Genomic DNA, 72089 nt, shown 5'->3' with positions numbered 1-72089 from the left:
TTTAAGTGTATTTTAGTGCAATTAACTTTAGAAAATAAGAGAAAAATAGTTTAAAGTAGAGAAAAATATTCAAACTTTTTATGTAACCTCCTACTCTATAATATTATATCCTGGTAAATTTTCATGAATTTTGGATAATCAGAACTATTTCTCCCATTTTTAGACCATTATAATTACCAAAAATTGGGAAAAATAGTAAAACATGATGGAAAATCTTGAAATTACTTTCTGGAGTCACCCATCATAGGTAAGGTATGCAAAAATTGTTAGATACAATTTTCACATCCTATAAAGTGGTTTTGTAATTTATCATGTCCTAAATAAAAGAAAATTAGAAATCATATGAAACAGTAACAAAAATTGCTGAAATTTGGTGAGGGGTCATTATTCCCCATAAGGATCATCCATGAATTTATTTAGGATTTATTGACCTGTGGAAGTATTTTATATGATTTATGCCCTTGGTTTTAGCAATAATTCTAATAAATCAAAGAAATAACAAAAGCTCTTGAAATTTTCCAGATTATCTCATGCATGCAAGGGCTTTCAAAAGGAAAAATGTAAAAAAATGTATTCAGAAGAGAAATGAGGGTAATGATTTCAAACAATTTAAGAAAAGTTGCATGCAATAATGCATGAAGTGTAAATGTGGCTGAAGTTCATGAATTTGTGTAGCCCATTCAGTGAGGTTTTAAGCCACGAAATTTCAACCATAATTCACTAGATATGTTAAGTTTCTAAGGTATTTTTCCTCAGATTTATGGTTGGGTTTAAGGCCATTTTTTAAGCAAGATAAAAATAGTGATCACAGAAAAAGAGCTGTATGCGCAACCTTTTTGTAAAATCTGCTAAAAATCGGATATTTAATATTTTATAGTGAGACCAGTTGGGTTTGAAAGTTAACTCGTGGAACTAACCAATACAAAAAGAATATCATGATTTGGTTAAGAAATGACTGAGTTATGACTGTTCAAAGTCGAACAAAGTAATCTGGCAGATTGCATCTTTGATTGTGTGCATTATTAGGGTATTTCAACAAGAACATCATGCATGTCTTTGGTAAGGCCCGATTTCTAACACATGCATGGAATGAATGAGCATCCAAGATGTACTAGAAATGGTTTAAATGCTTTTGTTCATGCATGATCACAAAAGAAATGGAGAAGAACATGAAATATTAGGTTTTGATGTCACATGATCATATGTGCATCTTTTCCACTCCTTGCATGGGTTTGATCCCGGATTTTCACCATCTCTAACACATGCATTGTGTTATGGTAAGAATATACAAACCACAAGGGGAGAATAAAGATTTCTAGCCATGGAAAGGCATAGAATCCGAAAAGTAGAGAAGACTAAGAAGAAAAAGAGGTTTAACCATGAAACTATGGAAGAAGATGTTGTTGTTTACCTTGGTTTTGACCTTGAGAGAAGTAAGAACACTTCAAGGGCTTCACAATCTCGAAATTTTGCAGAGAAATGAGAGGATTTTTGTGAGTTTAGAGAGAGGGAAGAAGAGAGTGAAGTGTGTGAAGAGAGTGAAGTGAGAGAGTGAAGAGGGAAGAGGTGGAGTAAGGGTTTAAGCTTAATGATTGTGTTTTGGGGAAGAGAGAGGGCATGGGGAGAGGTGATGGCCAGTTTTTGCATGCATTTTGGCCTTCTCTCTCCTAAATTTTAAACTTTATAAACTTCCCTCCTATATTTTATATAAAAACATTCATTTTTATAAAATGTTTATTAAGCAATTTGATTTATTTAAAAATCTTGTTTTCAACAAATAATTTATGATTAATACTTGTAATTTATATTTCTAGTTCATTGGTATAATCCATAATTTGATTAATAAAATTTGATATTAGGAAGTTTATAGCCAAATTTTATAAAGTTTTTAAGCTTTATAATTTATAATTTTGGATTTTTGGCTCTTTAGGGTTTTTGGAATATTGTTTGATATTCAACAACATGTTGAAGTATAATTAGAATGTTTTAATTTATTTTTAGAGTTTTATACCCTATTTCAATTATAACAAAGCTTGAAGCTTTATTCTAATTATAGTATTGGCATTTCCTATTGTAGCTAAGCAACTTGCTAGAATTGTAAGTATCAAGTATATTAGTCCTAGACCTTAGTTGGATCCTAGTTTATCCAAGATTTTTGACCAAATTTATACTAGTAGGTCATGGCATGTTGTACATGAATGATTATTATAAAGATGCATGAGTCCAAGAATGACCTGAATTGGCAGTTGTCACAGTATCCCCCACTTAAAAAGAATTTCGTCCCGAAATTCATTCTATGTCATCGCTTGTCATCGCAAGGGAAAAGTTGCGGATACTTTTCCTTTATGAAGTCCTCGCGCTCCTAGGTGTACTCTGGCCCGCGTTTTGCGTTCCATCGAACTTTCACAATCGGGATCTTACTCCGCTTAAGTTGTTTTACCTCCCTGTCAAGGATTTCTATCGGTTCCTCAACGAAGCTCAGCTTATCATTGATCTTAATTTCCTCCAGGGGTACTATCAATGTTTCGTCGGCTAGACATTTCTTAAGGTTGGAGACGTGGAATGTGTCGTGAATGGCACTTAACTCTTGGGGCAATTGGAGTTTATATGCTACTGGACCAATCCTTTCAAGGATTTCAAAGGGTCCAACACATCTCAGGCTTAGTTTTCCTTTCTTACCAAAACACACAAGCCCTTTCCAAGGCGACACTTTTAAAAGTACCTTGTCTCCTACTTGGAATTCTAATGGTTTTCGACGATTATCCGCATAACTTTTCTGACAATCTCTAGAGGCTTTAAGCTTATCCTTGACGATAGCAATCTTGTTGGATGTTTCCTGGATAAGTTCGACTCTAGTCAACTGTCTGTCTCTAATTTCTGTCCAGCATAAGGGCGAACGACACTTGCGTCCATACAATGCTTCATATGGAGCACATTGGATACTCGTGTGGTAACTGTTATTGTAGGAAAACTCAATTAGGGGTAAATGAGTATCCCAATTTCCTTTGAACTCAATGACACACGCTCGTAGCATGTCTTCCAATGTTTGTATTGTTCTCTCTGTTTGCCCATCTGTCTGAGGGTGGTAAGCTGTGCCCAAATCTATCTTGGTTCCTAGTGCCCTCTGTAACATCCACCAAAATCGAGATGTAAAACGACTATCTCTATCAGAAATGATAGATAAGGGTACACCATGCAGAGAAACAATTTTGTCGATGTAGATTTGGGCCAATTTTTCCATCTTGAAATCTTCTCGAATGGGGAGAAAGTGTGCAGATTTCGTCAGTCGATCCACTATGACCCAAATTGAGTCATGACCTTTAGTAGTTCTAGGAAGTTTGGTAACAAAGTCCATAGATATTTGCTCCCATTTCCATTGGGGAATTTCAGGTTGTTGCAACAACCCGGATGGTTTCTGATGTTCAGCTTTGACTATTGAGCATGTCAAACACTTCCCATCGTACAAGGCAATATCCTTTTTCATTCCAGGCCACCAATAGTACTCTTTAAGATCCTTGTACATCTTATCTGCTCCAGGGTGGATGGAGTATTTAGATCGATGAGACTCCTCTAGTACCATGTCTCTCAGGTTGTTAACCCTTGGAATCCAGACCCTGTCTTTAAAATAACGAACTCCATCAGGTTTGGTTTCAAATCTTTCTTCCAAACCATGTAAAGTTTCGCCTGGAAGATTTTCCTTGCATAACGCTTTCTCCTGGGCATTAATGATTTGAGATTTCAAGCTTGTCTGAATTACCATTCCCAAAGCTCTCACATGGGAAGGTTTCACTCTTTCTTTCCTACTAAGAGCGTCGGCTACTACGTTAGCCTTCCCTGGGTGATATCGTATCTCACAATCATAATCACTAAACAACTTTACCCATCTTCTCTGCCGCATGTTTAACATTTTCTGATCCAGGATATGCTGAAGGCTTTTGTGATCGGTATAAATGGTGCACTTGGTTCCGTACAAATAATGCCTCCATATCTTAAGGGCGAAAACTATTGCTCCTAGTTCTAGATCATGGTGGTATAATTCTTCTCGTGCGGTTTGAGTTGTCTGGAAGCATATGCAATGACCTTATCTTTTTGCATTAGCACACATCCTAATCCTTGATGAGACGCATCACAATACACCACAAAGTTCTCTAATCCTTCTGGTAAAGCCAGAATTGGTGCATTGCACAGCTTGTTTTTCAGGATTTGAAACGCCTCTTCGTGTTTCTCTTCCCAGAGAAATTTTCTATCCTTTTGGGTCAAAGATGTTAATGGTTGAGCAATCCTAGAGAAATTCTCAATGAAGCGTCTGTAGTACCCAGCTAATCCTAGGAATTGTCGTATTTCTGTCGGGGTTTTGGGGGCCTCCTATTTCTTGATTGCCTCTATCTTAGCTGGATCTACATGGATTCCTCTTTCACCGATCACATGACCAAGAAAATGTACTTCCCGAATCCAAAATTCACACTTAGTGAACTTGGCATACAATTTATGTTCCTTCAACAGCTCCAACACTAGCTTTAGATGTCTATTGTGATCTTCTTTGGTCCGCGAGTAAACAAGTATGTCATCGATAAATACAATTACAAACCTGTCTAGGTATGGTCTACAGACCCTATTCATCAAATCCATGAATACAGCGGGTGCGTTCGTTAGTCCAAAAGGCATGACTAAGAACTCATAATGTCCATAACGGGTTCTAAATGCTGTTTTGTGAATGTCCTCTTCGTGAATTCTTAGCTGATGATACCCTGACCGAAGGTCGATTTTTGAGAAGTAGGAAGCGCCCTGCAACTGATCGAACAAGTCATCTATTCTAGGGAGGGGATATCGATTCTTGATTGTCAACTTGTTCAATTCTCTGTAATCAATGCACATTCGGAACGAACCAACTTTCTTTTTGACGAATAACACTGGGGCTCCCCAAGGTGAAGAACTTGGTTGAATAAACCCTTTGTCTAGAAGTTCTTGAAGTTGTCCGGATAGTTCTTGCATCTCGGATGGTGCAAGGCGATATGGTGCTTTTGCTACCGGTGCCGCTCCGGGAATTAAGTCTATCCGAAATTCGACCTGTCTATAAGGGGGTAGACCGAGCAATTCCTCCGGAAATACTTCGGGATAGTTTTGAACCACTAGAATCTCCTTGAGTTGCTTAGCTTCAGGTTCTCTTTCTAGCACGTGGGCCATGAATGCAATACAATTCTTATTCAGGTACTTGTGAACCTTCACGCTTGATACTATGTTTAAACTTCTTCCTGGCTTCTCACCGTGTATGATAAGGGTTTCTCCATTAGGGAGAGGCACTCTGATGACTTTCTCATAACAACCAATGTCCGCTCTATTTTTGGATAACCAATCCATCCCTACTATCACATCAAAACTACCTAGCTCTATAGGAATTAGGTCAATGCTAAAGAGTTTATCAGCTAAATTCAAAGTACAACCAGGAATTATATCACTAGCCCTAATTTCATACCCATCAGCAAGTTCAATAGCATAAGCATTCCTCATCTTTACCGATTTCAAGCCAATTAACGGTCTAAATGCTAAAGAAACAAAACTCCTATCTGCTCCCGCATCGAATATTACTGATGCAAAATGGTTGTTCAGGAGGAGCGTACCTGTTATCACTTCAGGGTTCTGACGAGCTTCTTCTGCACCAATCACAAAGGCTACACCTCTTGGCTGTCCAACTTGATTTCCTTGAAAGTTTTGCCTGGCTTGGCCTTGTCCATTGTTACCAGGTCCATTGTTCAGTTTAGGACATGCTCTACGGAGATGATCAGTACTCCCGCACTCGTAACATGTCCTTTTTCCCTCCTTATTCACCTTAAAATACTTCGAGTAATGGCCTGTTTGCTTACAGTTTTGGCAAACTGGGCAAGCTCCCTTGTGATGGAAGTTACACTTATTGCACTTCGGAAGCGGCCCTGAGTACTGCTTTCGCTCCTGCACTTCTTGTCCTTGAGTTTTCACTGGTTCTTGCTCCTGGGCTCTTACCATAAAGTTTCTTGAGACTTTCTGCTTCCTCCCTGACTTGCCTCCATACTTCTTCTCTCCCTGATCTGCTGGCTTCCTCTTGCTACTAGAGTTTTCCTTTGTCGATGCTCCCATCCTTATCACATCACAATCAGTAATAGCCCACCAAACATATAATATGCTGTCATCGCATGACTTGCCTCTCGTCTAGCAGCACTAGCAGTGTCAGCAGTCTCCATCGAATGCTGATACAGGATTTCCATTCCTGCCAAGACTTCATCCAAAACTTCTCGATGCCCAACTATCACAGCGAGACTGTGACGTAGGCCCGCTGCTATCGACTGCAATCTCCGGGACTCCTTCGGGGTCATACCTGGCTGTCTGACAGGTATCCGTATGACTTGCTGAGGTGAGGGTGCTCTCGGTCCTACATCGCTGGGTTCTGCTCCGCTAGGTCCTGTCGTGCCATGTCCTGCTGTGCTGGCGGGTATCCTTCCTGGAATGGGAACACTCTTCCTCGCTGTCCTCCGAATGCGAAGTCCATAGAGCGGTGGCTGTGGCAACACCGATGTCGGTGATGCCTCGCGTCGTTGACTCGGGGCGTTGTCATTGCTGATCTCCACCGAGTTCCCAGTATCTTCCGTATCCTCTGATGGGTCTTCTTCTACCGAGGCGGGGGGATTACGTCGAGGGATAACAGTGACGTAGCCGGATTCATCGGCTGAGGCGGTAGCGCGGGAAGATGATGATGTTGACATAGTGGACTGTGACATAGTTTCAATGAGACATGAAATAAATGACAATGCATGCCTATAATATGCAATGCTTACACACACCAAAATTAACCTTTTGAAATTTTGAAATAAAGTTTTCTCAAATATTTTTGTTGAACATATTCCCATTATAATTAGCTCAAGCTTTGTATAAATCTTTTCTTAATTAAACATAGGTGATCAGGCTATGTTTAATCAAGGTCCAATAATACAACTCCCGACCTAATTATACTAGTAATATGTTTGATGTAAAAAGAATTTCTTTGTAAGTTTTAGTTATAGGTTGTGTTTTCTTAAAGAAAAACCGATGTTCTCTATAACTTTAGCTCTGATACCACTTCTGTCACACCCCGCTAAAGCGGAAACGCAAGGTATGATAGCGATAACGGTTTCAATGCAAAAGATAAAGATACATCACCATAGCAGTATTTAAAAGTTTACAACCCATAGCTTCAAAAGAAACAAAATACAAGTTTTTTTGAAATAACATTGTTCAAAATATAGCTTCATAATAGCTTCAACACGATGCAGCATGCTCTATGATGATGAATCTTTACATCCACTTACTAATTACTTTCTGAAAAAGCATGTAAAACGAGCGTCAACTATGAAAATAGTTGGTGAGTATCACAAGTTTATAAAAATCGAGCGTACAATAAGGCTTTTCGTAAATACAAGTACATTGCTTCAATGATAAACAAGTTGATTGCTATTAATGAATACAAGTTTATTGCTATAACGAGAAACGAGTTTGTATGTGTATGAGCAAACAATGAGTCTCAACCAAACCTATGACTGAAGCCCTATCGAGATCTATGCTTATCGTTCCATAGATGAATATGGTATCATGCACTCCAGCGATTCGGGCGAGTGAGGAGTTGTCAATTCCTAATAGCGCTATCCATAACGACCATTGGCTCAAAGAGTTAATGGTTAGAGATAAGGGAAGGGCCTTAGTACGATAAGTTCTCATGTTCCGTGTTGCATAGACATACATAAAGAAACATAGCAATACAATAGCAATCATGTTTGATACAATTCAATTTAAATACAACATGCAAACAGTAGTTTTTCTGGACATGCTTTTCCACCCCAAAACATAAAAACCGAAAATAGAGGAGTGCGTGAATACTCACGATGTTTTGTGTAGACACAAGCGGTACTTCGGGATGCACCAACGTCTTACTACCGTGATCCTACGACATCAAACACACGCACTAGTGAGTTTCCATGTCGATATCTAATGCTAATATACTAAACTCTAAATATATGGAAATGCCAATTTATGTTTTAGTATTGGATTTTATATCAATTAGTTACACTTTTTCTGAAGTAATGAAATTCTATATATCGGACGATTAATTACAACCTTGGAATATAAACTTTCCAAATTTTTAAGTCCTTATTACAACATAAATTCACGAAAATAGCATTCGAGGGATAAAAATTCTCAAACTTTTTATTTAACTGTTATTACACAATACTAAGCTGGGAAAATTATAAAAATGGATTTTCAAGCTGTTTAATTATATTTTATGATTTTTGAGCATTTATTTCAATAAAAATTGAAATAAATAGAAAACAGTTTCCAAAATTACCCAAACTTTTTATTTAATTGTTATTATACATAAATAGGCTGGGAAAAATATAAAAGATATTTTTCAGTGGGTATTTCTATTTTTCCTTGCTTTATTCCTTTAAATAGTCATTAATTAAAGAAATAATATTAAACAGTTAAAATAAATCACCATAAATTTTTGTAACATCATTTACAGTATAAATATCCTGGGAAAAATATCAAAAGTGGTTTTCATAATGTATAAACTGGTTTTGGCTATTTATGTATATTTAAGTGTATTTTAGTGCAATTAACTTTAGAAAATAAGAGAAAAATAGTTTAAAGTAGAGAAAAATATTCAAACTTTTTATGTAACCTCCTACTCTATAATATTATATCCTGGTAAATTTTCATGAATTTTGGATAATCAGAACTATTTCTCCCATTTTTAGACCATTATAATTACCAAAAATTGGGAAAAATAGTAAAACATGATGGAAAATCTTGAAATTACTTTCTGGAGTCACCCATCATAGGTAAGGTATGCAAAAATTGTTAGATACAATTTTCACATCCTATAAAGTGGTTTTGTAATTTATCATGTCCTAAATAAAAGAAAATTAGAAATCATATGAAACAGTAACAAAAATTGCTGAAATTTGGTGAGGGGTCATTATTCCCCATAAGGATCATCCATGAATTTATTTAGGATTTATTGACCTGTGGAAGTATTTTATATGATTTATGCCCTTGGTTTTAGCAATAATTCTAATAAATCAAAGAAATAACAAAAGCTCTTGAAATTTTCCAGATTATCTCATGCATGCAAGGGCTTTCAAAAGGAAAAATGTAAAAAAATGTATTCAGAAGAGAAATGAGGGTAATGATTTCAAACAATTTAAGAAAAGTTGCATGCAATAATGCATGAAGTGTAAATGTGGCTGAAGTTCATGAATTTGTGTAGCCCATTCAGTGAGGTTTTAAGCCACGAAATTTCAACCATAATTCACTAGATATGTTAAGTTTCTAAGGTATTTTTCCTCAGATTTATGGTTGGGTTTAAGGCCATTTTTTAAGCAAGATAAAAATAGTGATCACAGAAAAAGAGCTGTATGCGCAACCTTTTTGTAAAATCTGCTAAAAATCGGATATTTAATATTTTATAGTGAGACCAGTTGGGTTTGAAAGTTAACTCGTGGAACTAACCAATACAAAAAGAATATCATGATTTGGTTAAGAAATGACTGAGTTATGACTGTTCAAAGTCGAACAAAGTAATCTGGCAGATTGCATCTTTGATTGTGTGCATTATTAGGGTATTTCAACAAGAACATCATGCATGTCTTTGGTAAGGCCCGATTTCTAACACATGCATGGAATGAATGAGCATCCAAGATGTACTAGAAATGGTTTAAATGCTTTTGTTCATGCATGATCACAAAAGAAATGGAGAAGAACATGAAATATTAGGTTTTGATGTCACATGATCATATGTGCATCTTTTCCACTCCTTGCATGGGTTTGATCCCGGATTTTCACCATCTCTAACACATGCATTGTGTTATGGTAAGAATATACAAACCACAAGGGGAGAATAAAGATTTCTAGCCATGGAAAGGCATAGAATCCGAAAAGTAGAGAAGACTAAGAAGAAAAAGAGGTTTAACCATGAAACTATGGAAGAAGATGTTGTTGTTTACCTTGGTTTTGACCTTGAGAGAAGTAAGAACACTTCAAGGGCTTCACAATCTCGAAATTTTGCAGAGAAATGAGAGGATTTTTGTGAGTTTAGAGAGAGGGAAGAAGAGAGTGAAGTGTGTGAAGAGAGTGAAGTGAGAGAGTGAAGAGGGAAGAGGTGGAGTAAGGGTTTAAGCTTAATGATTGTGTTTTGGGGAAGAGAGAGGGCATGGGGAGAGGTGATGGCCAGTTTTTGCATGCATTTTGGCCTTCTCTCTCCTAAATTTTAAACTTTATAAACTTCCCTCCTATATTTTATATAAAAACATTCATTTTTATAAAATGTTTATTAAGCAATTTGATTTATTTAAAAATCTTGTTTTCAACAAATAATTTATGATTAATACTTGTAATTTATATTTCTAGTTCATTGGTATAATCCATAATTTGATTAATAAAATTTGATATTAGGAAGTTTATAGCCAAATTTTATAAAGTTTTTAAGCTTTATAATTTATAATTTTGGATTTTTGGCTCTTTAGGGTTTTTGGAATATTGTTTGATATTCAACAACATGTTGAAGTATAATTAGAATGTTTTAATTTATTTTTAGAGTTTTATACCCTATTTCAATTATAACAAAGCTTGAAGCTTTATTCTAATTATAGTATTGGCATTTCCTATTGTAGCTAAGCAACTTGCTAGAATTGTAAGTATCAAGTATATTAGTCCTAGACCTTAGTTGGATCCTAGTTTATCCAAGATTTTTGACCAAATTTATACTAGTAGGTCATGGCATGTTGTACATGAATGATTATTATAAAGATGCATGAGTCCAAGAATGACCTGAATTGGCAGTTGTCACAGTATCCCCCACTTAAAAAGAATTTCGTCCCGAAATTCATTCTATGTCATCGCTTGTCATCGCAAGGGAAAAGTTGCGGATACTTTTCCTTTATGAAGTCCTCGCGCTCCTAGGTGTACTCTGGCCCGCGTTTTGCGTTCCATCGAACTTTCACAATCGGGATCTTACTCCGCTTAAGTTGTTTTACCTCCCTGTCAAGGATTTCTATCGGTTCCTCAACGAAGCTCAGCTTATCATTGATCTTAATTTCCTCCAGGGGTACTATCAATGTTTCGTCGGCTAGACATTTCTTAAGGTTGGAGACGTGGAATGTGTCGTGAATGGCACTTAACTCTTGGGGCAATTGGATTTTATATGCTACTGGACCAATCCTTTCAAGGATTTCAAAGGGTCCAACACATCTCAGGCTTAGTTTTCCTTTCTTACCAAAACACACAAGCCCTTTCCAAGGCGACACTTTTAAAAGTACCTTGTCTCCTACTTGGAATTCTAATGGTTTTCGACGATTATCCGCATAACTTTTCTGACAATCTCTAGAGGCTTTAAGCTTATCCTTGACGATAGCAATCTTGTTGGATGTTTCCTGGATAAGTTCGACTCTAGTCAACTGTCTGTCTCTAATTTCTGTCCAGCATAAGGGCGAACGACACTTGCGTCCATACAATGCTTCATATGGAGCACATTGGATACTCGTGTGGTAACTGTTATTGTAGGAAAACTCAATTAGGGGTAAATGAGTATCCCAATTTCCTTTGAACTCAATGACACACGCTCGTAGCATGTCTTCCAATGTTTGTATTGTTCTCTCTGTTTGCCCATCTGTCTGAGGGTGGTAAGCTGTGCCCAAATCTATCTTGGTTCCTAGTGCCCTCTGTAACATCCACCAAAATCGAGATGTAAAACGACTATCTCTATCAGAAATGATAGATAAGGGTACACCATGCAGAGAAACAATTTTGTCGATGTAGATTTGGGCCAATTTTTCCATCTTGAAATCTTCTCGAATGGGGAGAAAGTGTGCAGATTTCGTCAGTCGATCCACTATGACCCAAATTGAGTCATGACCTTTAGTAGTTCTAGGAAGTTTGGTAACAAAGTCCATAGATATTTGCTCCCATTTCCATTGGGGAATTTCAGGTTGTTGCAACAACCCGGATGGTTTCTGATGTTCAGCTTTGACTATTGAGCATGTCAAACACTTCCCATCGTACAAGGCAATATCCTTTTTCATTCCAGGCCACCAATAGTACTCTTTAAGATCCTTGTACATCTTATCTGCTCCAGGGTGGATGGAGTATTTAGATCGATGAGACTCCTCTAGTACCATGTCTCTCAGGTTGTTAACCCTTGGAATCCAGACCCTGTCTTTAAAATAACGAACTCCATCAGGTTTGGTTTCAAATCTTTCTTCCAAACCATGTAAAGTTTCGCCTGGAAGATTTTCCTTGCATAACGCTTTCTCCTGGGCATTAATGATTTGAGATTTCAAGCTTGTCTGAATTACCATTCCCAAAGCTCTCACATGGGAAGGTTTCACTCTTTCTTTCCTACTAAGAGCGTCGGCTACTACGTTAGCCTTCCCTGGGTGATATCGTATCTCACAATCATAATCACTAAACAACTCTACCCATCTTCTCTGCCGCATGTTTAACATTTTCTGATCCAGGATATGCTGAAGGCTTTTGTGATCGGTATAAATGGTGCACTTGGTTCCGTACAAATAATGCCTCCATATCTTAAGGGCGAAAACTATTGCTCCTAGTTCTAGATCATGGTGGTATAATTCTTCTCGTGCGGTTTGAGTTGTCTGGAAGCATATGCAATGACCTTATCTTTTTGCATTAGCACACATCCTAATCCTTGATGAGACGCATCACAATACACCACAAAGTTCTCTAATCCTTCTGGTAAAGCCAGAATTGGTGCATTGCACAGCTTGTTTTTCAGGATTTGAAACGCCTCTTCGTGTTTCTCTTCCCAGAGAAATTTTCTATCCTTTTGGGTCAAAGATGTTAATGGTTGAGCAATCCTAGAGAAATTCTCAATGAAGCGTCTGTAGTACCCAGCTAATCCTAGGAATTGTCGTATTTCTGTCGGGGTTTTGGGGGCCTCCTATTTCTTGATTGCCTCTATCTTAGCTGGATCTACATGGATTCCTCTTTCACCGATCACATGACCAAGAAAATGTACTTCCCGAATCCAAAATTCACACTTAGTGAACTTGGCATACAATTTATGTTCCTTCAACAGCTCCAACACTAGCTTTAGATGTCTATTGTGATCTTCTTTGGTCCGCGAGTAAACAAGTATGTCATCGATAAATACAATTACAAACCTGTCTAGGTATGGTCTACAGACCCTATTCATCAAATCCATGAATACAGCGGGTGCGTTCGTTAGTCCAAAAGGCATGACTAAGAACTCATAATGTCCATAACGGGTTCTAAATGCTGTTTTGTGAATGTCCTCTTCGTGAATTCTTAGCTGATGATACCCTGACCGAAGGTCGATTTTTGAGAAGTAGGAAGCGCCCTGCAACTGATCGAACAAGTCATCTATTCTAGGGAGGGGATATCGATTCTTGATTGTCAACTTGTTCAATTCTCTGTAATCAATGCACATTCGGAACGAACCATCTTTCTTTTTGACGAATAACACTGGGGCTCCCCAAGGTGAAGAACTTGGTTGAATAAACCCTTTGTCTAGAAGTTCTTGAAGTTGTCCGGATAGTTCTTGCATCTCGGATGGTGCAAGGCGATATGGTGCTTTTGCTACCGGTGCCGCTCCGGGAATTAAGTCTATCCGAAATTCGACCTGTCTATAAGGGGGTAGACCGAGCAATTCCTCCGGAAATACTTCGGGATAGTTTTGAACCACTAGAATCTCCTTGAGTTGCTTAGCTTCAGGTTCACTTTCTAGCACGTGGGCCATGAATTCAATACAATTCTTATTCAGGTACTTGTGAACCTTCACGCTTGATACTATGTTTAAACTTCTTCCTGGCTTCTCACCGTGTATGATAAGGGTTTCTCCATTAGGGAGAGGCACTCTGATGACTTTCTCATAACAACCAATGTCCGCTCTATTTTTGGATAACCAATCCATCCCTACTATCACATCAAAACTACCTAGCTCTATAGGAATTAGGTCAATGCTAAAGAGTTTATCAGCTAAATTCAAAGTACAACCAGGAATTATATCACTAGCCCTAATTTCATACCCATCATCAAGTTCAATAGCATAAGCATTCCTCATCTTTACCGATTTCAAGCCAATTAACGGTCTAAATGCTAAAGAAACAAAACTCCTATCTGCTCCCGCATCGAATATTACTGATGCAAAATGGTTGTTCAGGAGGAGCGTACCTGTTATCACTTCAGGGTTTTGACGAGCTTCTTCTGCACCAATCACAAGGCTACACCTCTTGGCTGTCCAACTTGATTTCCTTGAAAATTTTGCCTGGCTTGGCCTTGTCCATTGTTACCAGGTCCATTGTTCAGTTTAGGACATGCTCTACGGAGATGATCAGTACTCCCGCACTCGTAACATGTCCTTTTTCCCTCCTTATTCACCTTACAATACTTCGAGTACTGGCCTGTTTGCTTACAGTTTTGGCACACTGGGCAAGCTCCCTTGTGATGGAAGTTACACTTATTGCACTTCGGAAGCGGCCCTGAGTACTGCTTTCGCTCCTGCACTTCTTGTCCTTGAGTTTTCACTGGTTCTTGCTCCTGGGCTCTTACCATAAAGTTTCTTGAGACTTTCTGCTTCCTCCCTGACTTGCCTCCATACTTCTTCTCTCCCTGATCTGCTGGCTTCCTCTTGCTACTAGAGTTTTCCTTTGTCGATGCTCCCATCCTTATCACATCACAATCAGTAATAGCCCACCAAACATATAATATGCTGTCATCGCATGACTTGCCTCTCGTCTAGCAGCACTAGCAGTGTCAGCAGTCTCCATCGAATGCTGATACAGGATTTCCATTCCTGCCAAGACTTCATCCAAAACTTCTCGATGCCCAGCTATCACAGCGAGACTGTGACGTAGGCCCGCTGCTATCGACTGCAATCTCCGGGACTCCTCCGGGGTCATACCTGGCTGTCTGACAGGTATCCGTATGACTTGCTGAGGTGAGGGTGCTCTCGGTCCTGCATCGCTGGGTTCTGCTCCGCTAGGTCCTGTCGTGCCATGTCCTGCTGTGCTGGCGGGTATCCTTCCTGGAATGGGAACACTCTTCCTCGCTGTCCTCGAATGCGAAGTCCATAGAGCGGTGGCTGTGGCAACACCGATGTCGGTGATGCCTCGCGTCGTTGACTCGGGGCGTTGTCATTGCTGATCTCCACCGAGTTCCCAGTATCTTCCGTATCCTCTGATGGGTCTTCTTCTACCGAGGCGGGGGGATTACGTCGAGGGATAACAGTGACGTAGCCGGATTCATCGGCTGAGGCGGTAGCGCGGGAAGATGACGATGTTGACATAGTGGACTGTGACATAGTTTCAATGAGACATGAAATAAATGACAATGCATGCCTATAATATGCAATGCTTACACACACCAAAATTAACCTTTTGAAATTTTGAAATAAAGTTTTCTCAAATATTTTTGTTGAACATATTCCCATTATAATTAGCTCAAGCTTTGTATAAATCTTTTCTTAATTAAACATAGGTGATCAGGCTATGTTTAATCAAGGTCCAATAATACAACTCCCGACCTAATTATACTAGTAATATGTTTGATGTAAAAAGAATTTCTTTGTAAGTTTTAGTTATAGGTTGTGTTTTCTTAAAGAAAAACCGATGTTCTCTATAACTTTAGCTCTGATACCACTTCTGTCACACCCCGCTAAAGCGGAAACGCAAGGTATGATAGCGATAACGGTTTCAATGCAAAAGATAAAGATACATCACCATAGCAGTATTTAAAAGTTTACAACCCATAGCTTCAAAAGAAACAAAATACAAGTTTTTTTGAAATAACATTGTTCAAAATATAGCTTCATAATAGCTTCAACACGATGCAGCATGCTCTATGATGATGAATCTTTACATCCACTTACTAATTACTTTCTGAAAAAGCATGTAAAACGAGCGTCAACTATGAAAATAGTTGGTGAGTATCACAAGTTTATAAAAATCGAGCGTACAATAAGGCTTTTCGTAAATACAAGTACATTGCTTCAATGATAAACAAGTTGATTGCTATTAATGAATACAAGTTTATTGCTATAACGAGAAACGAGTTTGTATGTGTATGAGCAAACAATGAGTCTCAACCAAACCTATGACTGAAGCCCTATCGAGATCTATGCTTATCGTTCCATAGATGAATATGGTATCATGCACTCCAGCGATTCGGGCGAGTGAGGAGTTGTCAATTCCTAATAGCGCTATCCATAACGACCATTGGCTCAAAGAGTTAATGGTTAGAGATAAGGGAAGGGCCTTAGTACGATAAGTTCTCATGTTCCGTGTTGCATAGACATACATAAAGAAACATAGCAATACAATAGCAATCATGTTTGATACAATTCAATTTAAATACAACATGCAAACAGTAGTTTTTCTGGACATGCTTTTCCACCCCAAAACATAAAAACCGAAAATAGAGGAGTGCGTGAATACTCACGATGTTTTGTGTAGACACAAGCGGTACTTCGGGATGCACCAACGTCTTACTACTGTGATCCTACGACATCAAACACACGCACTAGTGATTTTCCATGTCGATATCTAATGCTAATATACTAAACTCTACATATATGGAAATGCCAATTTATGTTTTAGTATTGGATTTTATATCAATTAGTTACACTTTTTCTGAAGTAATGAAATTCTATATATCGGGCGATTAATTACAACCTTGGAATATAAACTTTCCAAATTTTTAAGTCCTTATTACAACATAAATTCACGAAAATAGCATTCGAGGGATAAAAATTCTCAAACTTTTTATTTAACTGTTATTACACAATACTAAGCTGGGAAAATTATAAAAATGGATTTTCAAGCTGTTTAATTATATTTTATGATTTTTGAGCATTTATTTCAATAAAAATTGAAATAAATAGAAAACAGTTTCCAAAATTACCCAAACTTTTTATTTAATTGTTATTATACATAAATAGGCTGGGAAAAATATAAAAGATATTTTTCAGTGGGTATTTCTATTTTTCCTTGCTTTATTCCTTTAAATAGTCATTAATTAAAGAAATAATATTAAACAGTTAAAATAAATCACCATAAATTTTTGTAACATCATTTACAGTATAAATATCCTGGGAAAAATATCAAAAGTGGTTTTCATAATGTATAAACTGGTTTTGGCTATTTATGTATATTTAAGTGTATTTTAGTGCAATTAACTTTAGAAAATAAGAGAAAAATAGTTTAAAGTAGAGAAAAATATTCAAACTTTTTATGTAACCTCCTACTCTATAATATTATATCCTGGTAAATTTTCATGAATTTTGGATAATCAGAACTATTTCTCCCATTTTTAGACCATTATAATTACCAAAAATTGGGAAAAATAGTAAAACATGATGGAAAATCTTGAAATTACTTTCTGGAGTCAACCATCACAGGTAAGGTATGCAAAAATTGTTAGATACAATTTTCACATCCTATAAAGTGGTTTTGTAATTTATTATGTCCTAAATAAAAGAAAATTAGAAATCATATGCAACAGTAACAAAAATTGCTGAAATTTGGTGAGGGGTCATTATTCCCCATAAGGATCATCCATGAATTTATTTAGGATTTATTGACCTCTAGAAGTATTTTATATGATTTATGCCCTTGGTTTTAGCAATAATTCTAATAAATCAAAGAAATAACAAAAGCTCTTGAAATTTTCCAGATTATCTCATGCATGCAAGGGCTTTCAAAAGGAAAAATGTAAAAAAATGTATTCAGAAGAGAAATGAGGGTAATGATTTCAAACAATTTAAGAAAAGTTGCATGCAATAATGCATGAAGTGTAAATGTGGCTGAAGTTCATGAATTTGTGTAGCCCATTAAGTGAGGTTTTAAGCCACGAAATTTCAACCATAATTCACTAGATATGTTAAGTTTCTAAGGTATTTTTCCTCAGATTTATGGTTGGGTTTAAGGCCATTGTTTAAGCAAGATAAAAATAGTGATCACAGAAAAAGAGCTGTATGCGCAACCTTTTTGTAAAATCTGCTAAAAATCGGATATTTAATATTTTATAGTGAGACCAGTTGGGTTTGAATGTGAACTCGTGGAACTAACCAATACAAAAAGAATATCATGATTTGGTTAAGAAATGACTGAGTTATGACTGTTCAAAGTCGAACAAAGTAATCTGGCAGATTGCATGTTTGATTGTGTGCATTATTAGGGTATTTCAACAAGAACATCATGCATGTCTTTGGTAAGGCCCGATTTCTAACACATGCATGGAATGAATGAGCATCCAAGATGTACTAGAAATGGTTTAAATGCTTTTGTTCATGCATGAACACAAAAGAAATGGAGAAGAACATGAAATATTAGGTTTTGATGTCACATGATCATATGTGCATCTTTTCCACTCCTTGCATGGGTTTGATCCCGGATTTTCACCATCTCTAACACATGCATTGTGTTATGGTAAGAATCTACAAACCACAAGGGGAGAATAAAGATTTCTAGCCATGGAAAGGCATAGAATCCGAAAAGTAGAGAAGACTAAGAAGAAAAAGAGGTTTAACCATGAAACTATGGAAGAAGATGTTGTTGTTTACCTTGGTTTTGACCTTGAGAGAAGTAAGAACACTTCAAGGGCTTCACAATCTCGAAATTTTGCAGAGAAATGAGAGGATTTTCGTGAGTTTAGAGAGAGGGAAGAAGAGAGTGAAGTGTGTGAAGAGAGTGAAGTGAGAGAGTGAAGAGGGAAGAGGTGGAGTAAGGGTTTAAGCTTAATGATTGTGTTTTGGGGAAGAGAGAGGGCATGGGGAGAGGTGATGGCCGGTTTTTGCATGCATTTTGGCCTCCTCTCTCCTAAATTTTAAACTTTATAAACTTCCCTCCTATATTTTATATAAAAACATTCATTTTTATAAAATGTTTATTAAGCAATTTGATTTATTTAAAAATCTTGTTTTCAACAAACAATTTATGATTAATACTTGTAATTTATATTTCTAGTTCATTGGTATAATCCATAATTTGATTAATAAAATTTGATATTAGGAAGTTTATAGCCAAATTTTATAAAGTTTTTAAGCTTTATAATTTATAACTTTGGATTTTTGGCTCTTTAGGGTTTTTGGAATATTGTTTGATATTCAACAACATGTTGAAGTATAATTAGAATGTTTTAACAAAGCTTGAAGCTTTATTCTAGTTATAGTATTGGCATTTCCTATTGTAGCTAAGCAACTTGCTAGAATTGTAAGTATCAAGTATATTGGTCCTAGACCTTAGTTGGATCCTAGTTTATGCAAGATTTTTAACCTAATTTATACTACTAGGTCATGGCATGTTGTGCATGAATGATTATTATAAAGATGCATGAGTCCAAGAATGACCTGAATTGGCAGTTGTCACACTTAACATGGCTATTCCACCATGTTATGGCTCTGTCGGAGAAGGTGTGGACAACAAACTTATCTTTGCTCCCTTCTGGGCACAGACAGCTTGCGAAGACTGAATTTGTTTTCTCAAACCATCGCATCAGAGCAATGACTCCCCCATTTCCATTAAAGGATTTGCGTTTGCGGTTCATGAAGTCCTTATACGAGCACTCTTGTGCGTGTCTGTGGGTAACTCCAGGGTTTGTTAAGTTGGTACTGCTGCCAGTTCTGTTGGTACCACCTTCGCTGATGTGAGTTAAAGCAGCTGTTAGTGCAACTGTTATCAATGCTTGGAGAGCAGCAGGATCGACTCGTGGTGGTGGATTCTCCATTGTGTTATTGATCCACACCCTACAAGTCTACCGCGAGGCATCTTTTGCTAAAAATAATACAAAGATGAGACAGGAATAAGTCAATAGTGGTGGTTATAAGCCGAAAGATGAATGACTAAGTTATACTAGTTCTGAGTGCATCTGATTCTGACTTTCATAGGGTTCTAGAAACAATTCATAAAGGGAGTCTATATAAAATAAACTTTATGAATCAGAAGTAGCTATCCTCGAATGAATCTCTGTAAATTGAATAACTGATACTGGTTGCATGAAAAGAAAATAATCCTAACACATAGTGTAAGTAGTGAAATCACTATCTCACTAAGTGAATTAAGGTTATTATCTATTAGTGTGACGCATAAGATGTTTTAGTTTCTCCGGCTGATCGCTTCTTGGAAAACTCTTTTTGAATCTCTTCTTGTTTCTCCTTGACTCCTCTGCTGACTGCTATGATGGAGTGGTTACATCTATTAGGGTTTGTCGTACGATAATGGAAGTGTCTAAACAATGTATGAGGTTAAGTGTAACATTATGGTGTGGTTACATCTATTTGAGTATGACATTTACGCTCATACAGTACTTTATATACCTTCAGTAAATTTTGTACTGTTTGGATTGCTCTCTTCTTCTGACCATTTGTCTGAGGATGATAAGTTGTACTAAGAGCAACTCGAGATCCTAATTCATGCTTCATTCTCAATCAAAAGTGAGAAGTGAAACGAGTATCACAATCGGAAATAATCTTTAGTGGCGCACCATGTCTCGCCACAATTCCGTCCAAGTATACTTGCGTGTATTTCTCTATTGGAGTATCTTTTCATAGCACAAGAGTTCTGCGTAGTTCTTTGATAACCAATCTATGCCGAGAATAATATCAAAGTTGGGCAAGGAGATAGGAATTAGGGTAGCAAGAAGATTATAACTTTCAATTCCTATTACACTAACTCTGTAGGCTTTATCAGCAAGTAATGATATATTTCCTATGTTATCTATATGAAATGATTAGACAATTGCGCAAACAACAATTTGAAAAGAATATGCGAATTTATAAGGCACGAAAGAATCTGAGGCATTGAAATCAAATAAGATGTGAGTAGATCTAGAGTTTACGAGAAAATTACTAGTCACAACATTCGAGTTTTAACTTACTTCCTTTGTGGGAATCTAAAATGTACGATATTTAACTTTTAGTTTGCCAAACGATTATCAAACTCTTCAAACTTATTAATTACTAGCGGTGCTCAAACCTGCACCCACTCATCATTCCCTATTGGGCTTTCGATCCTAATCTTTGAGTTAAAACTCAATTCTCATTGCAGACTCCTGCTCCTTCTTGGTTTATAGACTAAACCCATGATAAGGTCTTTACTTTTGCTATAACAACAACTCGAATGGTCATATTCTAATGACCTTTGATTTTATCTCGCACAAGACACATAATGAACCAAACTTTTGTATTAGAATCAGACTGAATAAATCGAGCTGATAGAATAGCAAAAACAAAAAGAGTTTGATCAACACGTGGATGCTTCAGAATAGAAAGAATAGCACCACGTATCTCTAATTCATTCTTTCGGACCTACATATCTTTTAGCTTTTGGCACCTCCTTCTTTTTAGTTGGAGTACTCTTTGATTGTTGAACGGAAACTTGACTCCCCGCCATTTGACTAGAAAGAGTAGGGCAGAAACATTTCTTGTGGCCAGTAACACCATATAGCAAGTCACATCTCTGGCTAATGATTTCTCAATTCTTAAATAAAGATCGTTATATTTCTATTGACTACCTCTACCATTTACTTCTTCAGTATTCCTACTGAAGTTTTATCACTATATAAGACATGGTTCTCTGAACCAATCAACTCCTTTCACGGATTTATACTAATCAAACTCGATTCTTTATGACATTAAGATTTGAACGATAATTATCTTCTAAGTCATTACCGAAACGAAGGTAACAACACACATGAATAAAACGAAATCATTTACTAGCTTCTTGGTATCCTTGTGACTTTTTCCTGATCCAAGTGTGAGTCTTGTGCTTCCAGTAGTATAGGCCTCTACTACTATTCACACCTACTCATACTCATCCCAAGTATTGTCTCGCAGTTCCGAAGTCACCATTCAAAAGCTTTCACAAAGCAACTTATCACACATGAATGTGTTTAAACAAATACATACAACAGTTTCTCATAGACTCAACTAGGGTTTTCACGTTTCTATCAAACATATATTGGATTACCTATACTTGCCTTCTAGGATTCTTCTCATGCATATGCTCGCTTTAATATATCCTAATACTTTTCCATTGGTCGATAGAAATTTTACTTCCATTTCTTCATATAAATTCTTTCTCGAGTAGTGTTTACTCTACAAGACACACTATTCCAAAATTTACTCTAGCAGCATGGAGACAAACGGTCTTCTACTACCTGCATCATCTTCTAACTCATGCAAACCATCATTTACATTTGTTGATTTCATTATTCTTTCTTGAAATAGTTATTCTTGTATCTAAGTAAGTCTAACTCTACTTCATAGGAGTCTATCCTAAAAAGTCTACATCATAGCTGCATCTCAGCAAGCTCTACTAGCTTCAATTTGGTTCTCTATCATTCTTGACTACAGCATCTCTTCTCATACGATACTATGGGTGTATTTCTTCTTCAATTAAGCATTCTACCATACCTAGACAAGTAAGTTGCTTAACCATTTACCACTAAATGACTCAATTCACCATTCCAATCTTGTATGTTAAAGTCGGCTTAACACACAATGGAACTTCTATAAGGATGGGATAAAAGTCAATCATCACTTAGTATTATTAAATACTAAGTCTGAACATCTTTTATAGGGGTACTACTCGAACCACATACTACATCACAAAGTCTTGGCCTATTGAGTCTGAAAAACCTCATTAGCCTTTCCTTTGATCGTCATTAAATTCTTCTAATCTTCTACCACATCAATTGAGATACTATCGAAGTATTGATCGCCATCTTCGGTTCTTCCGACTCTCTAAACAATCACTGCTTCAATCTGAACAGCAGTAGAACAACTTCGTGGATTTGTACCAACACATTTATCTTGCCCAAACGTGTTTCCAACGCACATCTTTCTTCCAAAGATTTTATTATATCATTATTCATACTTTGAAGGTACAATACCACCTTATAGGTATTAATACACTATTTACGATAACACTTCATAAATATTATTTTATGATATTTTGCGATCATTTATTAATAAACATATTGATGTCAAACCTTAAACTTTCTCAAATAATAACAATTATAGATAAGCACCCTAAGGCATGCTATATTCATTTATCATTTAGCACATATTAGAATATAAGGCATATCTCCTCTTAATATTCTAGTGCTTGACTCGATTAGGTATTCAACCTAAAATTTACCAGATACATATCGTATCATCTTTACTTAATAATTCTTGTTTAAGTTTAGAAATTCTCAAAATTTCTAGTTCACTTAAACTAATTTTCTTAAAATTCTGAAGTAACTTAATATCTTAGAATACTAGGGTCTATCACTACCCAATCCCCCACTTAAATATTTCCTATGGTTTGTATCCATATACTTATTATGAATCAGCTCATATATTGAGCTTCCAACAGTTTAAGTCTAAATATCAATCCATGATATTTAGTTCATTTAAACCATTGCTCTGATACCATGATTGAAAGACCCCAACTTTCGTATTTATGAAAGACCCAAACTTTTATACTATTCCAACATTATTCTTAAGTTACTTCCTCAAAACATGTTACATGCATATTTATAAAACAATATTTTATATTGATAAAGTGATTACAAAGGATTGAATACAAACCGACTAAGTTTTATTACATTTCATGTCTACCCAGGAATCTACTATTCATATACATACATGAACATTAAAATACAGAGAAATATATTAACTATTCTAAATCTTTCAGCAGTATAAAACTATATTGGATACTCATCACCTGCAATTGTTAAATATTGAGAGGGATAAGTGAAAACGCTTAGTGAATTCAATAAATAGATACAGTATAATCTTATGCCTTCTATATATACCAATATGATAGAAGCAAAAGGGAACAAGAACAACAATAGCATATGCGTATCATATGTCACGCTTTCAATGTCAACTCAAGATTTGCTTCAAAGATTCACGATCAATGAGACATAACAATTTCAATACTTGATATGCATCAATAAAGCTTTGGCCCAAATGGCACAGAAGACATATAATTTCTGATTGATATTTTAGTAGATTTCAGGCTTATAACCCTTTCTAACCATTTGCCAATACCATACAATAGAGTTCATTCTCTTACGGAGTCATGCTCTACATGGTCAGAGGCTACATACCATTCCTATCTAACCTTCTGCCAATGCCCTAGAATAGAAGTCATTCTCTTACGAGACATGTTCTACATGGCCAGAGGCTACATACCAGTACCACCGTGAATCTAAGTCCTTTCACTGATCACATGGTCAAAGGTATAACTTTGCTATTAAAAATAGCAAATAAAAATAACACGGGAAAATAACTCATAATAATAACACTAAAAAGCACATAGCACATATAACACATAACATACAATTGTTCCTATATATTGAACTCACATTAAAATAATCGGGGTTAAAATAGTAATTTGAGCAGCATATCCACTCCAAATATGGCTTTATTTGTTGAAAACCGGGAGAATTAGCTAAAAACCGGACTCTAAAAAGATAGAGATTCAAAACCGAAAAATTCTAACGCCTGTGTTTCTGGGCTTACCATTTTTAGCAATGAAATAGTATAGGTTAACCTTTGTAACCCGTTTTGAAATAATAAGAGTGTATTATTTGAGTATTATGTGTTTTGTGCTTAATTGCTTAATTATGTGGTTTGATTAATTAAGAATAAAAACAAGCATAAAAATTGAAGTGTAAAATAAACTTGATATCTTTAGATAATGTTGTAGTAGTTGAAACAAGGTTTCCGAAGATATAAAGAATGCCGAAATCCGAGTTATAACAAAGAAGTTATGACCTGTCGAAGTTTCGCGACGGAACCGACAACGCTGAATGACGTAAAAAGTGAAATTTACGTTAGAGCGATATTTAGCCTTAGCGATCTAAACGAGAATCGAAGATCTCATTGTTAGTATCGAAGCGATAAAAATTTAGGCGAGAACGGACGTCAAACGAAGAAGTTATGAATTTATAACGAAATTTTATGTCCCGGCCTATTAAAAATAAATAATAAAAATAAATTCGAAATTAGCCGACGGAGTCTAAACAAAAGTTGTAGAGCATAGTCTCACCTTCGCGTGGATATAAAGAACGTCAAAAACGGAGTTCATATGAAGAAGATATGAATTTTCGAAGTTTATTAAATAATTAATAATTAAATTTAATTATTAAATCTGGCCTTATCCGAAGAGGAGTCACGGGACTCATCCGAAGTACACCCCGCGTACTCGTGTACGCCCCGCGTACAACGAAGAATGTCGACACTCGCACTTGAGGACTTCGGATGACGCATGCAGTGACGAATTCAGAGCAGTACGCCCCGCGTACTCCGAGGCTCCAGCTTCCTATAAATAGGATGCGAGGCTGCCGAGTTTCTTTGCTATTTCTCTCTCTTCTCTCTACTGTTTTGCATCGTTTTGTGTTCCAGAAATACCCCGAAGCCCCGGTAATATTCCTGAGTCCCGAAGCAAGTCCCGAGATCCCGAAGATCCCGAGAAGTGCGGTTTCCGAGCCGAAGCTCTGCGCGCGAGAAGTTCGATTTTTGTAGTGACCTTCCAGATCTGCTGAGGATTACTACTTTTGCAAGTCGTAGTGTTGTCCGATCATCTTCTGATCAAGTGAGTGTATACTACCTTTCATAAACATGATAATAATACAAGTATGATTTGAGTGTATTAAGTATATTGTTGTTTATATGTGTGAATGTGTTGTTACTTTCTTCTAACGCATAATTATGAAGTATTTTATACGAAATACGTGTTATGTGTATATTTTGTTGTTATGTGTGTGAATGTATATTCACTTTCTTCTATCTTACAGATCTGATTATTTCTATATGAAATACGTGTTATGTGTGTGTGCCTCATCTGTTATATGGAAAATGTATTGATCGAGCATGCTATACAGGTTTTGAAACTATGTATAAAAATTTATGTTTTATCTACTAATATGTTGGGTAGAACATGAGTAGATAGTTGGTGTGTAATAAACAAATGAGAGGCCTCGATGTTGTTTTGATCCAGTGATCTAGCAGAATTTAGATGACGACCACAGACTTTTCTAGACAGTCCAGTGGAACGCTAGCAGGCTCATAACCTGTAGGTGTTAATGAACTTGGGTGTTCATTCGTTGTATTCCATCCCCCTCATGGTTGCCTTATTTGACATATATTGCCGGGAAACCCCCGAATGCATGTGTTGTCGCCCCGATGAAATATTCTAAGACTAGGTCCCTTGTGTTAGTTGTTTTACGGACGTAAAGTGAGAATAACGGGAATGGGTAATCGGGTTATTGTTGATTGGTGGAATTAAATATAATTATTTATTGTGGGTTGAAAACCCTATATGCTCACCAGGCTCCCAAGCCTGACCCACTCAGTTTTATTTGTATTACAGGAAGTGGCGCAAGGGCGTAAGATGGATGAACCATCAAGTTGTTTTATTTACAAGTCTGTATATGTATATATTTGTTGAATGACTTGTAATGTTATCGTTTATGCTTATTGGTCTGTATCGGAACATGACACCCCGAGTTTTGATTATATAATGAAAATACATTTCTTTTATGAAATGCTTTGGTAAACACTGTTTTATCATGTTTTGTTTTTGGGAACAAATTCCGCAACTCTTTCAAATCAAAAGGATTTACTCTGAAATTATTTTAAAAGCATAAATGAAAATCGGTCTTTTCTGGCCGAGATTTTGGGGATGTCATAGAAAAGATAACTTTTTCGGGCTTCACGACACTTCGGGGCGTGTTTCGGGTGTTAAAATTGACATCAGGGCTTCGGGGATGTCAAAATAGTCAAAATATAAAAAAATTGGGTGAAAAGTGCCAATTTTCTAAATTTTCTCGGAAGATCTCGCAGCCCTCCCCTTTATAGAGCCGAGGTTCGAATGGTGCGCTGGCAGAAAGAACATGCGACATCAGGAGGCAAAGGCAGAGGGCGCAATAGCGAGGCTCTGACGCGGCAGCTAGCTCGGATGCGAGGGTTGGACGCCAGACATCGCGCATGCAAGGCGGCCAGGTGCGAGGCTCAGAAGGGTGACACGAAGCGAGGCACGTCTGAACTTCATTGGACTGCACCCTCGATGGAATCAGCATGCGACACGCGTCGGTTCCGGGTAAAGCGACTACTGTTCATGCGAATATTCTGGGTCTTATCCTTAATTTCTCGAAAATTGCACCCAATTCTTCTAAAATCTGTTACTTTAGCATACAGGCTCCGTTTTTGACGTTCTTTATATGCACGCGTAGCTAAAATTATGCTCTACAACTTTCATTTAGACTTCATCGACTAAATTTTAATTTAATTTTAATATTATTATTTTTAATAGATCGGGATACGAAAATCCGTTAAAAATTCATAACTTCTTCATCCGACATCCGTTTTCGTAAGACTTTTTATCGTTGTACTACAAATGACGAGACCTTCACTTCTTGTTTAGGTTGTGTTGGCTAAAAATCACTCGATCTAAAATTCGAGTTTTTAGCTGTCTACTGCTAAGCTAAAACTTCGAAAAATCATAACTTTCTCATACGAAGTCAGATTTTGGCGTTCTTTTTATCGAACTTCTCGGTTTAATGAATACTATGACTTTCATTTATATTACTAAGGCTAAAAAGTAGTTTAACAAAAAACTCACTTTTTACGTCATTTGGCGCTGTGCTAGTTTTGTCGCGGATCTTCGATTGGTGATAACTTCTTCGTTATAACTCGGATTTCGATGAGGTTTTCGCCTAAATGTTTCTAACGAGATTCTCTACAACATCAAATAATAAAATTTTACTTATTTAAAATTTTATATTTTCGCTAAATTTTTATTATTTGGCTATTAATTGGAATCTCATAAGACTTCCAATATTTTTATGAGTAATTCTAAACATAGTTTTACTTCATTTCTAGTAAGAACTATCTGTTAGAACTCAACGCTCAATTTTATTCACTTTTAATAATAAGAACACACAATTTCAGAATGTGTATGTTACAAGTACTTCCTCCTTTTGAGAATTTCATCCCCGAAATCATAATGATTAAAACAATTAGGGATATTTAACCGAAAGACCCCAACTTTCATCTATTTGAAAGACCCAAACTTTCATACTTCACAATATCATTACTCCAAAGCATGCTACTTGCATATTCATAAAAGCAATATTTTACATTGATAAAGGGATTATAAACTATTGGATACAAACCGTCTATAACAAAGTATTATATATTACAGAACTACCCAGGATATTGTAATTTATACATGATGGGTTTTTTCCATAAGAACATCCTATGTGCTCATGCAAACCCTAATGCTTGGATATAGGTTTCTCTATTGTACATGCAATTCATCCAAGACTTTAAACCCTAATTCTAGCATACAAATAATCATATTAACTTACGAAAAAGGTTTAGATATTACCTTGATTGTTATGTAGCAATAACAATCTCAATTCCTCCTTGTAATGACTTTAGAATGCTTAGAGTCACAAATGTCACTCCTCTAATGGCTCACAAACACCAAGAGCAAGAGGATGAAGAATGAGGAGAGAGGAGGCTGCCCAAAATGTGTGAAAACCCTAGAGAACAAGTTCACCACGTTTTTGGGGCATAAGGGTTCTTTAAATAGTGAGGCTATTAGGGTTATCTAACAAGGGAACCTTAATTTGAATGCTTAGGCCCTAAGCAACTCATGGACTCCTTCCTTAAAGGCATAGGACGATTTCTAATGGGGTTCCCCATAGAATTCGTCCACTCCATCCTCTATGGAGTCCATTAGCCTAATATTCAACTATCACACAATTGACAGTTCTAGTCCCTTAAGTTTAATTAATGTCTTTTAGCCACAAACTTAATTCTTATTAATTCTTGACTAATATTAATTAAACAATATGATTTCTCCTTTAATATATTATTCTCATAATATATTAATAAATCAAAATTAATCCTTTCTCTCCATAATTCATCCTATCAAGTTGCTTTGATGAAGGCAACCCAAAAGGACCGTGCACCATCGGGTCAAGTTCATTCCAAAATAGTTATGGACTTAGACACTAATCCAACAGTCTCCCAATTGGATAAGTCTAATAACTATTCTGTGTATGACTTCAGATCCTGATCTGCAATCGTAGCATTCCAAAGCCGCTGTCAACTCTGATCTTATTAGATACGCGTGTCCTTTAGATAAGAGATCATATATTCCTCCATTCTAGATATCGTATAGATATGAGACACAAACTTAATCATTCTCTCTATACTGTTTCCCGATTCCCGATTTATGATGACTGACAACAGACTACAATTGAACACATCAATTTAGTCCCGGCTTGGCCAAGTGCTTAGATGCCATCGCTAAATCATCGAGGGGCCCAAAGATATCTCTTTTATCCTACTTTGGATAAAAGGAATGAATAAACTTTGATTCAATGCTTTCTTGCACACACTTACCGAATTACACACAACAATATGTTTTATAACACCAAGTTACTGGTGCGTTTACATATTATCAATGCGCAACCGATTCGCAAGATACAACTCACACATCTCGGTTTCAAGAATATAAGATGTTATCGTCTCACCAATCACTTGTGATACAATTCATGAAGTGATCCAAGTGAGTGTGGGTTTAATCCAATGCTCAAATCATATTCATAAGTACTCATGAACATTGTAGCAAACATTTGCATATGTCTAATACACTTTAGACAATCCATACACCAATTCACGACAGTCTTCATTCATACCTACTTCCAACATATGAACGACTGTGGCCCGTTCAAAATAATTTGACTATTCTGAACCAATTAAATTATTCAGGAAGTCAAAACATGCAAAGTGAAACACAAGAATAATACTAATCCCATATGGCCTCAAACCTTTGAGTATAAATAAAACACCTTTTATTTATCACCATATCGATTACTCATTATTTGTTGTTCCGGGTAATCAACTTCTTACTTGAATTATTACAACACTTGTCCCATGCTCTTAGCATGCACACAATGTTTACCTATGGTTCTTACTTTGTGAAAATAGATCAAATGAACACATTTCCAATCATACTCATTTCACAACTCCTAATCCTTTTCACAAGTGAAAAAATATCAAATTCTTTCCACTAATAGAATATGCTAGATTCTAACATTTTATGCAATGATCCTTTCGTAATGTTATATGACAAAAGTCACAATGACTATTGCCAATGAAATTACAAAGTTATCTATTTGTGATTGTTACAATACAATTCTCTAGACGTGATGTTTCTCTCTCAAAGTACATTCCTTTGAACATCTTTTTGCATAAAATTCTCTAATCTAGACATAGACTCTCAATATCCAACTCCCAATATGGAACCATTTCCATATTTGCCATATGACAACTCATTCTTAATAGAATCTTATCTATTCATAATAATGTCGATATGGTCCATCCAATATCATACTTCCAACTACTCACAAGCGACCAATCCTCAGCGAGCTTTGGACCGTCCTTTGATAGTTGTTTAATTATCTTAGTCAAAACTGATTCTAGTCCTTTTTACCTCTAAATGTGCTAGACATTTGGAAAATTTTAGAATGGTCAAATATTATAGCATTCGCAATCGATCCTATACCTAAAGCATATGGGACACGATAATAAAAGATACGATACTTTATGAATCTTTTGCCATAATATTTAATGTGTCACGTTCTAACAATTCGAACTAAGAACATACTATGCATCCTTTGACTTAATTTATTAACATTCCACAACCTAAGCCTTTAGATTTGAAATGAAGCATAATATTCTCTCCCTTAATTATAGCAAAACAACTATTCAACCCTTACGACTTTGCAAAGTATAACTCTTGTTTTCTATAATTAATATTGCTAACTTGCAATACTTGCCTTAATAATCATACAAGCACAATATTCATGCTCCCACTATCATGATGATTATAATAGCATAACACTTATGCTCCCACTAGCTTTGACATGTATTCACAAAATAGCTCAACTTTCAGAAAAACAGTACCTGTTGAATTTCTTAAGTTCATATTTCTAATACTTAATACTTTGATAATCTTTTATCAAGCTTCTTAGTCTTATACACCTTTGCTTTAGATAGCTCATATGTGTGTCTAAATAATTCAGACTAATTGCCAAATCTCACAATTCGAATCATGGAAAGGGATACCGTGACCATAATCGAATTCGAGAATTCAATTTTACAATCATTATCTTCTTAAAATCTCTCTTGGTGAAAGCATTTCCTCACAGTCATCTTCCTGAAGGAAGGAATCTTATGACACTTAGATTTTAATGGTGTATGTGTTCTTATCCATGCGTATTTGGCAAAATCAAAGTTTGTGACAAATCTAAACTCTTATGGACCGAACTTTCTTAATCTTGATTTCTTGCCTTATGGTAACACGAGTGCCCACCATGTCTTCCAAGTAGTTGAGCAGCTCACCCTTTCCTTATCAATTTACTTTTCATTGATCAAGGTCCTTGCCTTTTATGCATTCAAATGAGAACTCATAGAACTCACATGCATAATTAACTCAATTGGAACGACACAGAATAGTGTCAACACGATAGGTTGTAAACCTCAAGTCGTGTGCTAGTGATGATCGATAAGGTTTATTCTTGATTAGTTCTTGAAACTTTTCTAGATCATTAAGGCTCCCACTGACTCGTTGACATATAATATTCTTTTGTTAATGAACATTTCTCAGCAAACGAATATTCAAGAGTTAGTGTAGATTTTATCAAGACAAAACACTTCATAAACTTGGTCCTAGTTGGTCTTTGTCTTATCCAAGACATCACAACTTTCCACATTTGATGAATGTTATCAACCTTCCTAATACTTGTCACTGAATGTCACAATCTTAACTCTAAGATTTGGTTTTGGAACGAAGTATGATTGGCTTCTTGATTTAACCATTTCTTCAATTCTCGATTCCTTTTCTTAGACATGCAATTGCACAAAGACTCACTTAGAGGATCAATTGAGATATGGTTCTTAATCATTAATATCTATCATAAAACATAATAAAAGGTACTCTCCCTTCTTCTTAGAATAGAGGAACTTTTATCCTATTGCCTACTTGATTCTTCTTATTTGTTCTGCTATTGATTTAAACTTTCAATCAACTAAGAATTACACTTAATCTCATAAGTGTAATCCTATTTACTTAACCTTAGTAATTCATGATGAATATCTTTGTTACTCTTGTGGTGTACTTGATCAACACATAACCTTGTATACTCGATCTCCTAGTCCTTCACTTGACACTTTTTCAACGAATTAGTCTAATTTTCAAATATGAAACTTCTCATTCATCATGCAATACTTGTTGTATGATTCCAAGTCTCTATCCATTTGAAACTTGGGCGATGAGAAACTTTCCCTATTTGGTAAATTCTTGAACTTTCCACAAATAACATAATTAAGAATCACATCCATTCGTTGTTGAAATATGCAAACATCAATTTTTCATAACGATTTCATTGCAAGGAAGTAAATAAATAAATAAATACGTCAAACAAAATTTAATTTATTCATAAAAGCAGCGGAAAACATTTGTCTTTACAATGTAAAATCAATTGAAAGACTATGTAATCAAATATTCCTAACAACTCTATCATAACTTTCTAAGCTCAAAATATAATCTTCAAATCAATGTGATCGAGATCCATCTCTTCGTGATTAGACTCATCTTGCTCTTTCATCAAGCTTCCTCTCTTTTCACTGATCCTATAAAACATTCAAATGCAATCTTATCACATCATGTATTAAGAATCAACGAATAGGAACTTAATGGAGTTAGATAGTGGATTTTACTTGAAGCACAGCCATACTCTTTGACTCTCCCATCTTATAGACTCTTTAGGCTCTTAGGGTAGACTTGTATCCAACGCCCTTTCACTTGACAGTAAACGCTGGTCAGTTCTCCTAAAACGTCCTCGGAAGCATGGTTGGTTGACTTTCCCAACAAATATGCTCCATTACTTTGCCAAATCATTTCCGATTCAACAGGAATGAGCATGTGAGTTAGGTCAATGAGGTTTTCGTCATGATCAATCATATAATACTTTCTTTTGAACTCATTATACGATTTAGGGAGTGACTGCAGATCCCAACTCACAACCAACTTATCAGGGAATGACGCACCCAACATTATCAACCTATCGATGTGTGATTTCATTCCTAGAACGTGGGCACACACAGGTTTACCATCTTCATGTTTCATTTCCAATAGGGCTTTAGTGACAATGAACCTTTCAATTCTTCGATCTTGTCGGTTAGGGAGAATAATTGGAGGAGGTGGAGGAAGTGAAGCATGATTTCTTGTTCCTTGATCGAATCTTGGAATATCATCTTTATGTGGAATGCTTGTTCCACGGGATTAGGGAATACCATAGTTGTCATACTTTGACATCTACAAAATAGGAGAAAACAAATTCAAGTTAGTTGATTGATTGAGTCCTTAATAAATCACCCAAATGAGATATTAAGGCTAGGACCCAACACAATATTCTACAACTCGGGAGAGGGATGTCGTAACCCAAATTGCAGAACATTTGAAGGTAAGTGAATGACGATTCACTAATTTTCCACCATGAAAAATGAAAAACATATTAAGTTTTTAGTGCTTTGAAAACTCCTAGATCCTTTGAGATTCATTGAACTTTTCAATGACATGTTTAAATCTCGATATGCCCCTCTAGTTTGTGACTGGGATACCGAGGATCACAAAATGGGTGTGAATAACCATGCAAACTTAAATGGTGCCCCCACATGTTACAGTCACCTATTCGATGTGCCGGTTAACCACACACGCTCCACCAAACTATGACAAACATTGAGTCACCCTTTGCTACCTTTTCTTAGAACCATTTAGTGTGCCGGTTAACCACACACGCTCCACTAACGTCTTTGCAAGGGTACAAAGTGTAGTTTCATGGAATTGCATCAATTCACTTTTGCCTAAAGTAACTAAGATGGGAATTTTTATGAAAGCATTTAGTTACTTTTATACTTCATTATACTTATAATGGAAGGTTTATGTCCTATCCTACCCGTTCGGCTAACAACCTTCCACTAGTCAAGAGTGCGGTGGGTAAGAGTGGATACCCATTCAATCACCATTTTATAGGCAATTTCCTTAAACACCCCTTATAGACCAACTTCGTGAATGAGGTCTTATAACGGTAAGACTTGACACTTTACTCATACATATATAATATTACACTTTTAATGTTATATATAGTATAGGGTGTATTTTACACTTTTAAAATACTAGGTGTTCTAATTTAATTAAATTGTAAACCAAAACTTTATGAATTTACTAACTCTCTTTTAATTATACACTTTAATTAATTAATAAAACCATAAGGGCGTGATTTGAACTTTTCAAAACAATATTAGGGTTTTAGAATTTAACATTTCTAAATTAACTTTTAAATTCAAAAACTTGAGGGCAAGTTTTGAAACATTTCAAAACATTAGGGTTTAGAATTTAAATATTTCAAAAACAAACCTTTTAATCAAAATTTTAAATTCCAAAACTTAAGGGCAAGTGTGAAACTTTTCAAAACATAAGAATCAAATAGCAAATAACTTAAATTAAACAATTAATTTTATCATAATATATATGACCTAATTTCAATTTCATGCAAAGTAAGTTACCCAATTAATACAAATAATAAAAGTTTAATCAAATAACGAAGTTATTATCTAATCAATTGGTAATTATCTTTTTTTTTAATCAAGGATACACTCAAAATATGATTAAAATTTGAATTTTAATCACCCAAAACAGTTAAGGCAAGTATCCATGACCAAAACAACAAGAAATCCCGAAACTTCCTCCTTCTGACGCTCGAACTTGCCGAGTTTCTCTATGGACTCGCCGAGTCCACATTGGAACTCTTCGAGTTCATCAGTCAGAAAGCCAAAATTTCGATTTTGCAGCAATAATGAACATGCAAGGCATCAATACAATAGAAACCAATCAAGGCTCTGATACCACTGATGGGTTTTAGCCATAAGAACATCATATGTGCTCATGCAAACCCTAATGCTTGGATCTAGGTTTCTCTATTGTACATGCAATTCATCCAAGACTTTAAACCCTAATTATAGCATACAAACAATCATATTTACTTAAGAAAAAGGTTTAGATATTACCTTGATTGTTATGTAGCAATAACAATCTCAATTCCTCCTTGTAATGACTTTAGAAAGCTTAGAGTCACAAATGTCACTCCTCTAATGGCTCACAAACACCAAGAGCAAGAGGATGAAGAATAAGGAGAGAGGAGGCTGCCCAAAACGTGTGATAACCCTCGAGAACAAGTTCACCACGTTTTTGGGGCATAAGGGTTCTTTAAATAGTGAGGCTATAAGGGTTATCTAACAAGGAAACCCTAATTTGAATGCTTAGGCCCTAAGCAACCCATGGACTCCTTCCTTAAAGGCCTAGGATGATTTCTAATGGGTTTCCCCATAGAATTCGTCCACTCCATCCTCTATGGAGTCCATTAGCCTAATATTCAACTATCACACAATTGACAGTTCTAGTCCCTTAAGTTTAATTAATGTCTTTTAGCCACAAACTTAATTCTTATGAATTCTTGACTAATATTAATTAAACAATATGCTTTCTCCTTTAATATATTATTCTCATAATATATTAATAAATCATAATTAATCCTTTCTCTCCATAATTCATCCTATCAAGTTGCTTTGATGAAGGTAACCCAAAAGGACCATGCACCAACAGGTCAAGTACGTACAAAAATAGTTATGTACTTAGACACTAATCCAACAATACAAACATAAACTGAAGTACAAAAGTATTATTACAAACTATTCTAAATCTTTCAACAGTATGTGAATATACTAGTTACTTATCGCCTGCAATTGTTAAACAATGATAGGGTAAGCGGTGACGCTTAGTGAGTTCAATAATAGATACAATATAACGTTATGTCATATATATACTTCAATGTGGCAAAAGCAAAAAGTAACAACAAGATATATGTGAAATCATGTGACAAGCATTCATATCAATCACAGACTTTATTCAAAGATATACTTTTCAATTCTTGATATACATCAATAAAGCTTTGGCCCACATGGCATAGAAGACATGCAATTTCTGATTAACATCTTGTTAGATTTTAGGCTTATAGTCCTGTCTAACCATTTGCCAATGCCATAGAATAGAAGTTGTTCTCTTATGGAGACATGCTCTACATGGCCAGAGGCTACGTACCAGTACCAATGTGAATCTAAGTCCTTTCACTGATCACATGGTCAAAAGTATTACAATTGCTATAAACATCGTGAATAAAATAACACGGGAAAATAACTCAGAATACTAACACTGAAAAGCACATAGCACATATAACACATAACATGCAATTTTTCGTACATATTGAACTCACCTTAAGTTAATCGGGGGTTAAAATACTAATTTGGACAACACTTAGGCTTTAAATATGACTTTCTATGTTGAAAACCGGGAGCTTAATTGAAAACCAGTCTCTGCGAATGTAGGGCTTCAAAACCAAAAAAGATAAAAATTTTGGGCTTCTCGAGGGTCTCGGGACGTGTTTCGCGTGCTAAAATTGATACTGGGGCTTCGGGGAAAGTCAAAATAGTGAATATATGAAATTAGGGTGAAAAAGTGTCAATTTTTCAAAGTTACCCGGGAAGGCTCGCAGCCTCCCTTTATATAGGGTGAGAGGGTTCGGAATTAGTGGCTGGGAGGTGTCTACATCGCGCCTGGGAGGCTTGGTCCGGAGGAGGGTGACGAAGCTGCTCAGTGGCATCAGCAGCGAAGGGCAGGTGGCGCGAGAAGTGAAGGCCAGGAGGCCTGCTGCGAGGCTCGGACGTGGAAGCGATGCGTAGGGTGCATCAAGGGCTCGTGGCTGCTTCGTATTGGGACATGCATCGCTTCTCAGGCTAGGCCACGTCTCCAGTGACGCACCTGCTTCGTGCGAGGTGACATGGCCGGTACTATTCATGTGAGATTTCTAGGTTTTCGGACTCCGAACTTCTAAAATCCACAACTTTCGCATAAGAGCTCTGCTTTTTACATTCTTTATATGCATGTGTAGCTAAAATTTCGCTCTACAACTTTTGTTTAGACTTTGTCGGCTAATTTTGATTTTATTTTTAATATTATTATTTTTATCAGACCGGGACAGGAAAAATTCGTTAAAAATTCATAACTTCTTCATCCGACATCCGTTTTCGTAAGACTTTTTACCGTTGTACTACAAATAAAGAGACCTTTAATTCTCATTTAGGATGTGTCGGTCAAAAATCGCTCGATTTAAAATTCGATTTTTTCGCTGTCTACTGCTAAGTTGAAACTTCGAAAAATCATAACTTCCTCATACGAAGTCAGATTGTGGCGTTCTTTTTATCGGATTTCTCGGTTTAACGAATACTACAACTTTCATTTAGATTACTAAGGCTAAAAAGTAGTTTATCAAAAACTCACTTTTTACGTCATTCGGCGCCATACTGGTTTTGTCGCGGATCTTCGGTTGGTCATAACTTCTTCGTTATAACTCGGATTTCGACAAGGTTTTCACCTACAAGTTTCTAACGAGATTTTCTACAACATCAAATAATAAAATTTTACTTATTTAAAATTTTATATTTTCGCTAAATTTCACTATTTGGCTTTTAATTGGAATCTCATAAGACTTCCAATATTTTTTGAGTGATTCTAAACATAGTTTTACTTCATTTCTATTAAAAACCATTTGACAGAATTCAGAACTCAATTTCACATAGTATTTCACAATTTTATTCACTACAAAACACGATTTCAAAACGTGTATGTTACAAATACCTCCTCCTTTTGAGGATTTCGTCCCCGAAATTACATCGATTAAAATAAATGGGGATATTTTGCTTTTATCGCATTCTTATTCTCCCAAGTATAGTTTGGGCCTCGATGGTGTTTCCACTTGACAAGCACCAATTCTACTTCTTTATTGCGTAGCTTAGTTGTTCTTTCATTCACGATTTCTTTAGGCTCTTCAACATATCTTAACTTATTATCCTATTTCACCTCGGATAATGGAACTGTCTCATCGTAGATGCTCAAGCATTTGCGCAGATAAGTTACATGAAACACATCATGAATACCTGCCATATGTTCAGGGGATTCTAAGCGGTATGCTTGCTTTCCAATTCTCTGGATGATTTTGAAAGGACCAACAAATCTAGGACTCAACTTTCCTTTCTTCCCAAATCGCATAAGGCCTTTCCATGGGGATACCTTCAGCATCACGAAATCACCCACTTGGAATTCTATACTTCATCTTCTCTTTTCTGTATAGGACTTCTGTCGATCCTGGGCCGCTTTTATTCTTTCTAGTACAATTTGAATCTTGGCGGTGGTGTCTTGAATCATTTCAGGGCCTACAAGGAGCTTCTGTCCTACATCACGCCAACATAACGGTGTATGGCATTTACGACCATATAATGCTTCATATGGTGGCATTTTTATTGAAGTGTGGTAACTGTTATTATACGTAAATTCGACAAGCGGTAAGTATTTATCCCAGTTACCACCGAACTCCAAGACACATTCACGAAGCATATCTTCTACTATTTGCATTGTTCTCTCCGTTTGACCATCTATCTGGGGATGATATGCGGTGCTGAGAGCAACTCGAGATCCCAATTTGTGTTGCATACTTGCCCAAAAGTGAGAAGTGAAGCGAGTATCGCGATCGAAAATGATCTTTAGTGGCACACCATGTCTTGCAACAATTTCATCCAAGTATACTTGTGCATATTTCTCCATTGGATCCATTTCACGCATGGCGAGAAAATGTGCACTCTTAGTCAGGTGGTCGATGATTACCCAAATGCTATCATGCTGTCTAGTAGTCTTTGACAATTTGGTAATAAAATCCATGGACAACTCTTCCCACTTCCATACAGGAACACTAAGACTTTCTGGGTTTCCGTAAGGCTTTTGGTGCTCTGTTTTGACTTGTAAGCAAACTAAGCATTCTTGTACATATCTTCCAACGTCTCTCTTTAATCCAGGCACCAATAATCCGTTTTTACATCATAGTACATTTTACTTGTACCAGGATGTATTGAAAATTTAGACTTATGAGCTTCATCTAAAATCTTCTGTATTAATCCACCAATATTTGGAATCCATAGACGATTCTTAAGTACTTTTAATCCTCGTGGATCATCAAGTAAAAGATCAGCATAATGTACCATTCCTTCCTTCTTCACATTTTCTGGCTTTAAGGCCTCAACTTGCCACTTCTCTAGTTCATCAAGAATAGTGAACTTCACTGTAGTGTGAGTAATAGTATAACACATACTATTACGATGAACTTTCCTACTAAGTGCATCTGCAACCACATTAGCCTTTCGAGGATGGTACAGGATTTCGCAATCATAGTCCTTGATCAGCTCCATGGCTCGTTTTTGTCTCATATTTGGAGTTTGCTGACTGAATATATACTTGAGACTCTTGTGGTCGGTAAACAATTGGCATTTGATACCAAAAAGGTAATGTCTCCAAAGTTTTAGGGCAAATACTACTGCAGTGAGTTCAAGATCATGGGTGGGATAATTCTTTTCATAATATTTTAGTTGTCTTCAGGCGAAGGCTATCACTTTACCATGTTGCATCAACACACAACCGAGTCCCAATCTTGAAGCATCGCTATACACGGAGAAATCATCATCACCTTCTGGGAGTGATAAAATGGGAGCATGAGTCAAAAGATCTTTTAGAGTTGAGAAAGCTTTTTCTTGAGCTTCACCCCATTCGAACTTCACTTACTTCTGTGTAAGACTCGTGAGAGGTACGGCTATACGAGAAAAGTCTTTAATGAATCTCCGGTAATATAGCGCGAGACCTAAGAAACTTTGAATTCGGAAGCACTACGGGGCACTTCCCAATTTTGAATGGCTTCGATTTTGATGGGATCTACTGATACACCGTCACTAGAAATAACATGGCCGAGAAATTGAACTTGACGAAGCCAAAATTCACATTTTGAGAATTTAGCATAAAGTTTCTCCTTTCGAAGAAGTTCTAAAATTTCACGAATATGAACGGCATGATCGACTTCAGACTTGGAATAGATTAGAATATCGTCAATGAATACGATGACATACTTATCGAGCATTGGGCGGCATACTCGATTCATCATATCCATGAATACGGCAGGAGCATTTCTCAAACCGAATGGAATGACAAGGAATTCAAAATGCCCATAACGAGTACGGAAAGAAGTCTTCGGTACATCTTTCTCTTGTACTTTCAACTGATGATAGCCAGCTCTCAAATCAATTTTTGATAAATAGCTAACACCCTGAAGTTGATCAAACAAATCGTCGATGCGAGGTAGCCGTTACTTGTTCTTGATAGTCACCTTATTCAACTCACGATAATCAATGCACATTCGCATCGATCAGTTCTTCTTCTTAACAAACAATATTGGAGCACCCCAGGGAGATGTACTCGATCGAATAAAGCCTTTGTCAAGTAATTCCTGCAGTTGGATCATCATTTCTTTCATCTCGGCTGGCACAAGACGATAAGGAGTCTTTGCAATCGGAGCAGCACCGGGCACAAGGTCAATTCGGAATTGTACTTGTCTGTCCGGAGGAAGTCCAGGTAGACCATCGGGGAAAACATTGGGATATTCGTTAACAATGGGAATATCATTTACAGTTTTATTCTCGTTTCTTGAGATGTCAACTGTATAGGCCAGATAGATAGGACAACCTTTCGATATGAATTTACGAGCTTTGAGGAAAGAGATTATTTTTAAGATCCTTTGTTCACCGTAGACATGAATAGGATCTTCCCCTTCAATAGGAATGTGTACCATCTTTTCGTAACATAAGAGTTCTGCATGGTTCTTTGACAACCAATCCATGCCGAGAATAATATCGAAATTGGGCAAGGAGATAGGGATTAGGTTAGCAACAAAATTATAGCCTTCAATTTCGATGACACAATCCCTATAGATTTTATCAGCAAGTAATGATATACTTCCTGCAGTATCTACGTGAAATGGTTGCGCGAGTGCATAGCGAACAGTTTGAAAAGAATGTGCAAATTCATAAGATACAAAATAATCCGAGGCACCAGAATCAAATAAGATGTGAGCAGGTCTAGAATTGACAAGAAATGTACCCGTCACGACATTCAGGTCCTCACGTGCTTCCTCTGCGGTAATCTGGAATGCACGACCCTTAGCTTTTGGCACCTCCTCCTTTTTAGCTGGAGTACTCTTCGGTTGTTGGACACGGGCTTGACTTCTCGCTGGTTGTTTAACAGAAGCTTGACTTCCCGTCACTTAGCTGGTAAGAGTAGGGTAAAAACGCTTATTGTGGCCAGTAATACCACATGCATAACAAGTCACATCCTTCCTTGGGCAAGCTGGCTTTATATGACCCGTTTTTCCACACCCATAACAAACAATGGATTCCTTGTCTATTTTGCATTGACCTGGATGATTCCTTCCACAAATGCAACATGAAATCGATTGAATAGAAAAAGATTGTGACCTACCGCGACCACGAAAAGCACTATGAGATTGTGCTTGCTTGCTAGGATCAGTTCGAATAGATTGAGCTGGTGGAATAGTGGAAGCAGGAGTAGTTCTTTCAGTACGTGGATGCTTTGGAACAGTAAGAGTGGCACCACGCATTTCTAAGTCATGCTCACGCGTTCGAGCATACTCAACGGCTTTATCGAATGACAGAACATCCCGATTGACAACGAAATCATGGATTTCGTGTCGTAGTCCCTCAATGAATAACTGAATTTTCTCGTCTTCAGTTGGAATATACTTCGTAGCAAACCTTGCTCTTTGATTAAATTGAGTTTCATACTCATTTACAGTCATTTCTCCTTGTTTAAGCTTGAGGAATTCCTTCTCCAATCTTCTCCTCATATCTAAAGGACAATACTTCTCTAGCACACGAGTCTTGAACAACTCCCAAGATAAGTTCTCATGGTCACATCCATCGAGAGCTTCATATGTTGCTTCCCACCAGACTAAGGCTTCTCTAATGAGCATTGCAGAACCATAGATAGCTTTGTCTTCATCATCCACATGAGAAACACGAAATACTTTCTCGGTGTTCTGAATCCAAGTTAGAACAATTATAGGATTAAGGACACCAGAAAACTCCGTAGCACCACTACTCTTGAAATCTTTGAACGAGGGATGCTTTACCTTTCCGCTTGAAGATTCTCCAGTGACTTTCTCTTTTCCTTTATCATCATTCTTTTTGTGTTCTTCGATAGTCTGTCGAATAACACTGGTAAGTTTACCTAACAGTCGCTCCTCACGAGGAGACACTGGAGTATTCACTTCCTCGGGTTGAGGATCTCCACCAACCTCAGGGGTATGGCTACTTACTTATTCAGCCATCGATCTGAAATACGGAGTAAGATAGTATTTTTAGAATATTAGGGTTTACTATTACATCATACTTTTACTTATATATTTCCTATGGTTTGTATCCCTATACTTACAATGATTAAGTTCATATATTGAACTGCCTATAGTTTTAGTCTAAATACCAATCCGTGGAATTTAGTTCGCTTAAACTACTGCTCTGATACCATGGTTGAAAGACCCCAAATTTCGTATATCTAAAAGACCCAAACTTTCATACTTCACAATATCATTACTCCAAAGCATCCTACTTACATATTCATAAAAGCAATATTTTGCATTGATAAAGGGATTACAAACTATTGGATACAAACCCTCTATAACAAAGTGTTATATATTACATAACTACCCAGGATATTGTAATTTATACAAAAATAAACAGAAGTACAAAAGTACTATTACAAACTATTCTAAATCTTTCAACAGTATGTGAACATACTAGTTACTTATCACCTGCAATTGTTAAACAATGATAGGGTAAGCGGTGACGCTTAGTGAGTTCAATAATAGATAAAATATAACGTTATCCCATATATATACTTCAATGTGGCAAAAGCATAGACGAACAACAAGATATATGTGAAATCATGTGACAAGCGTTCATATCAATCAAAGACTTTATTCAAAGATATACTTTTCAATTCTTGATATACATCAATAAAGCTTTGGCCCAAATGGTATAGAAGACATGCAATTTCTGATTAACATCTTGTTAGATTTTAGGCTTATAGTCCTGTCTAACCATTTGCCAATGCCATAGAATAGAAGTCGTTCTGTTACGGAGACATGCTCTACATGGCCAGAGGTTACGTACCAGTACCAATGTGAATCTAAGTCCTTTCACTGATCACATGGTCAAAGGTATTACAATTGCTCTAAACATAGCGAATAAAATAACACGGGAAAATAACTCAGAATAATAACACTGAAAAGCACATAGCACATATAACACATAACATACAATTGTTCCTATATATTGAACTCACCTTTAAGTTAACCGGGGGTTAAAATAGTAATTTGGACAGCACTTCGGCTTTAAATATGACTTTCTATGTTGAAAACCAGGAGCTTAATTGAAAACCAGGATCTGCGAAGGTAGGGCTTCAAAACCAAAAAGATAAAATTTTCGGGCTTCTCGGGGATCTCGGGATGTGTTTCGGGTGTGAAAATTGATACCGGGGCTTCGGGGAAATTCAAAATAGTGAATATATGAAATTAGGGTGAAAAGTGACAATTTTTCAAAGTTACCCGAGAAGGCTCGCAGCCTCCCTTTATATAGGGTGAGAGGGTTCAGAATTAGTGGCTGGGAGGTGTCCACGTTGTGCCTGCGAGGCTCGGTCCGTAGGAGGGTGACGAAGCTGCTCGGTGGCATCAGCAGCGAAGGGCAGGTGGAACGAGAAGCGAAGGGCACGAGGCCTGTTGCGAAGCTCGGACGTGGAAGCGATGCGAAGGGCGCGTCAGGGGCTTGTGGCTGCTTCAAATTGGGACATGCGTCGCATCTCAGGCTAGGCCACATCTCCGGTGACGCACCTGCTTCGTGCGAGGTGACGTGGCCGGTACTATTCATGCGAGATTTCTAGGTTTTCGGGCCCCGAACTTCTAAAATCCATAACTTTCGCATAAGAGCTCCGTTTTTACGTTCCTTATATGCACGCGTAGCTAAAATTACGCTCTACAACTTTCGTTTAGACTTCGTCGGCTAATTTTGATTTTATTTTTAATATTATTATGTTTAACAGACCGGGGCCGGAGAATCCGTTAAAAAAATCATAACTTCTTCATCCGACATCCGTTTTCGTCAGACTTTTTACCGTTGTACTACAAATAACGAGACCTTTGATTCTCATTTAGGATGTGTCGGTGAAAAATTGCTCGATCTAAAATTCAAGTTTTTAGCTGTCTACTGCTAAGTTGAAACTTCGAAAAATCATAACTTCCTCATACGAAGTCAGATTTTGGCGTTCTTTTTATCGAATTTCTCGGTTTAACGAATACTACGACTTTCATTTAGATTACTAAGGCTAAAAAGTAGTTTATCAAAAACTCACTTTTTACGTCATTCGGCACCGTGCCGGTTTTGTCGCGGATCTTCGGTTGGTCATAACTTCTTCGTTATAACTCGGATTTCGATGAGGTTTTCGCCTACAAGTTTCTAACGAGATTTTATAAGTCATATAATAATAAAATTTTACTTATTTAAAATTTTATATTTTCGCTAAATTTCACTATTTGGCTTTTAATTGGAATCTTATAAGACTTCCAATATTTTCTGAGTGATTCTAAACATAGTTTTACTTCATTTCTAGTAAAAACCATTTGTTAGAATTCAACACTCAATTTCACATAGTATTTCAGAATTTTATTCACTACAAAACACGATTTCAAAACGTGTATGTTACATTCACTCTTATTTTATTCTTACTTTCCCAAGTATAATTTGGGCCTCGATGGTGTTTCAATTTGAGAAGCACCAAATTCACTTCTTTATTACGTAGATTAGTCGCTCTTTCATTTATGATCTCTTCTACTTAACTTATTATCCAGTTTCACCTCAGATAATAGAACCATTTCATCATATATGCTTAACCTTTACACAGATAGCTCACATGAAACACTTCATGAATATCTGTCAAATCTTCAGGCAATTCCAAGTAGTATGCTTGCTTACTAACCATTCTTTCTTCCAAAGTAGAATAACGCCTTTTCATGAAATACCTTTTGTATTACTAAATCATCCACCCGAAATTCTATGGGCCGTCTCCTCTTTTCTGCATAGGACATTTGTCGATCCTGGGCCGCTTTCATTATTTCTTGGAGGGGTTCACAGCCAACAAGGGTTCACGGCCTAACAAGGAGGGGTTCACGACCTAACAAGGGTTCACGGCCATGAACATGGACCTTGGTCGGGTCAAGTACATACCAAATATAGTTATGGACTTAGACACCTTATCCAACAATACTCACGAGGAGTCTACTCATGATCTACCCCGAATCCAAAAGGATGGCTTTGTTATTGAACAAAGTCCCTTGGATCCCTATGGGACACACTCACAAGTCAATTGGAATAACCCTATCTCGTTTGTACAAGCACAATCAGTGTCCCCTGCCACTGATTCCAAGCTTACTGAGACGAAAGTAGTCCCTCCCACCTCAGAAGCCACAACCGGTCTAATACCTACTTTAGGTAAAGGATGATTGGGTACTTTTAGAGATGAATGAGTTGATGTTGTTAATAAAGCTCATTTAAGGCATCCAAAGCTCTCAAGAGAATAAGTTGAATAAACTTTGATCTCCATGCGTTAATGTGCACTCCAAAGTCGCACTTCCTTCACTTATCCATCAAATGAAGAATTTGTTAAAGAAATTCTGCCAACCATTAATTCTTCGAAGACCAAACCAAGTGTAGACGTTCCCACTCCTGACATTATAGTGGGTGATCATCCTCAGAATAATGATGATAATGCAAAAGAAGTTCCATTTTCTACACCTATCGCAGATGATCCTAAGCCTGATGACGAAGAAGATCACTCCGAAGAGATCATATTTGAAGATCACAACACTACTGTTGGTTCCATTCAACTTCCTTCAATTTTCAATCTACTGCGAAAATCCTTTTCTTCCAAAGCTTATTTTGACTTCGGTCCCTAATCATCCTCAAATGAAATGGAAGGAGAAGATAATCAAGAAAGAAACAACACCACCTCACCTTTTCTTGAAACTACAGTTAATGGTGACCCTGGCACTCAAGATCAAGGTGATAAAAACGATAATACCATGGGTTCGGATGATTCTAATGATGGTAGAGATAATGATAAGAAATCTAAAAGCTTCACTTCGGACATAGGCTCCTCAAATGCAACGTCGTTGATCTGTTTGCTATCCTGGAACTCTGAGATAAAATCGTCAAAGCCAATTCTAAAATCGACACAATCTCCACCAAAGTCACCTCGCTTGATTCGAAACTTGATTTGGTGATTATATCTCTTTCTGAGATTAAGGTTGTTTCTCTTTTGGAGCTCGACCAAGCTAAACAACTAGATTATCTTATTTCTGTTTGGTTGAAACGCATACTGGAAGAAGCTGAGGAACGGTACAAAGACAATCTCTATTATCACATCTCCACCACTTCTACAACATTAAAGATCCATGATGACATGATTTCAGCTACCAATGAGCTCATCAAGTAGACTCATGTTCATCATGAAAAACAAATCCAACAATTGGAGAAGGAGATCAAGCATAAAGATGGCATGAATATGTTTTTGCAGGAAGTTCTCATCAAGGTCATTCGATCAACTCAACATTTTGTGGATACTCCAAACCACAAGTTTGATGAACTTCTGATAATCATGGAGGATACCTTCAATATTCTCAAATCCCAAGCTATAATTGCAGATGCTATGATAAGCTATCCAATCAAATCAGTTTGAGCTTTTAACAGGTGTTTGAACAATTAGAAAATTTGAAAACAGATGATTTGCTTACATCCAAGATAGGGCTTTCCCATGCAAGAGGGGAAGAAAATCTAGTTCAGTGGAATCCTATCTCGGAATATGAGCTCCGAGATGAAACATATGATGAAGAAATTGTTGAAGTAGAAACTTTTGAAGTAGAGGATGAGTTTGATGAAAACGGTCTAGTGAGTAATACAATTCTTTGACTTCAAGCCATTAAAGAACAACCTTCCAGCACAAAAGTCCTCTAGGAAGAATAAAATAAGAAATGACCCTCTGTCTGTTAGCAATCAAATTTAACATAAGCATTTAAAAGAAGTCAAGAAATGGCGATGATAAAAGAAAAGCAGACAGTTGATGCTTTCCGAGCCTCTCACTCAATGCCTCCTCCGATTCCTGCTTTGAGGATTGTTCCAATTGATGAAGCTTCTACCATTAGGAAACCTGATAATCTTCATGAAGAGCCCTTAATTCCACCTCCTTCTGAGCTGATCATCACTCATCCGGTCAACAAATCATCTCCTCTATCTCTACTCAGCAAGCTCTTGAAGAAAACATTTGGATTCAAGCGTTGAAACATAAGCCCAATCTAATGTTAGGCATCTCTCCGTTTTTATGAGAAGGAATTTTGCATCTGATATCCCCAAATTCACGGTTATTTTCAAAAATTTTATTTATGCTTATTTCGAAATCAGAGTATTGTAGAATTTGTTCCCAGAAAACATGATAATGATGTTATTAAAGCATTTCCGAAGAAATGTATTTTATTTATACTAAAAATTGTGATTTCATCGTCAGTATAGAATCATAATCATAAACAGACCTTACATTCATTTACACTAATGATTTACATCTCCTTTAATCTCTCAGCGTAACGTGCATTCGCATCGATACGTGTGATACAAATAAATTGAGTAGGCCAGGTTGGGAAACCTGGTGAGTACATATGGTTTTCAACCCAGAATAATATAGTTATTTTTTTTCTTCACATACTTTATGTCAAACAATTAACCTAATTAGCCATCCCCATTATCTTTATTTATTCTTCCCTAAAGATTTCCCCTAAGGTCATCTCCTACGTCATATTTACCTCTCATCTCCTTACATCACATTTCCTTATATATTTGTTCCTAAGGACTTTTCCTAAGCATCATCGCCTACATTGCATAGACAGTACTGATTCGGGAATTACTCCCCCAATCCATGTCAAATAAGGGTTAGAGTATCATCACATGAATACATAGTCACTACATCGCCTGAATTAGTAACTCATCACCTACAGTTTATGATCCTGCCGGTGTTTCCACATGACTTGTTTAGATTAGTCAGTGGAAGACATCTATACTCTGGTAGATGACTACATCGCAACATCGCAGGTCAAGGTTATGAAATCTCCTAATCGTCTCTCATATCGCATCACCTATTTATCAGCGCATATCTATCATCACCTATCTCTCATCAGTCGTCATTACACAATACATATTTATAAGTATATAATACTTATACGATTAAATCAATTAAATACCATCTCATAATATCTTATCTAACACATAATATTCTTAGCACAAATAATAAGAACATAAGCATGTAATTATCTAGATACTTGATATCTATGTGTAAGATGAAAGTAACTATGCACTCACTTGTTAAAGTGACGACTCGTAATTCGGGCAGCGCTTCGCTTCTAGCAACTGTCTTTTCCTTTGACGAAACCTAGTATTATTATTGCTAAGTATTAGTATAATATTTATTGCGACTAATTATTATTCTATATTCATTATTAACTCAAAGTCTATGTCATGATCTATAAAGTAAGGAACAACCAGGTAGGATCATGTCGGAGGTAGGGGCCGTTTGGTATACAAAGTATACTATGTGGAAATCCCACTTTGATCATTTCCTAGACATCATCTTCATATGTAGATCAATCAGTACAACACCTTGGGATTACTGATAAATCTTGTTCATAGGTTCATAATAATGATAATGAACTTAAACATATACTTAAAGTAGGGTAAGCATAACTCACTTACAAGGGGGTTTAGCAAGGAATCGGGCTTTGCTCGAGTAGAACTTTTGAGCCGAAAGCTCTTCTTCTCAGAGCCTTTTGTCGCTCTGGGACTCACCTCTAACACTTAGGTAGTGCTAGGGAAACATAGAAGGTTTGGGAGTAACTAGGAGAAGAGAATTGGAAAGGTGTGAAGAAAATGAATGATTTACACCTCTATTTATAGGCTATCCAAGGGTGATTCAATTCTTGAAATCAAAATTAACATGGTGACCTTGCATAGGCACCAAGGCTTTTTCTGGTGCTGATACGTGGTGTAGCTTCTACTGTAGGCACCTGCTCCACCGCTTGGGGTTGAGGTTGTTAATTTTTGTTTGCATTTCTGGCTCCACTTCGTGTTTTTGCCATTATTATATTTACATCAAATTAGGTGAATTTAGATCTTCATTCACGATAGATATTTAAATTCTCCTTATCGCTCCGAAACATTACATGCTAGTTCTAATATCGTAGTCGTATGCTTAGAATCCTGAACACATAAGGTTTCCCAGATTCGGTTGGCAACAGACCATAGATCCGAACAAATAATGTCATATATGGAAAACATATAGCATTTAGCACATAAAAGCATTTTAGGCATCTTTCCTAAAATATACTAGTGCTTGTGTCTAAAATATGGTAGACACTCATCTCACAATCATCACATAGCATTCTAAGTTTAAGTCTAGAAATCCTACAAATTCCTAGTTCGCTTAAACTAATGATCTGATACCAACTTTGACATCCCCTAATTTCTTGGCCAGAAAAGACCGATATAGTTTATGCTTTAAAATAAAATTAGAGTATTCTCTCAAATAAAATATGCGGAAATTGTCCACAAAACAAAATATGATAAAATATTTATCAAAGCATTTCTTAAAGAAATGTATTTTTCATTTTATTACAAAAGCTCGGATGTCGACATCGATACTGACCCAAATTATAAGCACCATATTATAGACCTTACAATAGATATTTACATCTAATGGCCTGTAATCCAAAAATCCATCTTCATCATCTAACTATGCTCTGGTTCCACTACCTGTAATATAAAAAGCTGAGAGGGTCAAACTTAGGATCCTAGTGAGCATATACGGTTTTAAAGCCACAGATAATAAATTTATTAATTTCATCATCCAACAATAAATTTATTAATTTCATCAACCAACAATAACCTTGATTACCCGTTCCCATTATCCTCACTTTACGTCCCTAAACACCTATCATAAGGGACCTAGCTTAAGGATCATCACCAGGATGGACATTACTGCTAAGGGGATTCCTCAGCCATACATGTCCTTAAGGCAACCATGAGGGGGATGGAGTACACCGGTGAGCACATCGTTCACAAACACCTATAGGTTGCGAGCCTGCCAGCGTTCCACTTGTCTGTCTAGAAAGGTCCGTGGGCATCATCTATACTCTGCCAGATGACTAGAACAACAACAACAACAACATCAAGGCCTCTCATCATTTTAACACACACCAACTATTTCATCTACCCATGTTATACCCAACATATTTGTAGATAAAAATACATATACATTTTAAATCATTTTAAAACCTGTATAAAACATTCTTTCAACACCTATCTCAAATAAACAAACAATAAATATACAAATAGCACGTATTTTATAGAAAATACTTCATATCTATGTCTAAGATGAAAGTGACTACACACTCATATGTTTTAATGATAATTGGGCAGCACCTCATCTCTTAAAATAATTTTTTCTGATGAAACCTAGATGTTTTCTCGAAAACCAGGCTTCATGCGGGCAGACTTTAGTCTCGAAAAACTCTTTTCTCGGGATCTTTGGGCTCTCCAGGAGTTGCTTACGATCCTAGGATGATATATTAGGCTTAGGGGTATTTAGTGTAGCTTGGAAGAGTGTAACACCCTGTTCTAAAATATTCATTTAAGGATTTCAGAAGCCAAGGCCAGGGGCGTTTTGGTCATTTTTGGGCTTTGAGTTTTGTTCGATAGGTTTTTGGCCGGGGTGTGTCGCTAGAAGCATAGGACTTCTCGCCACCTTTTCGTGGATATAAATTTCATCGGAAACAGACTTGGAACGAAGGGTTATGACACTTTGAAGTTATTGACAGAAATGGACCCTATTGGAAATAAATGACTAGAAGAACCATGCATGCAAGGTGGTAAACATGCGAATACGCCCAGCGTAAGGCTGGGGTACGCCAACTGTTTAAGGGTAAAAGGATCATGGGTGCTTAAGGCGTACGCCCAGCATCCTGAAACCCTAATTTTAGGTCCAAGATAATATATAAAGAACAGAACACCCAGGGTATTAGCCTCCATCTCATCTTCTTATAGCTACCACGAAACCCTAAACCTCCCTTATGGGTGTTTGGAGCTTGGAGGCCTTAGAAGAAGGATTCTATTGTTGTAAAGACAGTTTCTCAAAAAAGTGAAGAGCAAGGAGAGAGGTGGACAAAAAGGAGAAGATATAGATCTGGGATATTTGCCTCATTTTGGACCTTTTTAAGGTATAAAGCATTGAACTTGATGATTAATTTCTTAGATCTCTTTTAGTGCAAGTTATGGACTCTTTTGGTCCCAAGAATGGATCTTTGGGACTCAAGCACGTTTCTAAGTCAAGGGTTGCCTCCCTTAGAGTCATATGAGTCCCATAAGAAGTAAAGTTCCAACATTTAAGACTTATTTGTTCTCATGCTTGAGATCTAGCCCTTGGAATGCAAGTATGTTGTCACATTTTGAGTTTGGACTTATTTGGTGGATTGCAAGTCACCAAGTTAGTGACTTTATAAATTAAGACATGGAAGAGGACTTGGATCTGAGTTTGTAGCCTTCGAATTGGAGTATTAAGCACTTAATGGAAAAGTGGCTTAACAGGGTTGTATGATGGGCATTCAAGCCATCAGCCGGTACGCTTAGCGTACCTAGGAGTACGCCCTGCGTACTCTGCCAGTTGGTTTTGTATGTTTTGGGCCTCGGTGTGGGTTGTGTTTTGGATTTTGGGCCTTTGGGCTATTGTAAGCCATCAGGAGTCAGTTAATATGGGCCAAGGAATATATAATTTGGATTAGGGTAAGGCCCATTAAGGGATTGGGCCCAATGTAGCAAATTAGGCCATTAGTGTGTCACTAGTGGGCTTAGAAAGCTTACCTAGTGTTAGAATTTGAATATGTATCAAGTTGGACTAAGAGGGGTAGAATGGTTATTCTACCCTTGAAAGGTTTATTGTGTTGGGACAAGTATTGTTGTGGTATTGATAGTTCGGGGAGCTAGAGGATCAACAGTGCGGGGTTGGTCAGATAGCAGCCAGAAATGTACCAGCAGGGTTTCAGCAGTGCGAGGTGAGTCTCCTTATTGTGTGAATGGGGCTACGGCCACAATTCCGGCCCATGTAGTTTATGACTAGGAAGACTCGGGGATTATCCCTAGGAAATGGATGCTAGTGTTAATCAGGAGCAAGGTCCGATGTCAGGCGGGTGCCCGGAGAATATTTGTACGTTAGTTTATACTTGTTGTCTGTATGATACTTGTATGTACCTGGTAGGGAGGTGGATGTGGGCGAGGTCCCATACCCCACCATTAGCAAAGTGTGGACGAGGTTCCATATCTCATTAGTAGTATAGCAGGGGTGAGGCCCGAGATAAGTGGAAGGTGAGTGTGGGCGGGGGCCCGTATCTCACTAATAGCAGGAGTTTGGATGGGGTTCCATGGCTCACTAGTAGCAGGACAGGGGCGAGGCCCAAAACATGCGAGGCTTTAGGACAGTAATGCAGTAGGGTATCTTCAGTTTATGTGTTATGTGCTATGGTTATATGTTTGCATGCGTTTAGCGGGCGGGGCCCAGAGACCGCCGGGGCCTAAAGTAAAATAGATCTGTATACCGAGCGGGACTCAAAGACAGGATGGGCCTCGGATCGGGCGGGGCCTGATGTAGCGGGCGAGGCCCGAAATAGTAGGGGTGGCCCAGTGCTTGCAGTATGTGATTATGCATGGTATGTGGTAGGTTGCGGAACTCACTAAGCTTCGTGCTTACGATTTTCAGTTTTGGGTTTAGGTACTTTCGGTAGCGGAGGGAAGAGCTCGTGGTGATTGCATCCATTGTTTATTCAGCCTGGGATGTTTACTCTGATAAAATAAAATAATGATTTGGTCATGATACTCTAACGTGATATGTTTTGTATGAATGGTTGACAATTTGTGGTTTGTTTATCGAATTAAAAATAAAATTTTTGGGTTGTTACAAGTTGGTATCAAAGCCTTGGTTTGAGGGATTCAAATACACCCTCGGGTATGTCTGGAATCAAACTGAGGAATTGGTATAAATATTTTAAAAAAGGAAAAACTGATTTTGTAAAAAAAAGGTTTTTAGCAAAGAAAACAACTTTAGAAATGTATGAAAAGAAGAACTTTGAAAAGAGAAAAGGGTGTGGTGCATGCAATCAACCGAGCTCAAGTAGGTACCCCAAATTACCCATACAAGTTTATGTTATGATATGAGTATGAGAACTGCATGATAGACTAGGACTGAGGATCTAAGAAGGGTGCCTTATGTGCCTATTATATGTGTATGAGCTTTATGAATTGGATGCTAGTACAGATTCTTGTTATGCGGATAGAATTGCTTGATTATGTTCTGGTTAGATTTCCATTTTGTCTGAATGCTACTTGCTCTGTGCTTTGTGAAACCCTGAGTGATGGGAGTTAACCTTTAGGTGAATACGTCGAGTTACATGTGGTCAAGGTTGAATAATCTCAAAGTGCTAGATTTGGCCCTATTGTACAGATCTCGTCTGAGTCTAAACATTGTAGGAACGAGTCCTTTACTCAAAGGATTATCTAAGCCTCGTTACATGTCATGGTATTCAGTAACGGCTAAATGACATTATAAAGATACCTTTAGTAGCTGAGGGCTGGGTGCGAGTTGGAGGTTACCCTAGGGCAAGCCTAGGATTAGATTAGTGTTGGGAACAGTGTGAGTAGAAGGGACTTGGTGGAGTTGAGGCAATTCTTGAGGAGGGTACGGATACATGTGGAAGGTAGTATGGGCCCGTACTACTGAAAGCAGAGAATCCGTACTCGATTCAGAAAGGGTCAAGATGAGGCCAGGAAACTTATAGTGGGTGTGTGATCACTCGTCATTATGGAACATTGTGATGGTTGTTATGATATGTTTTTAGCAAGGTGACGTTGCGTGAGAGACCAGTGGGGGGGTCAGGTGTCGGAGAGGGATCAGGCTCAGGATTAGGAGCCGAGCAGCTCGAGGAGCGGATGAGGGAGTTGATATCAGTTGAGGTTACGCACGGTATTCTAGACCAGACTCCTATGATCTTTGGATTGGTCAAGGAGGATATTTTAGAGCTTCTGGATGAGAAGTTGGGGGCTTTTCACGCTGAGATGATGGCTCTGGTGGGGGTGCGTACCTTGACATTCTGAGAGTTCAGGGCTTGTGGAGCTCCAGATTACCATGGGGCTAGGGACCCCATTGCTAGCAGTAGGTGGTAGGCTGACGTCGCCAATGCTTTTCGTACGATCCGGTGTCCCGAGGGGGACAAGGTCCTACTTTCCTCGTGTCTTCTGAAGGACAAAGCATGAGATTGGTGGGAGGAGGTTGGTCATGAAATTGGAGATGATGTTGCATTGGACGCAATGTCATGGACTAATTTCTCGACAAGGTTCAGGGATGAGTTTGCACCAGTTATTGAGGTGCAACAGTTAGCACAGGAGTTTCAGGACCTCCAGCAGACTACTGAGATAGTGGTGGAAATCACCGCCAAGTTTAGAGAGAGGGCTCTTTTTGTTCCGCAGTATGTCGTGGATGCGGAAATGAAGAAGGACCAGTATAACGAGCTGTTGAGGAGTGACATCAGGGAGTTTGTGAGTAGGTCCAGCTGCAAGACGCTGGGGGATATGATTGCTCGGGCCAGGGAAATGGAGATCGATATGGAGCATATCAGGAAGAGGAAGCTAGAAGAGGTGCAGGTAGCCCCAGGTTCAGGCAAGAGACCCAAATGGTCGGATGTGAGATCGAGGGATTATCAGGCTGCAGCCGTTGTGGCAAGTGTGGCAGGATGCACGAGGGTGCGTGCAGGGGTGGTAGTGGGTGTGTTTCTGGCTGCTTCTAGTGCGGCTGGACTGGTCATTTCAGTAGGGATTGTACTGCTACCACCACTTAGTGATCAGACTTGATAGGTTTCATTGCATTAAGAGGGGCCACAAGAAGGCCTAGTGCCCGAGTTTGTTTTCGGTAGGATAAGTGATGACACCTTCCCCTTTAACCTTGAGGATCACGGACGGCCATCAGAGCCGAGCAGAGGCGCCTGCGATGGGGAGAAGGGCTTTCCAGTTGTCTATAGTGGAGGCGCGAGTAGAACCAGGCATTCTAGGTGAGTATCTTTTTATTTCATCAGTTTTATTCTTCATTATATTGTTATGGTACTGCAATTATGTTAAGTGAATGTATGTGATCGTTTTCCTGTTGTGTTCGGATTATATGCCATCTCCTTACCATGGGTTTCGGTCGGCAGTCCATAGTAGTACCCTCTTTTCTAGCCAGTTTTTAAGATGCATTTGCAGTAGCATGTGTGAGAGGGGTTCGGGAGGTGCCTTATTAGTTTTCTAGAGTGGTTCAGTATTGGTGTTGGTTGTTGCTAAGCAGTTGTAAGGGTTGGATGTCAGCAAATTGACCTCTTTTGATAGAGAAAAGGATTTGGAATCCTTCTTATGTTGGGGAATGCAGGGGTTTAGTCGAATCGAAGTGGGGGAGAGCTATTTTAGAAGTCGGGAGTGGGAGTAAGTGCAATTTGGGATGCTTTCGGGTTAGTAGTCAGTGGTATAGTCAGTATGGGGAGTGTGGTAAGATTGCAGGATAGCCGCAACGTTCATTAGTAGCCAATCATAGGACTGTGGGTGTGGGCCCGTATCTCCTAGTTAGTGGAATTTGGGCGAGGCCCGTGTCTCCTAGATAGAAATGTTGGGATCAAGAAAGGATAGTTCATTGAGATTTAGTACGGAGTTGGCCGGCATCGCCCTAGAGAGGTGAGACCTTGGGAGAGGCCACTCCAAGATACAGTTGGGTGAGACCTGTGGGCGAGGCCCGTATGTTAGTAAAAGTATATGTGAGACCTAGGAGCAGACCAGCTCAGTAGAATGGTTCGGGTGAGACTCAAGGGCAAGGCCCTTGCGATTATAGTGACACAAGTAGAGCCTGATAGAGACCGTAGGGTCAGGATAGGGGATCGAGGATCCCATGACTTGTAGGGCCAGAGTGGCAGGGTAGATAGAGCAGTTGTAGATAGCCGAAGTTTCTTCGGAAGTTGCTGGGAGTGACTGAGAGATTGTGCTGGGCTGTAGTAACCAGTGGGAATCTGATCACCCAGTTATCAGCAAATTAGTTGGGACCAGGGTGGTCTCGGTTCATCCGGAAGGCAGATAAGGGAAAACAGAATTTTTAAGACATGGACATTGATGATAAGAGAAGTATGGAATGGGGTAGCTAATTGACTGGGCAGAAGGCCATTAGAGGCGGTCCTCCAAGGATGGGACCGAGCAGGAGAAGTGTGCACCGAGCAAGAAGGACGTGAGCAGATTGCAGGATAGTTGGTCGTAGCGGACTTCGAGGATGAAGTCTAGTTTAGGGGGGGAGAGTTGTAACGCACTGTTCTAAATATTCATTTATGGATTTCAGAAGCCAAGGATAGGGGTGTGTAGGTTATTTTTAGGTTTTGAGTTTTGTTCGAGAGGTTTTGGGCCGAGGTGTGTTGCTGGAAGCGCAGGACTTCTCGCCATCTTTTCGTGGATATAATGTTCATCGGGAACGGACTTGGAATGAAGGGTTATGAAACTTTGAAGTTATTAATAGAAATGGCCCCTATTGGTAATAAATGACTAGAAGAACCATGCATGCAAGGTGGTAAACATGCGAGTACGCCCAACGTAAGGCTGGGGTACGCCAACCGTTTAAGGGTAAAAGAATCACGGGTGCTTAAGGCGTAAGCCCATCATCCCGAAACCCTAATTTTAGGTCCAAGCCACTATATAAAGAACATAACACCCAGGGTATCAACCTCCATCTCATCTTCTTATAGCTACCAAGAAACCCAAAACCTCCCTTGTGGGTGTTTTGAGCATGGAGGCCTTGGAAGAAGGATTCTAGTGTTGTAAAGCCATTTTCTCAAAAAAAAGTGAAGAGCAAGGAGAGAGGTGGACCAAAGGAGAAGATATAGATCTGGGATATTTGCCTAATTTCGAACCTTTTTAAGGTATAAAGCTTTGAACTTGATGATTAATTTCTTAGATCTCTTTTAGTGCAAGTTATGGACTCTTTTGGCCCTAAGAATGGATCTTTGGGACTCAAGCATGTTTCTAAGTCCAGGGTTGCCTCCCTTAGAGTCATATGAGTCCCATAAGTAGTAAATTTCCAACCTTTAAGACTTATTTGTGCTCATGCTTGAGATCTAGCCCTTGGAATGAAAGTATGTTGTCACATTTTGAGTTTTGACTTATTTGGTGGATTGCAAGTCACCAAGTTAGTGACTTTATAAAATAAGACATGGAAGAGGACTTGGATATGATTTTGTAGCCTTTAGATCGGAGTATTAAGCACTTAATGGAAAAGTGGCTTAACAGGGTTGTACGATGGGTGTACAAGGAAGTACGCTCGGCATACAAGCCATCAGCCAGTACACTTAGCCTACCTAGGAGTACGCCCCGCATCCTCGACCAGTTAGGTTTTGTACGTTTTGGGCCTCGATATGGGTTGTGTTTTGGATTTTGGGCCTTTAGGCCATTGTGAGCCATCAGGAGTCAGTTAAGATGGGCCAAGGAATATATAATTGGGCTTAGGGTAAGGCCCATTAAGGGATTGGGCCCACTGTAGCAAATTGGGCCATTAGTGGGTTACTAGTGGGCTTGAAAGCTTACCTACTCTTAGACTTTGAGTATGTATCAAGTTGGACTAGGAGGGGTAGAATGGTCATTCTACCCTTCAAAGGATTATTGTTTTGGGCCAAGTATTATTGTGGTATTGATAGTTCGGGGAGCTAAAGGATCAGCAGTGCCAGGTTGGTTAGATAGTAGCCAGAAGTGTACCATCAGGGTTTCAACAGTACGAGGTGAGTCTCCTCATTGTGTGAATGGGTCTACGACCACAATTCCGGGTCATGTAGTTTATGAGTAGGAAGACCCGGGGGTTAGCCCTAGGCAATGTATGCTAGATTGTTAATCCTGACCAATGTCCGATGTCAGGCGGGTGCCCGGAGAATATTTGTACGTTAGTTTATACTTGTTGTCTGTGTGATACTTGTATGTGCCTGGTAGGGAGGTGGGTGTGGGTTAGGTACCGTACCCCACCATTAACGGAGTGTGGATGGGGTTCCATATCTCATTAGTAGTAGATCAGGGGCAAGGTCCGCGATTAGAGGAAGGTGAGTGTGGGCGGGGGCCCGTATCTCACTAACAGCAGGAGCTTGGACAGGGTTCCATGGCTCACTAGTAGCAGGACAGGGGCGAGGCCCAAGACATGCGAGGACTTAGGACAGTAATGCAGCAGGGTATCTTCAGTTTATATGTTATGTGCTATGGTCATATGTTTGCATGCGTTTAGCGGGCGGAGCCCAGAGACCGTCGGGGCCTAAAGTAAAACATATTTGTATACCAAGCGGGGCTCGAAGCCAGGAGGGGCCTTGGATCGGGCGAGGCCTGAAATAGCGGGTGTGGCCCAGTGCTTGCAGTATGTGATTATGCATGGTATATGGTAGGTTGGGGAACTCACTAAGTGTTGGATTAGTGTCTAAGTCCATAACTATTTTGGTATGTACTTGACCCGATGGTGCATGGTCCTTTTGGGTTGCCTTCACCAAAGCAACTTGATTGGAGAAATGAATAAAGAGAGAGAGGATAATATGATTTATTAATATGTTATAAGAATAATATATTAAAGGATAAATCATATTTGCTTAGTTACTATTGGTCAATAAATTAATTAAGAATTAGTTTTGTGATCAAATGTAATTAATTAAACCAGAGGGGCTGATTTGTAATTATGTGATAGTTACAAAATAAGGTAAGGATTATCTTATTTATATGGTGGACGAATTTAAGGTTGGAAAGCCTTAGAATTCGAGTATGATAAGGATTCAAGGATTATCTTATTGGTTGCTTAATGGATAATCAACTAGATAAGGATAATGACTGAAACCCTATCTCTACACCTATATAAACACCCCTTGGGTCATGAATTCGTGTATCCCTTCCCAAGAGGTCCTAGATACGAATTCTAACCTCTCACCTCTCTCTTTATACCTTCTCCATTTGCTTATGGTGTTTGTGAGCCATTAGAGGAGTGACACTTGTGACTCTAAGCATTCCAAAGTCAATCCAAGGTGGAATTGGGATTTTTATTGCTACACAACAATCAAGGTATGATCTTAAACCTAATTACATATTAATATGATTACTTGTATGCTAGAATTAGGGTTTATAGTCTTGGATTCAAAGCATGTACAATAGAGAAACCTAGATCCAAGCTTTAGGGTTTGTATGAGCACATAGGATGTCTTATGACCAAAACCCATCAGTGGTATCAGAGCCAGGTTTGGTTTCAATTGTATTGATGCATTGTATAACTGAAAAATTCGATTTTTTGGATTGTGGAGACTGGACTCGCCGAGTCCATGGCTGAACTCGCCGAGTCCATGCCTGACTCGACGAGTCAACTCGTCAGATAATGCTTATCTCGGGATTTTTTGCTGTTTTTGTATTAGGATAGTTACCTTATCATGTTAGATCAATATAAATCCGATTTTATGATATATATATGACTCTATTCTTGATCTAATTAAAGATAATTATCAATTTATAAGATAATTGTTTCCTTATAAGATAATTGATTAATTATTTTGAGTAAATTGATAAATTGTTTTGCAAGAAATCATTAAATAAATCAAATATGTATAATTATGTGATTAAATGTTAATTTAAAATTATTTGTTATTTGATCCTTGTTGTTATGAAAGGTTTCATATTTTCCCCTTTAGGTTTTATAGTTTAAATTTGAACCCAAAAGTTTTGAAGTTTTGAAATTTAAATAGTTAAAACCCTAATGTTTTGAAAAAGGTTTCAAAACTTGCCCTCAAGTTTTGGAATTTAAAAGTTGATTAAAAGTTTAATTAGAAATGTTAAATTCTAAAACTCTAGTAATGTTTTGAAAAGTTCAAATCACACCCTTATGGTTTTATTAATTAATTAAGGAGTATAATTAAAAGAGGTTTAATAAATCCATAAAAGTTTAGGTTAACCATTTAATTGAATTAAAAGTATAATTGTTAAAGTTAACCATATAGTATTTTAAAAGTATAAAATACACCCTATACTATATATAACATTAAAAGTCTAACATTATATATATGTGTATGAGTAAAAGTCAGTCTTACCGTTAGTAGGCCTCATTCACGAAGCTGGTCTATAAAGGGTGTTTAAGGAAATTGCCTATAAAATGGCGATTGAATGGGTATCCACTCTTACCCACCGCACTCTTGACTAGTGGAGGGTCGTTAGCCGAACGGGTAGGATAGGACGAAACCTTCCATTATAAGTATAATGAAATACAAAGTAACTAAATGTTTTTCAAATTCCCAATCTTAGTTACTTAGGCAAAAGTGAATTGATGCAATTCCATGAAATTACACTTTGTGCCCTTGCGAAGACGTTAGTGGAGCGTGTGTGGTTTACCGGCACACTAAATGGTTCTAAGCAAAGGTAGCAAAGGGTGACTCAATGTTTGTCATAGTTCGGTGGAGCGTGTGTGGTTTACCGGCACATCAAATAGGTGATTGTAACATGTGAGGGCACCATGTAACTTTGCATGGTTATTCACACCCGCTTTGTGATCCTCGGCATCCCAGTTACAAACAAGAGGGGCATATCGAGATTTAAACATGCCATTGAAATGTTCAATGAATCTCAAAGGATCTAGGAGTTTTCATAGATTTAAAACTTAAATTTCTTTTTCGTTTTTCATGGTGGAAACTAGTGAATCGTCATTCACTTACCTTAAAATGTTCTACAATTTGGGTTACGGCATCCCTCTCCCGAGTTGTAGGATATTGTGTTGGGTCCTAGCCTTGGAATTTCATTTGGGTGATTTACCAAGGACTCAATCAATCAACTAACTTGAATTCGTTTTTCTCCCGATGTCAAAGTTCGACAACTATGGTCTTCTCAAATCCCGTGGAACAAGCATTCCACATGAAGATGATATTCCACGATTCGATCGAGGAACAAGAGATCATGCTTCACTTCCTCCTCCTCCTCCAATTATTCTCCCTAACCCACAAGATTGTAAAATTGAAAGGTTCAATATCACTCAAGCCCTTTTGGCAAGTAAACATAAAGAGGGCAAGTCGGTGTGTGCACACGTCTTAGGGATGAAGTCACACATTGATAGATTAAGAATGATGGGATCCGTTGTCGGTGAAGCGATGGCCGTTGATTGGATTCTTCAGTCACTTCCTAACTCGTATAGTGAGTTCGTAAGAGAGTACTATATGATGAGCTACGACGTGACCCTTATTGATCTCACCTATATGCTTATTGCTGCTAAATCAGCAATGGTTTGGCGCAATAGAAAAGAAAAGTTGATTGGTGAATCTGCCTTCAAGACCTATATGGATATAGACAATGGCAATGAAAGACATGCAATGATCGAAAAGTTTGATCATAAGAAAAAGGCGATGTCTGAAGTAGTTCCATGTGTTGTTCCAAAGGAGTCAATTTGCTTTTATTGCCAAGAAAAGGGGAATTGGAGACGAAGTTGCCCTATTTACCTAAGAGATCTAAGAGATGGGAGAGTCAAAAGTATGACTACGCTTTAGGTAAGAATCCACTATCTAACTCCATTAAGTTCCTATTCATTGATTCTTAATACATGATGTGATAAGATTGCATTTGAATGTTTTAAAGGATCGGTGAAAAGAAAGGAAGCTTGATAAGAGAGCAAGATGAATCTAATCACAAGAGATGGATCTCGATCTCATGGACTTGAAGATTGGATTTTGAGCTTAGATATTTATGATAGAGTTGTTAGAAATTTTCTTTTTACATAGTTTTCAATAGATTTTGCATTGTAAGGACAAATGTTTTTCCGCTGCTTTTATAAATAAAATAAATTTTGTTTGACTTATTTATTTATTTACTTCCTTGCAATGAAATCGTTTTGAAAATTGATGTTTGCATATTTCTACAACGAATGGATATGATTCTTAGTTATGGAAATGTCGAGAATTTACCAAATAGGGAGAGTTTCTCATCGCCCAAGTTTCAATTGGACAGAAACTTGGAATCATGCAACGTGGATGCACGATGAATGAGAAATTACGTATTTGGAAATTAGACTAATTCATTGACAAAGTGTCAAGTGAAGGACTAGGAGATCGAGTACACAAAGTTGTGTGTTGATCAAGTTCACCATAAGAGTAACAAAGATATTCGTCATGATTTACTAAAGGCTTAGTAAATATGATTACACTTACAAGATTAAGTGTAATTTTGAAATGATTAAAGGGTTTAGATCAATAGCAAAACGAATAAGAAGAATCAAGTAGGCAGAAAGATAAGAGTTTCTCCATTCTAAGAAGAAGGGAGAGTAGATTTTATGCTTAATGATAGGTCTTAATGATTAAGAACCATATCTCAATTGATCCTCTAATGAGTCTTGGTACAATTGTATGTCCAAGAAGAGGAATCAAAGATTGAAGAAATGGTCGAATTAAGAAGTCAATCATACTTCGTTCCAAAACAAGTCTTAAAGTCAAGATTGTGACATTGAGTGAATAGTATTAAGAAGGTTTATAACATTCATCAATTGTGGAAAGTTGTGATGTCTTGGATAAGACAAAGACCAACTAAGACCAAAATTATGAAGTGTTTTGTTTTGATATAAGCTACACTAACTCTTGAATATTTGTTTATCAAAAAAATGTTTTGATAAGAGAATCGTATATGTCAAGGAGTCAGTGGGAGTCTTAATAGTCTTGAAAAGTTTCAAGAACAAATCAAATAAGCCTTATCGATCATCACTAGCACACGAGTTGAGGTTTACAACCTATCGTGAAGACATTATTTTGTTTCTGTGCCAATCCAATCGAGTTAATTATGCATGTGAGTCCTATGAGTTCTCATTTGAATGCATAAAAGGCAAGGACCTTGATCAATGGAAAGTACATTGATAGGAAAAGGTGAGCTACTTAACTACTTGGAAGACGTGGTGGGCAGCTGTGCTACCATAAGGCAAGAAATCAAGATTAAGAAAGTTCGATCCATATGAGTTTGAATTTGTCGTAAACTTTGGTTTTAACAAATTCACATGGATAGGAACACATACACCGTTTAAATCTAAGTGTCATAAGATGTCCTCCTTCATGAAAATGATTGTGAGAAAATGCTTTCGCTCAGAAAGATTTTAAAAGATAGTGATTGTAAAATTGCATTCTCGAATTCGATCATGGTTACGGCATCCCTTTCCATAATTTGAATTGTGAGGTTTGGCAATTAGTCTTAATTGTTTAGACACACATATGAACTATCGAAGGCAAAGGTGTATAAGTTCAAGAAGTCTTGATAAAATATTATCAAAGCACTAAGTATTAGAAACATGAACTTAAGAAATTCAATAAGTATTGTTTTTCTGAAAGTTAAGATGTTTATGAATACGTGTCGAAGCTAGTGGGAGCATAAGTGTTATGTTTTATAATAATCATCATGATAGTGGGAGCATAAATGTTATGATTGTATGATTATTAAGGCACGTATTGCATAGTTGGCAATATTAATTATAGAAAACAAGAGTCATACTTTGCAAAGTTATAAGAGTTGAAAGGTTGTTTTGCTATAATTAAGGGAGAGAATATTATGCTTCATTTCAAATCTAAAGGATTAGGTTGTGGAATGTTAATAAATTTAGTCAAGGGTACATAGTGTGTTCTTAAAATTTCGATTATGATTACGGCATTCCTCTTCACAATTCGAATTTTTAGAACATAGCAAATAAAACATTATGCGTCATGTCCCATACGCTTCGAGTATAGGATCGATTGCAAATGATTTAATGTTTTACCATTCTAAAATTTTCCAAATGTCTAGCGCATTTAGAGGGAAAAGGGACTAGAATCGGTTTTGACTAAAATAATTAAACAACTATCAAAGGACAATCCAAAGTTCGACGAGGATTGGTCGCTTGTGAGTAGTTGGAAGTATAGTATTGGAAATTATGGAAATGTTTCCATATTGGATGGACAATATCGACATCATTACGAATAGATAAGATTCTATTAAGAATGAGTTGTCATATGGAAAATATGGAAGCGTGTCCATATTGGGTAGTAAATATTGAAAATCTATGTCTAGTTTAGAAACCTTTATGCAAAAGGATGTTTAAAGGAATGTACTTTGAGAGAGAGACATCATATCTAAGGAATTATCTTGTAACAATCTCCGATAGAGGACTTTGTAATATCATTGGCAATAGTCTTTGAGACTTTGGTGCAGTGACATTACAAAAGTAAGAACCATAGGTAAACATTACAAAAGTAAGAACCATGGATTTGGAGTTGTGAAATGAGAATGATTGGAAATGTGTTCAATTTGTCTATTTCACAAAAGTAAGAACCATAGGTAAACATTGTGTGCATGCTAGGAGCATGGGACAAGTGTAATGATTCAAGTAAAAAGTTGATTACCCGAAATGACAAATAATGAGTAATTGATATGGTGATAAATAAAACGTGTTTTGTTTATACTCAAAGGGTTGAGGCCATATGGGATTAGTATTATTCTTGTGTTTCACCTTGCATGTTTTGACTTCCAGAATAATTGAGTTTATTAAGAATAATCGAATTATTCAAACGTGCCACAGTCGTTCATATGTTGGAAGTAGATATGAATGAAGACTGTCATGAATTGGTGTGTGGATTGTCTAGAAGAGTATTAGACATAAGCAAATGTTTGCTGCAACGTTCATGAGTGCTTATGAATATGATTTGAGCATTGGATTAAACCCACACTCACTTGGATCACTATCTCGAGTGATTAGTGAGACAATAACATCTTATATTCTTGAAACCGAGATGTGTGAGTTGTATCTTGCGAATCGGTTGCACATTGATAATATGAAAACGCACTAGTAACTTGGTGTTATAAAACATATTGTTGTGTGTGATTTGGTTAGTGAGTGCAAGCAATCATTGTATCAAAGTTTATCCGTTCCTTTTATCCAAGGTAGGATAAAAGCGATATCTTTGGGCCCCTCGATGGTTTAGTGATGACATGCGTAAATGCTCGGCCGGGCTAGGGCTAATTTGATTTGTTCAGTTAGTCTGTCGTCATAAATCGGAAATCGAGATATAGTACAAAGAGAATGATTTGAAATCACATCTCATATGATATCTAGAATGGAGGAATATATGATTCCTTATCTAAGGACACGCGTATCTGATAGGATCAGAGTTGACAGCGGCTTTGGAAAACTACGATTGCAGATCAGGATCTGAAGTCATACGCAGAATAGTTGTTAGACTTATCCAAGTGGGAGACTGTTGGATTAGTGTCTAAGTCCATAACTATTTTGGTATGTACTTGACCCGATGGTGCATGGTCCTTTTGGGTTGCCTTCACCAAAGCAACTTGATTGGAGAAATGAATAAAGAGAGAGAGGATAATATGATTTATTAATATGTTATAAGAATAATATATTAAAGGATAAATCATATTTGCTTAGTTAATATTGGTCAATAAATTAATTAAGAATTAGTTTTGTGATCAAATGTAATTAATTAAACTAGAGGGGCTGATTTGTAATTATGTGATAGTTACAAAATAAGGTAAGGATTATCATATTTATATGGTGGACGAATTTAAGGTTGGAAAGCCTTAGAATTCGAGTATGATAAGGATTCAAGGATTATCTTATTGGTTGCTTAATGGATAATCAACTAGATAAGGATAATGACTGAAACCCTATCTCTACACCTATATAAACACCCCTTGGGTCATGAATTCGTGTATCCCTTCCCAAGAGGTCCTAGATACGAATTCTAACCTCTCACCTCTCTCTTTATACCTTCTCCATTTGCTTATGGTGTTTGTGAGCCATTAGAGGAGTGACACTTGTGACTCTAAGCATTCCAAAGTCAATCCAAGGTGGAATTGGGATTGTTATTGCTACATAACAATCAAGGTATGATCTTAAACCTAATTACATATTAATATGATTACTTGTATGCTAGAATTAGGGTTTATAGTCTTGGATTCAAAGCATGTACAATAGAGAAACCTAGATCCAAGCTTTAGGGTTTGTATGAGCACATAGGATGTCTTATGACCAAAACCCATCACTAAGCTTCATGCTTACGGTTTTCAATTTTGGTTTCAGGTACTTTTGGTAGCGGAGGGAAGAGCTTGGGGTGATCGCATGGCACACACCATTATTTATTCAGCCTGGGATGTTTACTCTGATAAAATAAAATAATGTTTTGGTCATGATGCTCTCATATGATATGTTTTGTATGAATGTTTGACAATTTGTGGTTTGTTTATCAAATTAAAAATGAAATTTTCGGTATGGAATTTTGGGTCGTTACAAAGAGAGTAGAAGGTGAAAGAAGTAAAATTTTGTAACCAAAAATTGGCTGGCTTCAGATCGTATTTATAGGAGACTGAAGCTCCTCATTACGTTGGGCCTAATTCCAGGTACACGGGGCATACTGCCTCGCACATCTCTTCGTTGGGCATAACTTCGTACGTTGGGTGTAAGAAGTGGATCAGTTCGTACGTGTCAATGCTACGACACATGACTCTCATGCGAAGGAGTATCGGGGGACTAACTTCGAATCACGTACACGGGTACGCTGGGCATACTCCTTCTGTACGTTGGACGTACTCCCTCAGACCAAATCTGAAGTTTGTGCCCTAAACTTTAATAACTCATAAGTTTCGCATACGAACTTTGTTTTTGACGTTCTTTATATCCACGCGTAGGTGAAATTATGCTCTACAACTTTCGTTTAGACTCCGTTGGCTAATTTTACTTTATTTTTACAGTTATATTTTTAATAGGCCGGGACAGGAAAAGTCCGTTAAAAATTCATAACTTCTTCATCTGATGTCTGTCTTCGTCTGTCTTTTTACCGTTGAACTACTATCAACTAGATCTTCGATTCTCGTTTAGGTTGTTTTGGCTGAAAATCACTCAATCTAAAATTCGAGTTTCGGGCTACATATTGCTATACAAAATCTTAGAAAATAATAACTTCCTCATACGAAGTCAGATTTGGACATTCTTTTTATGCACACTCTCGATTTGACGAACACTACGACTTTCGTTTAGATTAATATTGCTAAAAAGAACTTTATCGTAAATTCACTTTTTACGTCATACAGCTTCGTGCCAGTTTTGTCGCGAAAATTCGATAGGTCATAACTTATTCGTTATAACTCAGATTTCAGTATTCTTTATATTTCCGCAATCCTTGTTTCAATCACTAAAATTTCCTTCATAGATATCGGGTTTATCTAATATTTATTTTCAACGCTTATTTTTTTCCTTAAATTATTAATCATAATAATTAAGTATAAGCAAATAATATTCAAATAATACATCTTTATTACTTCAAAATAAGTTACAAAGGTTGACCTAAACTATTACATCTTTATTAATGCCTAGCCTAGAAACACGGGTGTTACAATTCTCTCCCCTTAGGATGATTCCGTCCCCAGAATCATACATTAGCAAAAAAATGCGGGTAGTGACTCATCATGTCACTCTTTGTGTGCCAAGTGAGATTTGGCCCATTCATATGTTTCCATCGCACAAGCACTAAATTGACCATCTTGCATCACAACTTTTTAGTCTTACGGTAAACGATTGCCTCCGGTTCTTCAATTAACCTCTTGCTTTCATCCAACCTTAATTCAAAAATTGGAATTATGTCGGGAACTTCTCCCGTGAACTTCCTCAAATGACACACATGGAAGGTGTTATGAATATTATCTAGTTCTTCTGGTAGTTCTAGCTTGTAAGCTTGGTTCCCAATCTTCTAAAGAACTTTAAACGTTCCAATAAACCTTGGACTCAACTTTCCCCTTTTACCAAATCTTATAAGTCCCTTCCACGGCGAGACTTTAAGTAAAACCAAATCTTCAACTTCGAATGATATCAGTTGTCTTTTCTTGTTAGCATAGCTCTTTTGACGATCTTGAGCTGCTAACAACCTTTCCCTAATCACTTTCAACTTTTCAGCAATCTGATGAACTATCTCAGGTCCCATAAACTGGTTTTCCCTAGCTTCAAGCCAACATGATGGCGTTCATCACTTTTTTCCATACAAACCCTGATAAGGTGCCATCTTGATGCTCGAGTGGAAACTATTATTGTAGGAAAATTCTACCAGAGGTAAATGTTCATCCTAGTTACCTTGGAATTCAGGGTACATGCTCTCAGCATATCCTCCAATGTTTGAATCGTTCGTTCTCTCTAACCATCAGTTTGCAGATGATAAGTTGTACTTATACACAATTTTGTACCCAATTCCTTTTGTAGACTTCTCCAAAACCTTGACGTGAAATGACTATCACGATCTGATACAATCGTTAGAGGAACACCATGAAGTCCCACTATCTCCTTCACATAAGTATTAGCAAGTTTATTCATAGACCATTTTTTTTCATTGGCTGCTATGAAGTGTGCACTTTTAGTAAATCAATCAAAAACAACCCAAATCATGTTGTGACCGTCCTTCGTTATGGACAGTTTAGTTACAAAATCCATGGTGATGTCTTCCTATTTACCCACGGGTACAAGTAAAGGTTCTAAAATCCCATACGATTTCTGATGTTGTGCCTTAACCCTTGCACATTTCACACACTCGGCCACATACTTTGCAACATCGAGCTTCATCGTTGGCCACCAGTAATAGGGTTTCATATCCCTATACATTTTCGTGCTGCCAGGATGAATCTAGTATATGGTCTTGTGAGCTTCCTCCATCAGAAGATCTCTTATTTCTCCCATCTTAGATACCAAATCCTATGTTGGAATACCTTTAGTCCTTGATTGTTTATATTGAACACTAACGTTTTGCCCAAACGTTCTTCCTTTCGGTCATTTTTCTCTGAAGCTTCCTCCTAAGGTTTATTTATACCTTCCACAATTGTCAAGAAAACTTCAATTCTTAATGCACTTGGCCTTTTCTTTTCAAGGTTTACCTTCCGATTGAGAGCATCAGTGACAACATTTCCTTTACCAGGGTGGTAAAGTATCTCACAGTCTTAGTCCTTGAGTAACTCTAGCCAGTGTCGTTGCCTCATGTTCAATTCCTTCTGATTAAAAAGATACTAAAGACAGTTATGATCAGTGAAAAGTTTGCACTTTGTACCATAAAGATAATGCATCCTTATCTTTAGGGAAAATACTACAGCTGCTAACTCCATATCATGAGTGGGGTAGTTCGATTCATGTTCTTTCAATTGTCTCGATGCATATGATATCACTTTATCCCTTTGGGTCTGAACACAACCTAACCCAACTCCAAATGCATCGCTATAAACTGCGAAGTCTGTAACTCCTTCAGGAAAAGAAAGAATTGGTGTTTCACATAATTTCTTCTTTAACTTCTCAAAGGCTTCCTTATGCTTTTCACTACAAGTATAAGTAGCTCCTTTGTGGGTCAAAGTTGTCAATGGAGCAGCTATCGAAGAAAAACCTTGGATAAATATTTGGTAATATCCAGCTAATCCTAGAATGCTTTGGATATCCGTAGGACTCTTTAGTTGTTCCCACTATATTATAGCTTTAATCTTAGCTGGTTCAACCATAATCCCTTATTGGTTAACCACATGACCCAAAAATTGGACTTCTTGAATCCAAAAATCACATGTGGAGAACTTTGCATACAACTTCTCCTTTTTTAGAACTTTTAGCACTTCACGTAGATGCTTGTCATGCTCCTGCTTTCTTTTTGAATAAATCAAAATATCATCTATGAACACTATCATGGATTTATCGAGGAATGGATTACAAAACCTGTTCATCAAATCCATGAAGGCTGCTGGAGCGTTGGTTAGTCCAAACGACATAACCAAAAACTTGTAGTGTCTATATCTTGTTCTAAATGTAGTCTTCCTAACATCATGCTCTCTCACCTTTAGCTGATGATATCCTAACGTAAGATCGATCTTCGAGAAATAACTCGAACCTTGCAACTGATCAAACAAGTCATCAGTTCTTGGCAATGGGTACTTGTTCTTTATTGTTGCCTTGTTTAGCTCTCTGTAATCTATGCACATTCTCATGCTCCCATCTTTCTTTTTTATGAATAAAATCGGAGCTCCCCAGGGAGATGAATGAGGTCTAATGAAACCGTTGTCCAACAACTCCTGAAGTTGCGTCATAAGCTCCTTGATCTCCGTCGGTGCTAATCGATATGGTGCTTTTGCTATTGGTGTTGTTCCTAGTAACAAGTCTATTCCAAACTCCACTTCTTTATCAGGGGGCAATTCAGGAAGATTTTCGGGAAAGACTTCTGGATAGTAACACACCACGGGTATGCTTTGCATTTCCTTCTTCTCCTTCTTGGCATCGATCACGAACGCCAAGTATGAGGTGTATCCTTTAGACAAACACTTTCTGGCCTTCATCAAGGAACTGATTCAGAATTCACTATGTGCTTGTCTCTGTACACCATAAATAACTCTTTTCCATACTGGTTTACCCTTACTATCTTTTTCTTGCACAGTATTTTGGCATCATTGGCGCTAAGCCAATCCATCCCCAGAACGATGTCGAAACCATTTAACTCAATGGGTAACAACTCCTCGTGGAATTCGTTTCCGTTTAAGTTGATGACAATCTTCTTAATACAATCGCTATCATGTATGAATTTTCCACTAGCAACTTTTACAATTAGGGCATCATCAAGTTTTTCTATAGGGAATGCTAGTCTTCCACTAGATTTATGTGATATAAAGGAGTAATTTGATCCAAATTCAAACAATGAATTGGAAGGCAATCCATTTACAAGAAAGGTACATGAAGCGACTTTCGCTTCCTCCTTTGTAGCTTCCAATGTTATCTAGAAAGCTCTGGCTTTTGGTTTCGGTGGGAGATTGGGCCTCGCTGCCTCCTTCTTCTTAAGGCGATCCTTCAAAATGTGCCCTTCTTCATTGCACCCATAAAATACTTTCTTAACAAATGTGCATTCATTGGCATAATGCCCAGGCTTTCCACACTTAAAACAAGCGACATCTCCATCACATTTTCCATGGTGCTTCTTCTTGCACTTGTCACACCTTTGGCTTCACCTCCTCCAAACTTCTTCATACCAGATTTTGAGAACTTCCTCTTCTTGCTGAAATTTGACAACCATTCAAATTTCTTTTTCTCACCATCCTCCGTGTTCTCCAGACCCTTCTCTCGGATCTGGGTCTCCACATTCTTAGCAGCCCAAATGGTGGCTTTCCGGGTGGTTTCTTGCTTGACCATTGGACCAAAGTCTGCTGGTAATTCGTGGGCAAACTTGTTAACCATGGAGAGTTCGGTTGGAACTAGGTATGGAAAAAACTTCATTTTCTCCGTAAAACTTAAAGCGTATTCGGTAAAGCTCATTCTTTCCTTCTTCAGATTCTGGAATTCATTGTTGATTTCCAGAAGATCCTGCTCAGAGCAGTATTGCATCTTCAGTTGTACCAGAAAATCCTCCCAAGACATCTTACTAGCTTCTCCCTTAGGCATCAAATCAGGTAGTAGCTTCCCTTTTAACAGAGTAGTTGCGAGAGCGGTCTTCTGCCTGTTACTACACTCGCAACTTTCAAACATTGTCTCCATTTCAGAGATCCAATTCATGACTTCCATCGGTGTCGGGCTTCCATATAGGCGTGGTGGTTTGGATGCCATAAAATCCTTGTACTTGCATCCAACTCCGTCATTTCCTCAATTCTGATGGTTTCGTCTAACTATCAGTAAGTTGGCTTGACCAATAGCCCCACTGTAGTTTCCTCCTTCTGATTGTCCATCATTCAGCTCGGGCTGTTAAGTAGACACCAAGATTTCCATTTGGTTCTGTTTAAGTAAACGCATTGT

This window comes from Lactuca saligna, chromosome 3, assembly GCF_052625555.1.
Source record: "Lactuca saligna cultivar CGN05327 chromosome 3, ASM5262555v1, whole genome shotgun sequence".
NCBI classification, from domain to species: Eukaryota; Viridiplantae; Streptophyta; class Magnoliopsida; order Asterales; family Asteraceae; genus Lactuca; species Lactuca saligna.
Note: the sequence above shows the minus strand (reverse complement) of the source record.